The following is a 60,948-nucleotide window of genomic DNA, read 5'->3' as shown; positions in this document are numbered from 1 at the left end:
TGGAAGACTCACAGGACAAGTTACTTCTCATGAGCATGGAAGGGGTGAAAGTAATGGCTGCAGAAGAGGGCTGGTGCTGAGGGCCGGTGTAGCATCAACATAAACCCTGTTGAGTCATTTTGTGATTTATACTGCATGAAACAAACATTAAACAAAAAGTAATTCATGAGCATAATTGGGTGCATCAATCATCTTCCTCCTTACACAACCTGTGGCTTACTATAGTTGTGGATTGTACTACCCAGTTGGACAGTCATGAAGTAAAGATTCCATGTTCTGCAAATGCCAATGAGCAGTATACAGCATTAATGGATTCAACAAGGGTTACTGTGAGCATGCAGGCAACAAGCATCTCTAAGGAATGCTTCCATTAATGTTGCGAAGGCATGAAAGTCTATGTTAAATGTCACCTGCCATTGTTCGGCCCTCTTATATATTTTGTAGGCCTTTTGAGGTGGACCTCACTTGTTCAGATTTTGGAGACCAGGATCTGCACACCTTATTGAGAAAATCAGGAGAGTGGGAAAAATGATTAAATAGTATGTGGTTTCATGTAATTCAATGGCCTGGAACTCAGTGGTGTTGAGGGAAGTTTAGTAATTTGCAAATTACCTTTTGATCTCACTGGCGTCAGAAGTTAGCTTGCCATCTGTTTACTTAATTGAAGCAACAGTCCGGCTCGGCATTTGTTCTTGCAGGTTGTAACAGTTACAATTGTTGAACTTGTACTCATCACGTGGACCCATGTGCATACTCTCATCTAGTTTTGCCAGTTTTCTTCATTTACTGCGTCTCGTTCTCACGGTATTGGATTTTCCGAATAGGTAAATGGCTTTTGTTTGGTAAAAATGCAATTTGTAAGCATTGGTCATCGTTGGCCAGTGGATACATAGAGTCATAGAGTTATACAGCACAGAAAGAGGCCCTTTGGCCCATCGTGTCTGCGCTGGCCATCAAGCCCTATCTATTCTAATCCCATTTTCCAGCACTTGGTCTGCCTGCCTCAGTGAGAGGTTTCTTTGTGAAAAAAAAAGTTTAATGTGGCAAATATTTGGACCTATTTTCAATGGAACTGCTGCTGTTGGAAACAAATCACAAGTGAGCACAGGGCAAAGTAGGAATGTGGCGCTTCACACGCCCAGTACGTAGCTGTAAGGTTTGCCCAATAAGGATAGCCTTGGGGAAAATTCGACATCAGGACTCTTATCCGTTGGCCAGTTAATGATTTTGATTTCTGCTTGTTGATCATATTTAAAGATCTACAAGCCTCCTGATTATTTCATAAATTCTGATTAAACCAGTGGAATTGCAGCTAAAATGCCTTTGGAGCGTGTTCTGTGACACAACAGAATGTTGAAACCTGAAAGCTGAACTGTTGAGTTAAGGGTAACATTTCTGTGACGTAGATAAAGTGTTATTGAAAATAAGGATAAGGTTATAAATTATTAGCGAGGGTTACAGATGGCTAAACAAATATTTGTGGTGGAATGTGTGCTTGCTTTTGGAGATATGAACAAGCTGTTGTGGGAGAAGAGAGGGATAGTGTCTGTCTGAACAATGGCTGCCCGCTGGAACAGAATTTTACTGCTGGGATCACTGATCCTTCCGGTATGCTTCATAGCAGGTAATTTAATATATTGTTTTGTAATTTAATTTAATTGTTGGCATGTTAGATGTAAATGTAAGTATACTATCCCATTTTATGTGGGAAATTGGCACACTCTATCGAACCTGCAAGAAGGATCTCAGCAGCCCGATTATATCCACTCGGGGGATATAGATAGAGAGTATAAGGGGAGTGCTGTGGTAGAATCACTGTGCACTGCAGAGCAGGAACAGGAAGAGTAGGAGGAAGAAGAAAAGAAGGTCCTTCATCAAAAGACAGCACAGCCTCCTCCATTAGCTGCACAGGCAGTGGACCCAGATCTCCATGGCCCTGCATTCAAAAGAAGAATTATTTCAAAGAATGGTAGACAGTTGCTGCAAAAACCCAATTGGTTCACTAATGTCCTTTAAGGAAGGAAGCCTGTTGACCTTACTCAGAGTCTGGCCTATATGTGACTCCAGTCTCACACCAACGTGGCTGACTCTTACAAAAGCAAAATACTGCGGATGCTGGAAATCTGAAATGAAAACAGAAAATGCTGGACATACTCAGCAGGCCAGGCAGCGTCTGTGGAGAGAGAAACAGAGTTAACGTTTCAGGTCGATGACCCTTTGTCAGAACTGGAAAAAGCTGGAGATGGAACCGGTTTTTAAGCAAGTGCAGGGGCAGGGAAAGGGGGGAGGGGAGGAAAGAACAAAAGGGAAGGTCTGTGATAGGATGGAAGGCAGGAGAGATTAAGAGACAAAAGGTTGACTCTTAACTGCCCTCTGAAGTGGCCTAGCAAGCCACTTAGTTGCATCAAACTGCTACACTGCAGTGGTTCAAGAAGAATATCCACCAATACTTTCTCAGGATAGCTGGGGGCGGGCAATAAATGCCGACCTGGCCAGCAACAGAATTTTTTTTTTTTTAATCTCTTAAGTCTGCCAGGTAGTGTGTGATGAGTTCACCAGGACAATCTACATTGAGTCTGTTCACATTCTAAGTGCACCTTCTGCTACCCAGTGAGGATGAAGAAGTAACCCTTCCCATCTGAAAGAGGGCATCACAACATGAAGGAACATGGGAAAACAAGCTGAGTTGATGCCAGGTTTTGGCAATGCTTGCTGATAGGTTAACCCTGTTACTAACGTCACAGTGTTATAGCGAGTCATTGGTCAATATGCTCTAACAGCCAGCTTTTCAAATTTGTTTTGACTGTTGCACTAATGAAGTAACCATGGAGTAAAAAAAAGTTTTCAAATCAGAACTGCCTAAAATCAGAACAGAAATGTTTTATTTATATCAATCTTAATTTAGCTAATTGCACACGCCCAGACCAGACAGGTATATTCTAATAGAAAGTCCTGAAAGGCCTCATAAAAAAGATTTTAAAAATCAGTAAGGAAAAATTCTGTTCACATTACAGTTAACGGGAACGTTTCACAGAACTGCACTGATTTTCAATCTTCTTCATGGAGAAACATTTTACAAAGGTTGGAACTCAACATCCGATTTATGCTGCTCACTCGCAGGAACCCAGATTGTGCCCAGATTATCAATGACAATAACGACATTGAGAATTCAAACTTTAATGGGAGTCTGCCCACCAAAGTAATAATGCATGGATACAGGTAATCAGAGACAATTTTAAATTTTTTGGGTGAATTCTAGTAAAATATGCACGCGAGCAACCTGGAAGAGTCATGTTTGTGTGACAATGGTACAAAACTACAATAAAATATTAGGTCCTGATTTTATCTGCGGGCAGTTGGGTGGGTAACGAGGTGAATTGGAAACTCACCTGCTGCTCCATAAATGATGTCCAGCTATTGTACTGCCTATTGTAACCTCCCGGACCTCATATATTTCTGGTTTTGAGCAGGAAGTCAGTGGGAAGAGATGGAAAATCCTATAGCTCAGAGGTCACCCACGACACTACACAGATGGCTGGATTGGCTTCAGGGCCGCCTCGTGGGGGTCTCGTATTCAGGAAAGGGGGGAGTTCACGGCAGGAAATGAAGGGATAATTACTAGTCCTAGCCCTTTTCGGGCTACCCCGGATCAGGTGTATTCCCTAGACGTTTACCTTCAACTAAAGTTAGAGATAGCCGAATGCTATAAGATGCTTAATTGGGTCTAAAGGTCCAGACTATCTCTCCCTAAAGGAAAGGAACGACTTGAAGATGTTACTGTCCTCCAGATAGCACTTTTATAAGTTTAACTAGACTGTAACCTTTTGGATATTATGAGGGTCCGGAATACTCCCCCAGAATTTTGCAACACCTCACCAAAAAGTGTACAGAGATTGAGTTCGCGAGTTTGATACAGAAGTACTCTGTGAGACAATTCTAAAAATATATAGATTTATTAAAGAACTGACATGTAGTTGATAGCTGGTGATTCAGTCGCAACATTAACAGTTCAAAAACAAATTGCTGACAATTCTTATTCTCAGAGATCCTTATTCTCAAATCTTAACTTTGTTACATTTTTACATTTCTACTTCTTATTCTTAATCCAGGATATCCACCAAAATCAAAATACCTTGATTACCCAAGACTCAAAGAGTTTTAGGCTTACAGAGTGGTTCTCTGAAGCTGAGAATCGCTTGCCCCTTCCAGCAACTTCTGACTTCCTATTTGAAAGTTCTATATTTTATATCCTTTTTTCAGTGGTATATCCTTTGAAGTTTTCTGCTGATTTAAGCTAATTATCTCTCGTCATCTTTCTGTTGACTTCTTTCTATTCTTACTGTCAATTCAGCTGTTAGCTTGCAGAATTCTGTCTGCTGTATAGGTGTTCAAAACTTATCATAAAAAACGGTTATAACAGATGTATCTATTTGATGCCATTTTTACAAAGGTCTTCTATTCAATCCTTAAATCACCTTAGCTGGTTGTAAGCAGATTTCGAGTCTCCTATGTGTTCCAAGTTCAATACAAAAACCATGTTGGTGCATCTATTGATGTCATATCTACAAAGTCTTCTGTTTGTATCTTTTTACAACATGTAAATTAAAAACACTTCAACCAAGTACTTGTCTTCCTAGCTATCTCAATTGGTTGTATTACAGACTTATGTCTCCTGTCTTTCATTTGATGTCATATTTATGAAGGCATATGGTTCTTTAATGTTCTGTGTTTCTGTTTCCCAATGTGTTGGTTTATAACACCGTAACATTATACCATTGTGTTCTTTCATGTGCCTGTTTACCAAGTGTTGTTTAAAACAATTTAACTGGGTAAATCTTATTGTGTTCTTTCCAAAGCTCAGACTTTCTGGAAGTTCCAACCCTTCTTCAATAGGGCCACTGTTTCAGTGTCAACAACTGATTCCCATTTCAAAAGCCTGTATTCTGTTTACAGCCTGTGTCGTTGAGGCTTTTAGATTTTTAAACCCAGTTTATCATGTTTTAATAAAGTCAAAATTCTGTTCATAGGATGGTGTATTTTTCTGAATAGGTATGGCTCATTCCTTTACAGAAAGGCCTAAGCTTTCCTTGTGGAGCTCGGAGGAAAACTCCTGCTCCTCCTGGTCCCACAAGGAAAATTTTAAAAAAACATACCTGTTTGGGCCTCTTCTGGCCTCGGCTCCTCTTCCTGTTGATTTCACCTGGTGAGAAAGCTACAGCAGCTTCCACACTCAGGCCAGTAGTGAAAATTTCAGTCGAATCCCAGTGACGTCATGCATAGGCATAGAAGGACCTGCCCAGCTTTGGGTGGGTGTCCTTGCTGTCTGCTCAGTAAGTGCCAGCCTTAGCTCAGTGGTAGTGCTCTTGCCTCTGAGTCAGAAGGTTGTGAGCTCAAGTCTCACTCCAGAGACTCAAGCACATAATCTAGACTGACACTTCAGTGTAGTACCGAGGGACTGCTGCACTGTCAGAGGTGCTGTCTTTCGGATGAGATGTTAAACTGAGGCCCTGTCTGCCCTCTCAGGTGGATGTAAAATATCCCATGGTGAAAGTTACTGGATTCTGTTTGCTCTGTTATTTGAAGCAGTTTTGGTGTTTTACTAATCCAGACCATGAGTTTGAATTCCAGGGTTTGTATTTCTTTGAACTCTGATGGTCATTTCTATACCTTGCTGTTGAACACAGAAATGAAGTGTTCAGCCTCAGCTAGCGGGAAAACCTGATATCATCTACTTGAATCACTCCATCTCTTGGTTGAGCATGGAGGTGTCCATGGAAAAGACTGTGAGACACCTCTACCAAACTGAATGGGCCATAATTTTCTGTGGCAGGGCATCTAATGGTGTCTGTAACCAGTTCTGGATGAGCAGAATTTTCTCCAATTAAATATTGGGAAGACCGAAGCCATTGTTTTCAGTCACCGCCACAAACTCCGTTCCCTAACCATTGACTCCATCCCTCTCCCTAGCATCTGTCTGAGGTTGAACCACACTGTTCGCAACCTAGGTGTCATATTTGGCTCCGAAATGAGCTTCTGACCATACATCCGCCTATTTCCACCTCCGTAACATTGCCCGTCTCCGCACCTGCCTCAGCTCATCTGCTGTTGAAACCCTCATCCATGCCTTTGTTACCTCTAGACTTGACTATTCCAATGCACTCCTGGCTGGCCTCCCACGTTCTACCCTACGTAAACTTGAGGTCATCCAAAACTTGGCTGCCCGTGTCCTAACTCGCACCAAGTCCGGTTCACCCATCACCTCTATGCTCGGTGACCTACATTGGCTCCCGGTTAAGCAAAGCCTTAATTTCAAAATTCTAATCCTTATTTTCAAATCCCTCCATGGCCTTGCCCCTTCCTATCTCTGTCATCTCCTCCAGCCCCACAACCCCCCGAGATATCTGCACTCCTCTAATTCTGCCCTCTTGAGCATCCCTGATTATAATCGCTCAACCATTGGTGGCCATGCCTTCAGTTGCCTAGGCCCTAAGCTCTGGAATTCCCTCCGGGCCATATTTTGTGACCCCTACGGGTGCATATGAGGTGTGCATGTGCCCGTAGGGGCCGCGCAAGTGCCAGGTTTAGGCATGCGAAGCACTTGCGATCTGTCAAGAATCTTCTGGACAGATCCTCTGCATCCCTAGAAAAAGGGCCTCTGCGGGTGGAGAATTGCACTATTTGCCCAACTTCCACCCACTGAAAGGCCATGAAATTCTTACACCTATAAAAAGCGTTGGTTTTGTTTAAAATATTTAACTAAATGCCATTTTAATTAATTTTATATATATAATTTTTGTAAAAATTTATTTCATGTGTTCGTGTATTTTTTAAGCCATCCCCATTCATACTTATGACAGTTCCGTACGTAGGGAACTCGCATAACTATGAATGGGGATTCCATCTTCTTTCATTGGTTGGGCTGGCCCATGTGATCCCAGGGGCGCTTGCGAACTGCATGCGCCACTGGGATACGTGGGCCTCTACACATTCCTACCAGGAGAGGCCCAGGATCGCAAGCCTCCGTATGTCCCGGACCACCAGGTAACTGCGTAGATTTTTTGATGATCGGAGGCATTCGCCCGCGGGAAGCTTCCGATCGCAAATTCAGGCCCTCCGCCTTTCTACCTCTCTTTCCTCCTTTAAGATGAGCCTTAAAAACCTACCTCTTTGACCAAGCTTTTGGTCATCTGCCCTAATTTGTCCTTATGTGGCTCAGTGTCAATTTTTTCATCTTATAATACTCCTGTGAAATGCCTTGGGACGTTTTACTACATTAAAGGTGCTATATAAATACAAGTTGTTGTTGTTGTTGTCTGCTGTTAGTTAGACTTGTCCTTGCACATTTAGGTTTTTAAATTTTTTACGTGGCAAGTTGCTGAAAGTGCGAACTGATAACATCGCAGCGAGGGAAACCGGACATCTGGGACCTGAGTGAACAGGGCAAGCAACTGTGTATCTCCTTAACCAGTCAGATTGAAGGAATGTGAAATTAACAGTGCAAGCACTGAGGAGGAAGTGTAAATTATAGGAGTGAACTCAATGTCAAATCAGGTACAAAAACAAATAAAAAGGGAGGGAAAGAAAGATTGGGTTGAGAGAGAGAATAAAGATACGGAAAGGAAAAGTTAAAAAAAAATCAAAATGTAACATTAAAATTTTTTTAAATATTCAACAATTAAAACCTGAAGGAATGAGACTCCACAATTGTAATGGTTAATTTTCAGTGCCAGAGAGGTTGACTGGTAGTAATTAACACATCACATTGTTAAAGGGATACTTAGACTGAAATGGATAAGACTTAACTTTCTCTGGGGAGTTTAGTTCGTATCTACCGTGTAAATACAGCAACTCCATGACATTCAAAGCATTTCAATATTGAGGCAAACAGCCAGATGCTGTTTTTTTGAAGCTAACGGCGGAGCGGCACAACTCGGACAGCAACTTTTGGATATTTAAGTTTAACCGTGCATCCTATCCTCGCCTGAAGTTACTGTACCATTTACGCATAAATAACAGCGAGCGCCTTTATTTAGCCTCACTGTTATTTTGACAGTAAATGCTGGCCCATTGTTAGATGAGTGGTAACTCATTTACAGAAGGAGAAAACAGGAGAAATTTACCTTGAAAGAAAAATGTGGCTCCAACATTACACAATGGAATAGTAACGTAACATTTAACACACTTCACAGAATCACAGAATCTACAGTGCAGATAGAGGCCATTTCGGCCCATCGAGCCTGCACCGACACATATCCCACCCTATCCCCGTAACCCCACGTATTTAATCCCCTAACACTAAGGGTCAATTTATCATAGCCAAATCAACCTAAACTGCACATCTTTGGACTGTGGGAGGAAACCGGAGCACCCGGAGGAAACCCACGCAGACACAGGGAGAATGTGCAAACTCCAGACAGACAGTCGCCCGAGGCCAGATTTGAACCCGGGTCCCTGGCGCTGTGAGGCAACAGTGCTAACCACTATGCCACTTGTCTGGAATGCATCTCTCCACTGAAATGTTAACCCCTTTATTTCAAACAGATTGACACCTCCGTTTGTGATGAAATATGCCATTCATCAGGCACTCTGTATTCTCTGTGTTTGATTGTGCCTGTGACTGTGACAAGCAGGGGAGTTTAGTTTCAGTTTCATTTCCTTACCTGTATTGTATTGTGTGTAGGGCTCCGCCCATACCTGGCCCCTACTTAAGCAGGCCCCAGCGTGTCTCACAGGCAGTACAGCAGATCTCTGGATGAGAGACACTTCTCCACTGTGTATTACTTTCTGAGTTAATAAAAGCCTTGCTTTGCTCCGTTAACGTTGAGTCTCGGATTCATTGAGGCACATCAATTTTATTAACTCAATTTTCAACGCAATGGATCAACTCTTGAAACCCGAACGTTTGGATTTGGACCCGCATGCTTCAGGCGCATCGGCACGATTCGGACACTGGTTTAAGTGTATGGAATTCTTCCTGGACAATTCCGCAGCCATCACAGACGCTACGGACGCTGAAAGTATGAAACTCGGAATCCTGCGGAATTGGGTAAGCCACCGGGTTTACCCCCTCATCCAAGATGCCGACACGTACCCGGCCGCCTGCGACATCCTAAAGGCGCATTACCAGCAGCCTACGAACGAGGTGTACGCTAGGCATCTGCTCGCTACTCGCACACAGCGACCTGGGGAATCGCTGGATGAGTTCCTAGTCACCCTGAAAACGCTTGGCAAAGACTGCAAGTGCCAAGATGTAAAAGCCACAGTGTACACTGACGAGCTTGTTCGTGATGCCTTTATCACAGGCCTCAGCTCCACTTACATCCGGCAGAGACTACTGGAAAAAACGGGATTGGACCTGAAACAGGCTGTGGACACAGCGCGATCCCTAGATGTGGCCCAGAGAAACTCGGACGCCTACTCTTCAGCCCGCGCCGCCCACGCCGCCACGTGTGCACCAAGGGCGCCGCCATCTTGGAAGGCATCTTCCCCGCCTGGCAGCCCGACACTGTCGGGGCCCTGCTCTCCCCCCAGAAGCCCTACGACAGCCGCGACGCGTCAGGGCCCCAACTGCTACTTCTGCGGGCAGCCGAAGCACACCAGAAACCTGTGCCCGGCGAAAGGCACCACCTGCTTTAAGTGCGGTAAGAAGGGGCACTTCGGGAAGGTGTGCAGAGGGAACCCCACTGGAAAACCCACCACCGCCGCGTGTGCGCCGTGGGAGCAGCCATCTTGGACGCCATCTTGCCTGACCTCGTGGGGTCCGCCATCTTGTGAGCAGACAGCGTGGACGCCATCTTGTCTCGATCAGGGCCCTACAGTGGCATCGGTCACAGTGGACCAGACCAGACCGCACCCGCTATCCAAATCAATGGTGGACATCGAGGTAAACGGGTGCGGGGTTAAATGTTTAATTGACAGTGGAAGCACGGAGAGTTTTATCCACCCTGGACTAGCACAACAACTCTCTCTAACAGTGGTCCCTGCTCGGGGCACCATCTCTATGGCTGATAAAACCCAGACATCGACCATTATGGGTTACTGCGCGGTACAATTGTCCATTAACGGAACTGTATACGATAATTTTAAATTACTAATCATGAAGAGTCTATGTGCGAGCGTGATCTTGGGCCTGGATTTCCAGTGCCACCACCAAAGCATCACGCTCAATTACGGTGGGTCCCAGCCGCCCCTCACAGTGTGCGGTCTGGCTACCCTGAAGGTAAAGCCGCCTTCGCTATTCACGAACCTTACTCCCAACTGCCGGCCAATAGCGACCAAAAGCAGGAGGTACAGCTGGGAGGACAGGCGGTTTATCGCGACCGAGGTGGACAGGCTGCTGAGGGAGCGCGTTATTGAACGCAGCAACAGCACGTGGCGCGCCCAAGTGGTGGTGGTGAGGGGTAGCGAGAAGAAATGGATGGTGATCGACTATAGCCAAACGATCAACATGTACACCCAACTAGACGCCTACCCGCTACCCCGCATATCAGAAATGGTGAACCAAATTGCCCAATACCGGGTGTTCTCCACCATCGACCTCAAGTCAGCATACCACCAGCTGCCTATCAGACCAGAGGACCGCCCGTACACCGCCTTCGAGGCGAACGGACGCCTCTACCAATTCCTCAGAGTCCCCTTTGGGGTGACGAATGGGGTCTCGGTCTTCCAGAGGGAGATGGACCGCATGGTCGATGACCACCACTTGCAGGCAACCTTCCCCTACCTCGACAACGTCACCATCTGCGGTCACAACCAGCAGGATCACGACTCGAACCTCAAGAGGTTCCTGAAAACCGCACAAAAACTCAACCTCACTTACAACGAGGACAAGTGCGTTTTCAACACCACGCGCCTCTGCATACTAGGCAGCGTGGTGGAGAATGGGGAAATCGGACCAGACCCCGACCGATTGCGCCCCCTACGGGAGCTGCCCCTGCCCAACACTCCCAAAGCCCTGAAAAGATGCCTGGGGTTATTTTCTTATTATGCCCAATGGGTCCCCAACTACTCCGACAAAGCCCGCCCCCTCTTGAAAGCATCCTCTTTTCCGCTCTCTGCTGAGGCCCACGCCGCCTTCAAAAGCATTAAGCGGGATATTGAGCGGGCCACGCTACAGGCAGTGGACGAGAACACTCCCTTTCAAGTGGAAAGTGATGCGTCTGACTTTGCCTTGGCGGCCACCCTCAACCAGGCGGGGCGGCCCGTAGCTTTCTTCTCGAGGACCCTCCAAGGGCCCGAGATCAGACACTCCTCCGTGGAAAAGGAGGCCCAAGCCATCGTGGAGGCAGTGCGCCACTGGTGGCACTACCTAGCCGGCAAACGCTTCACCCTACTTACCGACCAGCGGTCGGTAGCGTTTATGTTCAATAATAAACAGAAAGGGAAGATTAAAAATGATAAGATTCTTAGGTGGCGGATCGAGCTCTCCACCTTCGAGTATGACATCATTTACCGGCCAGGGGCCCTTAACGAATCCCCCGACGCCCTCTCACGAGGGATGTGTGCCAGCGCCACCGGGGATCGGCTACAGACCCTCCACAACGACCTCTGCCACCCAGGGGTCACGCGGCTGTTCCACTTCATAAAGTCCCGCAACTTACCCTACTCGATTGAGGAAGTTCGGTCTCTGACCAGGAACTGCCGCACTTGCGCTGAGTGCAAGCCTCGGTTCTACCGCCCAGATAGAGCCCACTTAATCAAAGCTACACGGCCCTTTGAGCGGCTCAGCTTTGAGCGGCTCCACCCCAGGTCCGGTATTTGTACGAAGGCATGTGAGGGCCCACAAGACGGACCCTCTCGTGGAGTCAGTGCACCTACTCCACGCCAACCCCCAATACGCGTATGTCCGGCACGCCGACGGAGGGGAGGACACCGTGTCCATAAAAGACGTCGCCCCAGCCGGTAACGACAACAACCACGACAACAACAGCAACAACGATCACAGCAATTCTTACCCACCCACTATCCTTTCATCACCCCCGGAAGAACATCGACCAACGGTGCCCCCACCAACTACCCCTTCAACAACCCTGGCGGCACCCCCGGCAGAGACCCAGGAGGCCACCGGGGACACCCAGCCGACACCCGCGGCACCACAACAGCTACGTCGGTCACAGAGGACGATCAAACCCCCGAACAGACTAAATCTGTAGAAGGGGTGAATGTGATGAAATATGCCATTCATCAGGCACTCTGTATTCTCTGTGTTTGATTGTGCCTGTGACTGTGACAAGCAGGGGAGTTTAGTTTCAGTTTCATTTCCTTACCTGTATTGTATTGTGTGTAGGGCTCCGCCCATACCTGGCCCCTACTTAAGCAGGCCCCAGCGTGTCTCACAGGCAGTACAGCAGATCTCTGGATGAGAGACACTTCTCCACTGTGTATTACTTTCTGAGTTAATAAAAGCCTTGCTTTGCTCCGTTAACGTTGAGTCTCGGATTCATTGAGGCACATCACTGTTAAAATAGCCGAGAGAGGTGTTCAGATAAATGCATTAAGTGTTCATATGTTAGTATTCCTACACACAAGTTCAGATATATTTGTGATGTGCTTGAACATTTTTACATTGATATTTGATTATTTCCTAATTTTGTCATTATTTTTCTTTTGAGGATCACGGGAAGCAAACCTTCTTGGGTTGACACCCTGGCAAAAGAACTGATTAGTGCAGTGGATGTGAATGTTGTTATTGTCGATTGGATTATTGGTGCAACAGCTTCTTATAACAATGCAGTACAGAATTCACCTAAGCTAGGATTGGAGGTTTCTACCCTTGTTGCAAACTTTCTTGTAAGTATCTGATTAAATGTGTTAACAAAGAGTAATCTTCGAGCTAAGTGGCTATGCAAACACCATTAAAAAAAAAAATCACCTACTGAATCCTATATTAAAATCAAAGTACTGCGCCATATATTGGTAGGGTGTGGGTTTGCGGTTAAAATTGGCGTATGCGTTCCAATGAGATCATCGGGACGTGACCCTGCCATTTAAATTAGACCCCCCGCTCCTCTGGGACAGACGGCCTTCCCGTGCCTCAAGTCAGGTAAATGAAAGTGGTGGGGGCGGGAATACGTCGAGGACGCAGAGCGAGCACCCCCAACATGCTATCTTACCCTCCCCCACCCGTACCATTCCTGCAATTTTAAAATTAAAATAATTTACAGCAATATCCAGCAGAACAGATGGTTTTGTACTGAGATTATGGCCGGAATTTTCCCGCTGCCGTGCGGCGGGTTTGGAGGCTGGTCAGCAGGAAAGGTTGCAGAAAATGGGAGCGCGTCAGGAACACGCCGTCATCCCGCCTCCTCGCGCCTTTAACTCGGGCGTGTTTACCAGCGCACCACAGACCCAAACAGCAGAGGCGGATGACCTAATTAAACTCATTGGGGGAAAAATTTGGTATCGCCCTGTTTGGGGCGCAATTATCAGCCTTGCACAAAGTCTAGCACCTGGCGCTAATTATCACCTCCAACTGCAAAATTGGCTTCTATCACCCCAAGAGGTGATTGGAGCGCTAAATCAGGCGCTACACACCTCTCTTAAGGCACTAACGCAGAGGAGTGAGGCGCTACCTGAGCGCTGGCGAAGTTCATGTGATGTCAGTCAGACACAGACACACTGGCGCTGGCCAGTTCTTAAAGGGGAGGGTCGATCTTGCTCTCCATCCACACCCAGCTCATTGCAGCCTTGAATCTCGGCCTGGAGAGACCTGTACATCAATTCTGCTGGAAAGAACAATGGAGAGGCCCAGGGAAAGAGCTCAGAGTGCAGCCCCTATAGTCTCTTCTAAATCGATGCAAGGAAGGCCAAATCAAAATGAACCTGCAAAGTGCTGCTCAGTACCCAAAACTCCTTCACACCGGGTCCGGGGCGCTACACGCTCGACTGACAGCACGATCTGCGGGTGCAGGAGATGTTGGCGGCAGTGTTTAGTGCCGCCACAAAATGTCTGGTCAATTTTGCGAGCGCCGCAAACATCGCCGTGCCCGGGCGCTAGTTGCTTTGCACCCCATTAGCACCCTCCTAGGGCGCTAACTGGAGGCGCAAAGCAACTGAATTTTTCCCCCATGAAATCCTTGTTGTGAGACCCTTAACAGTGATTTTAACCAGACCTTTTGAATTTCACTGGATGACCACGGGAATCATGCAGCTCGGGAACCATGTCTGTCAACCTGAGGCAGAAGCTCAGTAGCCACTGATTGAGGTCATTAGTGCAGAGTATGGAAATCCCAATAAATACTCCCACAAGACACCTGCTTACTTGCCTAAGGGAAAGGATCTTGCTGACTCCATTTTGAGCACAGATTTAGGTGTGTAGAGTTTGCAAGTCTTTTCCGCAATCTCAGAAGCCACTCTCACCACATTGTTAGTAGCTACCACAACACTGACAGATTGCTCCTCTCATCTCTACTTGACCTGCCATCTATTACATCAGCATGGGTGCCACTTATACTATTTCACCTTGGTCCTCACATTCAGACCAGGATGAGCCACAACATCAGCAACAGCAGGCACACCGGCAGCAGTAGCAACATCAACAACCTTCTCCTCAACGACCTGATGCTCCACAGGACAGAGGGCGTCAGCGCAGGACTGCACCGCACCAGAGGCGATACCCCCAACACAGGGTATACAGGCAGAGGATGAGCTTCCTCAACATGATTGAGCAGCAGTGCCAAAGGAGGCTCAGGCTATCACGCCAGGTCATCACAGACATTTGCAGCTTGCTGGAGCAAGACCTGCAACCCAGAGAATCTGGTGGACACGCTTTACCACTGGCTGTCAAAGTCACCAGTGCCCTCAACCTCTTTGCCTCAGGCTCCTCCCAGGGATCTGCAGCAGACATAGACATAGACATAGAAGATAGGAGCAGGGGTAGGCCATTCAGCCCCTTGAGCCTGTTCTGCCATTTAATGAGATCATGGCTGATCATCCAAATTCAGTACCCTGTCCCTGTTTTCTCCCTATATCCCTTGATCACTTTAGCCTTAAGAAATATATCTAACTCCTTCTTGAATATATTTAATGAATTGGCCTCAACTGCCTTGTGTGGTAGAGAATTCCATAGGTTCACCACTCTCTGGGTGAAGAAATTCCTTCTCATCTCAGTCCTAAATGGCTTACCCCTTATCCTTAGACTGTGACCCCTGGTTCTGGACTCCCTCGCCATTGGGAACATCCTTCCTGCATCTAGTACATCCTTCCTGCATCTAGACATTTGCGGCATCTAGCAGTCGGCCACCCACAGATGCATCACACAGGTCACCGATGCCATGTTTAACAAGTCAGCCAATTATGTGAACTTTGCCACTGATGAAGCCTGTGTTACTAAACATGCGTTCGGCTTTGCCACTCTGGCTGGCTTCCCACGGGTGCAGGGCATTATTGACTGCACACATGTGGCCATCAGGGCACCCCCACATCACCCAGGAGTCTTTGTGAACTGCAAGGGCTTCCATTCCCTCAATGTGCTCGTCTGCAATCATAGGAAGATCATCATGCATGTGGGAGCCAAATTCCTTGGCAGCTGTTAAATTCCCTGACTCGCTCATCCTGCGCCAGTCCACCCTCCCTCAGCTCTTCGCACCGCCAAACAGACTTTCTGGCTGGCTGCTTGGAGACAAGGGCTATTCACTGAAAGTGTGACCCTTGAGGAGGCCAAGCAATGAGGCTCAGGAGCGCTATAATGAAAGAGCAAACAATAAGCATGCTGAAGATGTGCTTCAGGTGCCTTGACAGATCTGGAGGAGCTCTTCAGTACACACCAGTCAGGGTCTCCAGAATTTGCTGTGCGCTGCACAACATAGTGCAGCAACAAGGATTCGAACTGTATGAGGAGCAAAGCACTGAGTGCACAGCCTCTTCAGAGGAGGAGCATCAGCTGGAAGTCGAGGAGGAGGAGCAAGAGGAACCTGAGGTCTAGATGCCACCAGCACCCGAGCACATTGCTGCCCGGGAGGCCGGGGTGGCTTCATCATGGCCAGATTTACTTAACTTCCCGCAATGCACCCATATGGCTGCCACGTGCTATGCCAAGTTCCTCCCCCCCGCAAAAAAACACCATAATGCATCCCTACAATGACCAAGCAATTCCTTTAACACTTTGCTGGAGGTAACATTATGTTTGCTGGAGGTAACATTATGTTTCACCATTCACTCGAAGTCACTAAGCCACTTCCAAAGTAGCAGACACAAATGGGCATGACCGGAAATTGGTGAAAATAAATACTTTGCTATGTGTCATAACAGTAATGGATTCTTAACAATAACACTTCTTTAAACATCCATGTGCTGACCATTGTGCATCTACTTCTGTCTCATTTTTCTTTTACGCGTGCTTCTACGAGGTGCAACCCCTGTGGCTTCAGCAGAGGTAGAGGTAGCCTGCTCACTTCCCTGCTGCGGCTGCATAGACACTTTTGGCGGCTGTCCTCTGGGTTTTGGAGCCTCTGATGGTCCCGCCAAAGACTGCTGCTCCTGTGACTGTGCCAGAGCCTCCTGCAGTTGTTGCTACCCCGCCAGGATCGCCCTCTTTCTCGATGGCCCCCGAGGCTCAGCGTCTGCATGCAGCTGAGCAGAGCTTGGAGCGTCCTGCGCCCTCCGGCGAGGAGTCTCCACTGCTGTCTCTGTCAACACCACCTGCTCTTGCTCACTTGTGATTTGTGAGACACCAGGTGACAACACTACTCTATCTCACATGGGACCCACCGAGGTGTGCGTATCTGCGCTGTTGCTGGCTGCACTCATGTCTGCTGACGGTGCACCCTCAGAGGCTGGAGGCTCCTCTGAGGAGTCGTCTTCCTCCTCCGGCTCAACAGTGGGGTCGGGGGGGGGGGGGCAAGGAGGGAAGGAAGAGAAGTTTGATTGAGAGTGATTGGCATGAGTATAAGGATTTTGTGGGTTACATCTGTAGATGGTGACTATGAGGGAATGTGGTGCCAATGCCAAATGGCCTCCTTCTGTGGTGTTACTTCATATGATTGCATTAGGATGAGGGCGAGTGTGAGGGGTGGTTAGTCAGATGAGGATATGAGTATGTACATAGAGAGGGGGATGGGTGGATGAGCAAGGTATGTTGGTGTGAGTAATGGTGTGCAGGAGTAGGCTTGGGAAGGCAGAGTGATGGGGGTGTGATGACAGGCACAGCAGGATGAAGTTGAGTGTGGCTTTGCCCTCACCTGTCCTGATCTCATGAGATCACTGAAGTGCTTCCGGCACTGCACCCAGGTGCTCCTCACCACATCCCTACTGTTCACCTCCTCAGCAATTTGGAGCCAGGCTCTTTTTGTCTCCTGGGGAGGTCTCTTCCGCTTATCAGCAGGGAACAGGACCTCTCTGCATGCTCTGACTCCCTCCACAAGAATATGTAGGGAGTCATCGGAGAATCTGGGTGCGGCCCTCTATCCTTGGGAAGTCATGTTTACAAGTCTCAGCAATATCAAGATCCTTCAATATCCTCCCCTCACACTCCTAGGTCAACCTTCAAATGCAACGTGGCCAAGGCTGCTTTAAATATCCCCGCTGGAAATGAGTCATCGCTGACATCATCAGACCCACACCATTTAATAGGGCTGGGGAAACGCGCATAACTGCCTTAATAGGGGCCATTAACTGAAAGTCCCTCTGAGGAGCAGGCTGATCAATACATCGCGGTACTGACCCGCCACGCGGTTCGCATGCACCCGACCCAACTCGTTAAGGAAAGTTCTGGCCTATAACTTTGATCTCTGATACATTTGGAGATATGTATTAGCCCAGACACCAGCCATTTTGTATTTACAGTCAACGCAAAGTCTTCATGTGCTAATTTCACTTAGAGCTACAATAAAATATTTTCTCCTGTGCATTAAATCTTTTTTTAATACTTGAGTGAAATATTTTGTTATTTGCTTGCTGCTTTTTCTCTCTACTTATCCATAGGTCGCACATCAAATCCTATCCGAACTTCCACCCCTAACTTACCCCCACTTCCGCCAAAACCCTTATGCACATTTCAGTTACCTCTAGACTCAACATGGGTAATTTTCTTTTAACTCTGTCGATAGTGTTTCCAATAAAACGAAAATCCCACTTCCCTGTTCCCCAAGGCATTCAATTCAAAATCCTACCCCTGCCTTACCTCTGCAACCTCCTCCAATGTTATGTTCCATTCCATATCTTTTGGTCCTCTAACTCAAGCTTCCTACATATCCCTTCTTCTTTCAATTCCATCATTAGTAGCAGAACCTTCAGCCCTACTGTCTGGAACTCTGTCCTTAAGTGCCTCAACCTCACAACCTAACTATTCAACCACAGTTTTGATCAGCTCTGCTAACTCTACCATTACTGCTCAACATTATGTTTCTCCTATGTAAACAGCCTGTGGCATTTTCTACATTAAATATAAGCTATTGTCAATATGCAGCAAGGTTAGAAAGGTCTTTGCCGTTGGTGTTTCATAAATAGAATATATTTATTTTTTCACACTGTAGTTAAAATGATGAAAATATGAATTAACCATATCTATATTTTCAGTCACATGGAAGCACAGAGGATTCTGTCCATTTGATTGGAATCAGTCTAGGGGCACATGTGGCCGGATTTGTGGGTCGCATGTTCAACGGCAAACTAGGACGAATCACAGGTAAATATGTACATGGAAGATCCATTTTACCCTATTTTTTAGTGAGAAAGGCTTCACTTATGAAGGAATATGCCACTATTTCCATTTTATATTTTCTTTAAATTGCAGGTACATATATCAATACCAAAAAACACTGGAAAGAACAAGCTTGTGCTTTGGGTCTTTCACACCTTCAGGACAGAATTCACGGCCAATAAATTAATTTTGACGTGTAGTCACTGTTGTAATGTAGGCAACTGTGGCAGCCAAATTGCACATAGAAAGTTATCACAAATATGAATAAGATAAATGAACAGATAACAGCCAAAAATTTCGAGCGTACCCATTTTTGGAAACGTGGGGGGCACAGGGTCCTTTCCCTACGCCAGAATGCTGAGATCTGAGGTTCCCAGATATGGAGCCTTGGGCCTCATTATAAAGGAGCCAGCACGACGCAGCAGCCCACCGGCAAACAGCAGCGGCCCTCACATAAGTAGGTAAGTGAGTCCATCGGTTTGGTCGGACCAGGTTGGATCAGGGATCAGAGAGGGCCGAGGGAATGTGGGGCTGGGGATCCGGGATCCGAGAATCAGGGGGTGAGGAAAAAGGCGGCATGGGATTCGGGGATCGGGGCATGGGTCATGGCCTGAGTCGGGGGCCAAGGATCACGGGTGTAGGTGTTGGGGATCATGGGGGTTGGTGCCAGTGATCGGGAGGGTTAGTGTCGAGGACTGCGAGGATCGGTGTCCAGGATCGTGAGGGTCAGTATTGGGGATCAGTGTCATGGGATCGTGGGGGTCGGTGTTGGGGATCATGAGGTTCAGTGTCGGGGATTGCAAGGGTCAGTGTCGGGGATTGCAAGGGTCAGTGCCGGAAATCATGGGGGTTGGATAACAGGGGTCGGGGCAGTGACGATGGGGGTGTCAGGAATAGATGAAATCAGGGTTAGGAGCGGCAACGATGTGGTGGGGGACACACAGTTCCTGTAATGTGGGGTCAGGAGGAGCACTCCTACTCCTCCCGGCTCCACATTCAGAAATGTTACTTACCTTGTTGCAGGCAATCCTAAGGCCAGGTTCCTTAGTACTGGTGCAGTCCCAGATGGCGCTGGCTGCCTCACGGCAAACCAATGTTGGAGCGGGACCCTCAAGCATGCGTTAGGTCCTTTGCATATGCAAAACAAGGCCCTAACGCCTGCTTCAGGCGTGGGTAAAGGATGCCTCTTGTTTATCCTTACTCAATATGGTGGGCCGTACACTTCCTGCCTGCCATATTGGGGCCTTATTAGGCTATGTAGCGCCTAAAGAACGGATGCTACATAGCCCAATTTCAAGGCAACTGAATACAGCTGTGCTATATACTGTTAGGGTAAATAAAGTATGGTTTATCTGGTACTATAAAGTGTTATGAGGCATAGTGAGCTGCAATTAAAATGAAAGCATATAACAGATATTTTGTAACTTGAAACAATACACACTCCTGTTTTCATCAATAATGATAAAAATTATTTGTAAACCATAGTTGCCTTAATAAGTAATGCCTCTGCATCATAAAGCACAGAGGTAAGTGGATGAAATTAACTTTTACTTTAAAAATCTGATTTTTGGTGCCCAGTTTATGTTTGAACAGAAACAATATTATTCAGTCCAAAATATACCGTGAGTTATTATTTATTCTGGTCTCCATAATTGTGCACAGTTCTGGTCTCCATATTATAAAAAGATATAGAGGCACTGGAGAAGGATGATACCAGAACAGAAAGGTTAGACCTATCAGGAAAGACTGTACAGGCTGGGGCTCTTTTCTCTAGAAAAGTGAAGGCTGAGGGCTGGCCTGATAGAGGTCTTTAATATAATGAAAGGGTTTGATTGGGTAGACATAGAGATGATGGCCGGAATTTTGCCAGCACTCAGTGGATAGGATGGGTGGTGGGTCAGCCGAGTCGGGAACCCGCTGTCAAAATGCACACACTGGAGTTTCCCAATGTCAGGTCTGCCAACGCTGAGCAGACCCGACAAGCAACAGCAGAAAAGGCAATTAAAATCATTAGTGGCTTGTTTACAGCCACTTAACAATACTTTTTTTTCCAGCTTTTTGAATTTGACAGGTCGCCCACTGGTTTCCCGCTGTGCCTAAACCTTATCTGTGAAGCTGAGGCTGGAGGTCACTTGCCATTGTTTCAGCTGATGAGTTGACAGCTTCACATGTCACATCAAGGCTCCCAGCTAATTGAGAAATGTTCCCTTAGCCACTAGCTTCTCTAAACTGCATTTCCACTACAGATTCAGAATGCAGCATGTCTTTACACAAGTCTCCATCCAGTCTGACCTCATTACCTCTCCCACCATTGACAGATCGCCTCTATCATCTCTATTTCATCTGCCATCTATTCCATCAGCATGGGTGCCCTTGAAACTCTCTAACCTTGGTCCTCAGAATCCCACCATGATCAGCCCGAACACCAGCCCAGGAGCACCAGGCACACCAGCAGCACCAGGAGCACCAACAACAACACCAATCCTTTCCACAATCAACAGATGCTGCACAGGACAGAGGGCATCAGCACCCGACCACATTGCTGCCCATGACGCCAGGGATGGCCTCACCATAGCCGGATTTACTTCACTTGACACTGTACACCCTGGCTGCCACATGATGCGCCAGGTTAGCACTATCCCACACCAATACCATAAAGCTTCCCTACAATGCCCAAGCCATTCCTTTCACACTCATCAGCATTGCGGGGGGGGGGGGGGGTGGTACCATTATGTCTCACCATTCACTGCAACTCACTAAGCCACTTCCAAAGGTGCACACAAATCTATCCAACAACGCAAACTGTTGAAAATAAAGATATCAATGTTTGACAGCACATCAACAGAAACTTCACATGAACATTGGCTAAAACACACAAGTGCTGACCTATGACCAATGCAACAAACTCCATCGAGCGCAACATTTTTGTCCATGGGCAGTTAACAACAATAACAACATCAGCAACAATGCCTTACCCAACAACAGCAGCAACAACAGAAAATTCAGATCTCTCATTATTTTTGTTCATTGCATTAAGGCAATTTATTACTTTTTATTTTCTTACGTATGTTTTAATTATTACTGTCTCTAAATCCCACTCAAACTTGCACAATAAGTGAGAAATAAAGTTGTAACACCAGACTTGTATCATACAAACTTAAATGGAATGGACATCATAAAAAGAATATTTTATCAAACATTTTTTAACCATATAAATTTTGATTTAGCACTTATTATTTTGTTTTTTTGAGGTTATTATCTTGTTTTTGGCCGTTTTTATTTTGTTTTTGCTTTTTTTCATTTTCGATGGGTTTATTTTGTCTTTTGATGAATTTTGTCTTTTTTCCAACTGGTTTTATTTTGCTTTTCTACATTTTGATTGCTTTATTTTGTATAACATTTTTGTTGGGGTGGGAGGGAGTTGGGGGAAGGTGCGGCAATTCAAATTTCCACGTTGATTGCATTGAAGCCCCATCGAAACACATCACCAATTCTAGCCCTGGTTAATAAATGTCCAACTTGATTGTTGCATCCACTCTGAACTATGCCAATCAGACTCAAGAGAATCAAAGGCAGATTAACCAGCACGTTGACATTGCCTCCCACATGGCAGCTGTCCTTCATTCTGCCAGGGCCATTCACACTTCATCTAGAGTCATCCTTTATTCCTTGAATATCGCTTAATATCTCTCAATGTCTCTTAATCTCTCCTGCTTTCTATCCTATCTCTGACCTTCCCTTTTGTTTTATCATCCCCTCCCCCTTTTCCCAGCCCCCACTTGCTTTAAAATCTATCCCTCTTCCTGCTTTTTTTCCAGTTCTGACGAAAGGTCTTCGAACTGAAACGTTAACTCAGTTTCTCTCTCCACGGATGCTGCCTGGCCTGCTGAGTTTTTCCAGCGTTTTCTGTTGTTATTTCGTTGACATTGACTATCCCTGCGCCGCTTATCTCGCTCTCAATTTTCAGAAACGTTTTTTTCTTCTCTTATTTCCAGCGGTTTACTAAATAAAAGCAATTAGATGTGGCATTTTTTTTAGAATAACGGTTGACAGGCTGGTGGAGACGGGTGAACCTTTAATTGTACTGGCTTTTTTCTGATTTTTCTGTGAAATGCAGCACACTCGAGCACCATAACAAAGTGCTGCTTTATTTGAAAGCCATTACTAGCGGTACAAAGGTCTAAGGAGAGCAGCAATATTCATGAATTTTGGCGAGGGGGTTGTGTCATTTAACTAACCTTTGAGTTTAATCAGAGTTTAATGGCCAGCCGCTGCCGTTAAACCAAAGGGTATTCACCATGGTTTTGTGTTTGGCCCAGGATTTATTCCAATAGCGTTTTAATGCAGATTCTGTGCACATTAAACTTTGCAATAAAAGTTTGTTCAGTGCAAAAAATCTATCAATTATTTTTAAAAACTATGCTTTAATATCAATCAATGTCGAAGTAAGCGGTGGGAGGGAAGCAAGTCTTAAATGCTAGAACACGGGAGCGTTACAGAGAAACCTCACTGACTGTGCACACTGCTCTGGCTGCTCGTGTCTTGCCAGTGGGCAGTCCCATTTGCCCTGGTGAGCTCCTGCTCCTGCTCCGGCCCGGGGATCTGCCGGCCTGTCAATCATCTTCACAAACCCGCCCCCTCTCACCTGCTATTGGCTCAACCTCAGGCGCCGCTCCCTTGTTATTGGTTAGAGTCGACGCCAGTCACAGAAGGTTGTGTGTTGATTGGTGGAGCGGGTGAGGCCCCGCCTCCTTTCCCATATCAGATCCTTTTCTTGGCTGGAGCTGTTTTTGCTGTGTTATTTACGCCCCCTGCGGTGTTATTAAAACCCCACCGTGAGCCAGAGCTGAGTGCAGGACCGTTTATTTTACTGTGCAGCCCAGTGAAGCTTGCTGCATGGCCGCGCACATGCAGCTTACAGGGAACATAGACGCCTACCCTTGTGTGTTGTCAGTTGGTATGATTGGACTAGGGTGAGGGTGGGCTAGTGAGATGGAGAAGTGATAATATGGATAGAGAGGGATGGGTGGAGGTGCAAGGTAAGTTGGTGTGAGTAAGGATGTGCAGGAGTAGGGTAAGGAAGGCAGAGTGCTGGGGATGTGATGAGTGACACAGCAGGATGAGGTTGAGTGTGGCTTGGCAGTAACGTTTTGTGATCTACTGAGATCATTGAAAGGTTTGCGCCACTGCAGCCTGGTCCTCCTGACGAAATCCCTGCTTGTGCCCTCCTGTGCAATGTGCAACCAGGCTGCATTGGTCTCCTGGGGAGGTCTCTTCTGCCCATTGGAAGAGAAGAGAACCTCCTGTGTGCTGTGACTCCCTCCATAAGCATATGGAGGGAGTCATGGGAGAGCCTGGGTGCAGCCCTGCACCTCTGTGCAGTGCTTGTCAGTGTTTGCAGCACCTCAATGCTGTAGAACACTGACAGCATAAATGCCAAAGTAAATTTGCACATGGTCCCTTTAAGGAAACTGGCTGATGACGTATCATCAAAAGACGTCATCAGACCAGCTTCCTTCAATTGGCTGGGGAAATCGCTGGGCGGGTTTAACAAGCCCAATCAAGGGAAAGTCATGTCGGAGGCCGGGATGGAGACAGGAGTGGGGCCGGGACCCGCCACCAACGTCGCCCACCACAGACCCAACCAGATTGGGAAAATCGCGGCCGATGTTTCTGATGTGCCTTCAATAACTCAAAGACAAGGAGTTTAAAGGATTCAACTAAGGCTTTTAATCACTAAGAACATTGCAGCATTACAGGTCTTCCCACATCAGGTTCGTCTGGTAGGAATGACTCATACAGCTCTTGAGACCTTTATATGGCAAAAGACAGGGGCGTAGCCAATACACACAATAGGAACAAAAGGGGGTGGTTCACACAATACAAGCAGGTAAAACACACAGGTAAAACACATGGGCTGATGAAGGCATATATTTCATCACAGTTTCCACTTGTGGGGGTGACCAAAACTAGGGGTCAAAAATATAAGCTAATCACTAATAAATCCAATAGGGAATTCAGGAGACACTTCTTTACCCAGAGAATGGTTAGAATGTGGAACTCGCTACCACAGGGAGTAGTCGAGGTGAGTAGATGCATTGAAGTGGAAGCTAGATAAACACATGAGGGAGAAAGGAATAGAAGGATATGTTAATGGGGTTAGATGAAGAGGAGTGGGAGCATAAATACCAGCAAGGACCAGTTGGGCTGAATGTTCTGTTTCTGTGCTGTACATTCAATATAATACAATATAATTAAAATACTTGTCCTTTCCACGTGGATCTGGAAAAACAATGATAGTTCCAGCTTTTTAAAATATCTCATTCTTCTCCCTATTTCTCATTTTTAGGTTTAGATCCTGCTGGGCCCAAGTTTTCAAAGGCAAGTGTTGATGAGTGCCTTGATCCTAGTGATGCAATATTTGTTGAAGCCATTCACAGTGATTCTGACTGTAAGTGTGAAATGTATTGTTCTCCTCCCCTCGGTATAGTCTAGAAGATCACATTTAGCATTCTTTGTATCAGGAGCGAGTTTGGGTGGCAGAGCGAGTAACAAAGACTGCAGTATCTTTGGTAAAAGAAGAAATTGGGGTAAATTTTTGTCTTCACCCCATGTGGTAATCTGATGGAACGGATCGCTCGCCCATTGTAGAACCCACTCGATTTTTATTCCATTCAGGTAAGTGAGTGGTGGGCAAGACTGGAGGGAGCAGAAGCTTCTACTTGGTCCTCTCCCAACATTTCTTCACATCTGGGCCATTACCACCGCCATCCTTGGCCTACCAGCACCTTTCACCAGAAAGTCCCAGGAGCAGTGGGAACAAGAGCGTCCGAGAGGGAAATGTGGGCCACCCACTCCCCCCCAAGTCAGCATTTATATATGGCTGGCGGAGATGGCCATGTCATATAGAAGTTGCATATCGTGTGATGACATTCTTTGTGTCTCAAAAGTGCGATTGTGTGTGTCTAACTGGGCCTGCCCCCTCTCGTTCAAACTGGGATAAGTGAGGTTTCATCTCTCTATGTTTGGTGTATGTTTTCCCAAAGCCTCTATAGCTATAAATGTACATTGTTGGCCTGTTTCTGGGAATGAGTGATGACCCCTCTTTGGCTCGTTTTTCAGTAGCTCAAGTAGGATGACCTTCTATGGTAAGAAAAATTGGAAGCTGCTGGATTATTCAAAGAGATTGCACGGGTTTTGCACCCTCCTCACTAGCTGAGTGTGGGCTGCCCCGGAGCGTTGCTCCCGATTGGTCCAAGCCACGTTCTGCAGATGTTGAGGTCATGGAAAGCTGCATGTTGCTATGGAGCATTTGTCCATCATTGTATTTGTAGACCTGTACTTCCATAACTATAACAGGACAGACTTAAAATAGTTATCAAACAGCAACCTCAACTCTAGATTTTGCAGTAAATGATACTTATAGAATGCAACATGGAAAATCAACACTGTATAGAAGTCTGATAACTGCAGAGTATCGATTGTCAACCCTTCATACCATTTCTGTTAACAAATACCTCATACCCAGTACTAGTGTGTGTGTGTATTTCCTTCCTCTAATTTTCTTACCACTAGCTAATCCAAATATTCATGTATTATTTTGCTAACTTACAGACTTTGGAATTTCTCGACCAGTTGGGCATATTGATTTCTACCTGAATGATGGGAAAGACCAGCCTGGCTGTACATGGTTCTCTTTATCCTCAGGTAACATTTTAATATACTGAACTTTGCATTCCTAAACATGTAGGCAGCGAAATTCGGCTCCTTTACGCCTGCCGTTAGTGCCTCCAGGGGGCGCTAATGGGGCGTAAAGAGAAATTCAGCGGGGCGCTACTGAGGTACTAGCCGATAGCGCCGCGCCCCCGCTGGTAACACCCTGGGCCGCTGCGCTGCTGGCGATGACATCATCGCCGTGCACCGCGACCCCTTAGCACCCCGCTGCAATCCCTTACGCCCCATAGCAGAAATTCGCTGCATCCCGCGAGGCTGCCACAGGCGGTGTCAGTGCCAGCCTTGCGGGTCGCAAGCCGGGCCAACCTCCGCTCGCGGGGCGCTAATTAAAGGGAGGTGCAGCCGCGACCCACGGCGCCATTTAATTTTTTTTCGCCGACCTCCGGCGCTACCGTGCTTTGCGCCCCCGACACTGCCCCGAGAGGAAATGGAACGCCGGAGATAGCGCTCCGCTTCCTCGCTGGGGCGGTAAGCTGAATTTAGCAGCCAGGGCAGTACTTCCGCGCCGGGTGCTAAATCTACGGCGATAAGTCGGTTACCGACCCCAAGCGGTATGGTTTAGTCTCACTGACATGATTGGTTCAGTTACGTGAGGCTGAGAAGAAGCGTTATTCCTGAAAGATGTTATAGATTCAAAAACACTTGTTTATAATGCAATATTACTGGATTTTACAATTTTTAGTCAATAAAGTTGTGAAATTCTACAAGACTTCACTAAGGGTTATCCTGGGCATTCACTTACTTCACATTGACTGGAACGTAAGAAAATATAGAAGCAAAAAGCTATTCGGCCCATAAAGCTGTCATGCATCTACCAACCCCTTTTCTTTCCTGAGGAAAGGTTCTGCAAAGTTTCTCCCTGCTCCTACCCAGGGGCAAATAAAGCAAAACTCCAGAATATTAATCTGGCATTACAATCTGCATTATACTTCCTAAATCAATTGTCATCTTTGGCATAAGATTCCGTAGTCCCTGCAATTTAATAAAAACTGATGTCTGTGTGTATGTTAAATACATGCCACATGTTTTAGTATAATCTAAACGTTTGCCTACGCTACATCAAAAAATCAGGTCCAGGTACTTAATTTACTATTATTAATAACATTGAGGATAAGAGAGACAAATAATGCATGAAAGTGGTTTCTATACATTTAGCAATATTAACAGACAAGCACCAAGCACATTTGGATAACAGTCTTCTGCCCGCTATAATCATGGGCAAAGAAATGACATATAAATGTGTTGAGCATTCCTCCATTAATATCGCCGACAGTAATTTTTAGGTGAATATCTTTTCACTGGTGTGGCATAATTCATTGGTTTTGACCTATTTTGCTTTCACTTTAGTTAAAGGCAGCAAAATTTACATCAACAAAGCCAGACAAGCTTGAATTGTTGCTTAGTGTAACCAATTGGTCTTTTTTTTTCCTGTAATGTCCATACAGTACTAATTTTGACCACTAGATCTTGCTACTGTGTTTACTACAGACCAGTGGTTCACATCTTGGAACACTAGGGCTGGGATGTAGCTGTGATATTACAAGAGTAAATTATACAATTCTATTTAAATTCACATGTATCATGCAATCTAAATATCTCCTTATTTTATATTCATTTGTATATAATCACAGATTTATTTTCTCTTTCAGGCTTTAATTTTATTAAAGCAAAATACTGCAGATGCTGGAAATCTGAAATAAAAACAGAAAATGCTGGAAATACTCAGCAGGTCAGGCAGCATCTGTGGAGGGAGGAGCAGAGTTAACGTTTCAGCTCGATGACCTTTCGTCAGAACAGGTCATTGACCTGAAACGTTAACTCTGTTTCTCTCTCCACAAATGTTGCCTGACCTGCTGAGTATTTCCAGCATTTTCTGTTTTTATTTAAATTTTTTAAAATTTATTTGTACTATGGGATGTGGGCGTCGCCAGCAAGGCCAGCATTTATTGCCCATCCCTAATTGCCCTTGGTGGTGGTGAGCCGCCTTCTTGAACTGCTGTCCTTTCCAACGGTTTGGTACAACTGAGTGGCTTGCTGGGCCATTTCAGAGGGCAGTTAAGAGTCAACCACATTGCTGTGGGTCTGGAGTCACATATAGGCCAGACCGGGTAAGGATGGCAAGTTTCCTTCCCTAAAGGACATTAGTGAACCTGATGGGCTTTTACGACAATCCGGTAGTTACATGGTGACCATTCCTGATACTAGCTTTTTAATTCCAGATTTATTTAATTAATTGAATTTTAAATTCCCCAGCTGTCATAGTGGGATTTGAACTCATATCTCCAGATCATTAGTCCAGGCCTCTGGATTACTAGTCCAGTAGCATAACCACTATGCTACCATTCCCAGATTTATTAGTCTAATTTTCTATTTCTTTTTCTTTTCTATAGTTATTTTCTTCATTACATTAATTTCTATTTGTATTTATTTATCTTTCTATTTTTCTTTTCTATCCTTCATTGTAATCACGCTCTTTATTTTCTATTGCCTTTCTTGTTCATTTTACTTTTTCTTGTTTTTTGAGGCTGAACCACACTGTTCGCAACCTTGGGCCTAGAAATTCAGTATAGCCACGTTTGGGGCGCTACAGCATGGCGTTCGCTAACTTTTGCACCCGGCGCAACTTAGCGCCACCTTCGCCGATATTCAGTTGCATCGCCCCAAGAGGTTGCTGCTGCGCTAAAGCAGGCGATGCACGACTATCATTAGGCGCTAAGCCGGCGATCCGGGGAGCAAACACCGAAGGCGGGCGCAGCGCAGGTGCGGCGAGTTGCTCATTGAGGGCAGACAGTCAGGCACCGGTCAGCACTTAAAGGGGGAGGGTGGAATTGCTTGGCTGCCACGCCCTGCACACTGCAGCCCTAAGGCAAGGCCTGAACACTGCTTCTGGAACAGCTCCACGCCCAGGAGAATGGAGAAGGCCAGGGAGAGAGCGCAGCGCTTCAGCGAGGGTGACATGAGGCTGCTGGTTGGCGCAGTGGACCGCAGGCGCCATATCCTCTTCCCTGAGGGTGGCATGAGGCCACTGCCCGCCGAATATCGGAAAGCATGGAGGGATGTGGCAAACCGGGTCACGTCCAACAGCGTGGTTGGCAGGACACCAACCCAGTGCCGGAAAAAATTCAACGACCTCACTCGGGTTGTCAGGGTGAGTACCCTTTCCAGTATCCTCCTCATCCCTGCATGTGCACCTCACTTTATGGCCAAACAGGTCTGAAAGCCCTAATGGCCAGCCCTCATCCAGCAGCTATGGGACTGTCATGAAAAGCACTTGCGCAATCAGGACTTTAGACACTGTCAGGGCTAATCGACCATGGGAGGCAGTGCGGGCAAGATCAGGGCTTGACACTGTCAGGGCTAAACGAACATGGGAGGCAGTGCGGGCAAGATCAGGGCTTGACACTGTCAGGGCTAATCGAACATGGGAGGCAGTGCGGGCAAGATCAGGGCTTGACACTGTCAGGGCTAATCGAACATGGGAGGTAATGCGGGCAAGATCAGGGCTTGACACTGTGCTTAGAGGCGGTCCTTTCTCTTGCAGGCCAAGCTGGCACATAACAGAAGACAGCAGCGACAGACCGGGGGAGGCCGTCCTGACCTGAAACAGCTGAGCGACCTCGAGCAGCGAGTGGAGCGGATCATGGCAGGCCGGCTGAGTGGCCCTGTCGCCACTGGAGATGCTGACCCTGTTCTGGGCACCAATGGTAAGGTCATCACCTTTTTGACCTCTCCCTTTCCACTTGCGCCTCACACCAGCATCCTTTGCCGCTATCGAACCAATGCAGCGCACAGCAGCACTCATGCCTCCCTCGCTGCCGCCCTGTCCTCACTCTAAAGCAACTCTTGTGCCTCCCTGCTTTCAGATGGTGACTCGCCAGGTGAGGAGGCGGCCCCTCAAGCTGGCACTGTGTCCGAGTCAGACATAGAGGAGGAGGAAGAGGAAGCCAGCCCATCAGGGACACCCTCAGCCGAGGCAGCCCATGGCCATGATTGTGACACGTCTTCCCTGGAGGGGAGCAGGGGGGAAGGGTCGAAGGATAGTGAAGCTCCGGGGACCAGCTGGCTGCAGCAACGCGGGAGGGGTGGGAAAGCTCGGCGGCCTTCTCCCCGGAGGGTGAGTGCGGCCTCCAGTCCTGCTACGGTGAGCGCAGAGGAGGTGCGGCTCCTAGCGGAAATGGGCGCCCAGGCTGAGCGCAGGCACACTGAGCTCATGGCTGCAGTGGCAAGGATGCCTGACTCCATAGAGTCACTGGCAAGGAGTGTGCAGGAATTCGGGGCAGCACAGGCCAGGAGTCTGCAACAATTCAGTGCAGCACAGGCCAGGAGTCTGCAACAATTCAATGCAGCACAGGCCAGGAGTCTGCAGGACATCGCGGCAGCACAGGCTAGGAGTCAGCAGGACTTCGCTGCTTCACAGGCGGCTTCTAGCCAAGTGCTCAGTCGTGCCGTGCATTCACTGGCTGCTGTCATGCAGACACAGACCAGGGTCACACGGGCACTAACTGCTGCCACACTCGCTGGATCAGCCAGGCATCACCGGGGCACTCGCTGTGCCGCAGCAGCCCAGCAGTCTGTGCCTCAGGAGATTGCTGCGCATGCTGCAGTGCTGGCCCGTGCGCGTGCCAATGTATCAGCCGACCAGGGAGTGCCTGTGATCTGTCAGGTTGGCCGCATTCCTGCAGCCAACACTGTCAGTCCTCCATTGCAGCTGCCACCAGCTGTTGGACAGACTGCTGCCGCCCAAGCAGAGTTGGAGCAGTCAGCAGCCGGCCCCTCCAGGCCCAGAGCTGGTCCAGGCCGACCCCCAAGGGCATCTGCCGTCTCACCATTTGACCCTCAGCAGCCTTCCCCCAGCCTTGCTGCAGCCACTGGGGTCCCATTGAGGAGCTGCAGGGCGGGTAGGGGCCAGTCACGGAAGCGAAACGGATCACCCTCGCAGGGGAAAAAGTAGAAGGTGTGGCCAAATGTTTTGTTTTACTTATAAAAACCGAGACTGGTGTATTTGTTTCATATTTAAAGGCCGAGACTGGTGTATTTGTTTCATATTTAAAGGCCGAGACTGGTGTATTTGTTTTACTTGTAAAGGCCGAGACTGGTGTATTTGTTTCATATTTAAAGGCCGAGACTGGTGTATTTGTGTTTTTGGGGGGGGTTTCTCTCCATTAGTTTGTCATGTGGGAAGGGCACAGAGGTATCATAGTAAAAAAAATTCTTAAATCGCACTGTCCATGCTTTCTTTTGGAAGTCCTGGTTGCCCTGCTCGGCTGAGGGCTTGTGGAGCGGCTACATTCATCTTCTGCCATTGGCACAAGCCATTCCCTGAGAGGGGGCCTAGAACCGACTTGCAATAAGCCGCCGACGGGTGGCCCTTGCACTTTCTGCCTCCCTCCTGTGCTGGTCCTCCTCCTCCTCCTCCTCCTCTGGTGGTCCTCCAATGTCTGCTGGCAGTGGCTGAGTCCTGCGGATAGCCAGGTTGTGCAGCATGCAGCACACGACAACGAAATGGGAGACTCGCTCAGGCGAGTACTGTAGGGCTCCTCCGGAACGATCCAGACAGTGGAACCATTGCTTCAGCACGCCAATTGTTTGCTCAATGATGTTCCTGGTTGCTTGATGGCTGTCATTGTATCCCTCTTCAGCAGGGGTGCTGGGTGCACGGAGCGGGGTCATCAGCCAGGTGCACAAAGGATAGCCTTTGTCCCCGAGAAGCCATCCTCGTGGGTGAGGCTGGGCCTCGAACATGTCTGCCACAGAAGTCTGGCGCAGGATGAAGGCATCGTGGCTGCTGCCTGGAAAGCAGGCATTGACAGCTAGGATGAGCTGCCTGTGGTCACACACCAATTGCATGTTGAGCGAATGGTAGCCCTTCCCGTTGCGGTAATCCTCGGCATTCTCTAGAGGTGCCCGCAAAGCCACATGCGTGCAGTCAATGGCGCCCTGCACCATGGGGAAGCCCGCTAATGCTGCAAAGCCCATTGCACGCTGTTGCTGCTTGTCAACGGTCATGGGGAAGGAGATGAACTGACGTCTCCTTCTGAAAAGGGCATTGGTCACCTGGCGGATGCAGCAATGTACCGCAAACTGGGAGATGTTGGAAATGTCCCCAGTAGCGGATTGGAAGGAGCCGGTGGCATAGAAGTTGAGAGCCACCGTCACCTTCACTGCCACCGACAGAGACATCCTGCTCCTCAGCTGTGGCTGCAGATCTCCGCAAAGCAGGTGGCAGATCTCAGTGACCACCGCCCTTATGAATCGCAGCCTCCGAACACACTGCTCCTCAGACATGTTCAGATATGAGAACTGCTGGCGGTATAGCCTGGGTGGGTAAGGCCTCCTTTGCCGACGCCTGTTGCCCCTTCTCCGTCTGGCCATGACTGGCACTCTCTCATGGCGTCTCTGAGCCCTTTGAATGCAATGGAGAAGCCCAACGTTTCCACCCATTGCAGCCCCCATTATATGTTTCCAATCAATGCTATGACTCTGAAGTTAAAGACAAGTGCAAAGCTGTGGCCTGAAGCCACAAGTACCTGTGCGAGTGTTGAGCCAAACCAGAAAGCTCTCTAGCTTTGTCTCTCTCCAAAGATCCATCTCTCACAAAAAAGGAGTGGTGCAAAATGTCTGCCATTTATACTGCAGGAGGAGTGCCCTTTAATTAGTGCCCCCCGCGCCCCGCAGCGACTGGGAACCGTTCCCCTCTACCAGTCGCTAGGGGCGCCAGGCGCACAATAGGCCGGCGCCACTGAATGTCCGGTTTGGGGCGCACAAAGGGCGTTGCACCATGAAATGACGTCAGGATCTGCGCGCGCAGCTGAGCGCGCGCAAAGGTTTTGCGCCGCTGCTAAATCTTAACTGAAGTTCGCGAGAGGTGCAGATTGCGCTGCGCCCGGGCGCTAGCCGCTTAGCACCCCACTTCTCCTCCTAAGGCGCTAGCGGCTGGCGCAAACAACTGAATTTCTAGGCCTTGGTGTCATATTTGACCCTGAAATGAGCTTCTGACCACATATCCGTGGCATAACTAAGACCGCCTATTTCCACCTCCGTAACATCGCTTGTCTCCGCCCTTGCCTTAGCTCATCTGCTGCTGAAACCCTCATCCATGCCTTTGTTACCTTTAGACTTGACTATTCCAACACACTCCTGGCTGGCCTTACATTCTACCCTACATAAACTTGAGGTCATTCAAAACTCGGCAGCCTGTGTCCTAACTCGCACCAAGTCCCTTCACCCATCACCCCTGTGCTCGCTAACCTACATTGGCTCCCGGTTATGCAACGCCTCGATTTCAAAATTCTCAGCTTTGTTTTCAAATCCCTCCATAGCCTTGCCCCTCCCGATCTCTGTAATCTCCTTCAGCCCCACAACATTCCCCCCCCCCCACCCCCCGAGATATCTGCGCTCCTCCAAATCTGCCCTCTTGAGCATCCCTGATTATAATCGCTCAACCAGTGGTGGCCGTGCCTTCTGTTGCCTAGGCCCTAAGCGCTGGAATTCCCTGCCTAAACCTCTCCGCCTCTCTACCTCTTTCCTCCTTTAAGACGCTGCTTAAAACCTACCTCTTTGACCAAGCTTTTTATCACCTGTCCTAATTTCTCCTTATGTGGCTCAGTGTCAAATTTGTTGCCTTATAACACTCCTGTGCAGCGCCTTGGACGTTTTACTATGTTAAAGGTGCTATATAAGTACAAGTTGTTGTTGTTGTGTAACGACCCATACTAATGGGCTGGTTGGAACAATGGTGTAAAATATAGAAATCCTTTAGCAGACTGGATTGTGCTTCTGCTGTAAAGTATTTGTAGAACGTATAGATATCTATTAATACTGGAAGGATACAATGTCAACATTTTTTCAAATCATCTTGTAGATGGAGGTCTTAATGGCCTATTGAAACTAGTCAATATGTACTGTTGGTTTTATAATATTTTGATGACTTAATAATGGTCAGTGGAATAAAGAAAAATATTATCAGAATTGTTTCCAATTATCTCCCCTCCTCTCCTGTTGGGGTGCAGTTCCCATGGTACTGGCAACTGTCCAGAACCTCACCTAAGTACTCATTCTTCAGGTGTGACCCTGGATGGAGATTTTCAGCAGACTATTTAATTTGTGGAGGCCAATATAGCTGTGTTTGATTCTCTTCTCACCCAATGTTCATACACATGCACTTTCCAGCTAGATGGTGATAAGGAGTGGCAACCCTGTGTATTTGTTCTCCTCTCAAGAGTGAGGCCAATTGAAGCATCTCTACTGCTGTCCTGGCTCAGAGAATCTTTTCTCTGAGTTTGATGTAGGTCACTATCTTAGACTAAATGCTGGCCTTGCCAGCGACACCCACATCCCATGAATGAATTAAAAAAAAGTAGAATAAATAATACTAAAAATCATTTTATTCAGTTTAATTGTTCGAATAAAGTTTTACCAGATCAAATGGCCTCCTGTTTATGTTAATGTTTTGGCAAATTTGGTACATTTCCTAGAAGGAATTTACAATGTACAGTAATTGTAAGTAAAAGAATGAGATGAATTTATCAAGTAGTTTAAGCTTCAATATAATGATAAAGATACAATAGAATACTGCCACTGCTTACAAATGTCTTTTTTTCTTTTTTTCAGTGTACAGGGTTGCAATCTGTGATCACATGAGAGCAGTTTATCTGTATATCAGTTCCATCAAGAATCATTGTCCATTGATCGCTTTCCCTTGTCAGACTTATGAGTACTTTACCAACGGACAATGCGTGGACTGCAATACCCACTCCCTGCAGCGTTGTCCACGCATAGGTACAGAAGAAATGCTGATCTGTTTTATTAGTATTGTTTACTAATAATAATGCTCCTCCTGACCCACAAAAATGATTTAAAATGTTTAACTAGCCTGTTTTTGAGCTGCCTGAAGGGGTTCCATTTAAGAACCGTTGGTTAGGCTGCTCTATCCAAGTACCAGTAGGTGGAGCATGCATGGCTTATGCGCCACTCATTGGGACCTGAATATTGCATGGAGTCCTATTGACCTCATAGAACCCCCAATGTGCATTGGCCAATGAGGCGCACCCCTGTTTCTGGCAGGACCAGCATGGAGCCCTATACAAATGAGGCATTATGAATGCAAGGGCATCTCCTTCCACATTTTGCTGTCACTACACTTGGCAGATGCCAAATTGCAGCAACACTCAGGACAACAATGCCTTAAGCCCTGCCTCTAGCCCAGTTTAGATTTAGGATCTGAGAAGGGGCAGGCGTTTGCAAAAAATGTTAAGTACTTTTTCTTGCAGGGATCTGGAACCATCATCAATGGTAAACATATCATCTGAATGTTCAGAGAGCAGTAACCCTTTCTGTTGATAAAAGGAGGGGGTCCTCTCTACAGGAGCACAGATAGTGATGTGAATGATTCATTGGTGCCTTGTGCTCTGACGATGTTATACAACAGGTAAAATCAGTTTCTCTCCTCCAAGTGGTGCTGCAAGCCACTATTGAATTTGATATATGCAACTGCATAATGGGAGCATCTGTTCCTTCAGTAGCACAGCAGTGACCTACATGCTGACTGAACTGAGTGATGTCTCCTGTTGGTGTCTGGAAGTGCCGAATGATGTAGCAGATTAGTGGAGTGGAGTGGTCACTTTTGCTTCGCCATCCAGATGTTGCTTTATGGCTGCAGCTGACACAGGTCTGAGACTGCATCCCTGTTGAGGTGGCTGATGGTCACTGATAGTACTGATAATCCACCTCCTATTGTCTTGAACTGCTTGGCTATAGTCTCCTGCTGTCTTTAAGACTGGCTCTTGCAGTAACATGCGTTAGAAATATTGGGGCATGCTTTAAACATACTGACTATCCGCAGTTCCCATACAAATACATAACATATTCAAACTAAATCCCCCTTTGTGCTTTTTCAGCAGAAGTGTGAATTTACTTATAAAAAAACAAATTAACTTCTGTGTTAAAAAAGCAGAGGTTTGAGATTCCACCCTGAGGGTATAATAAATATAGGACAATGCACCTGCACGAGTACATTAAGCATTCATAAAGGAGCAGCAAATGGTCAGGAAAATATACACCATTTCCTACCAGGAGCCAGTTTAAGAGTTAACGCCCACTCAATTGATGCCAACTCACACAATTACTACCCCGCAATGCACAATAATTGCAAGCTAATTATAACATTCACAGACACACACAGAGTTAACTATAAAAGATCTCTGCAATAGCTCTTCCTTCCACTTAAACTATTATTTGTTGAATTTTGATAGTTTTTAAGCTGTACATTACAAAAGATTTTTGTAAAATTATATTACATTTTCCTATCGCTATTTTATGCAAATTCAGCTGGGTAGTGAGAATCACCATCTGCATCTGATGTTACGACTATAAACTGGAAACCTAGATCAACTCAAACTCTGATTTTTTTTTCCCACAACATTCCCTTGTCAAGAGCTGGATTCTTGCCCTTAGTGGTGCATGATCCCAGGCATTTTGAAACATGGTAACCAGGAGCAGATATATTTTTTAACTCCGTAATTACCACTCGGCAGCCTTCAGTAACATTATGGCAGGAGTATTAATTTTCTTGGGTTTTAAAATTGATATCATGGGAGATATTTAAATAAAGTCCTTACTGGAATAGATAGGGCTGAGACCTTGGGGTAGATTTTGACTTTGTGCGATAGTTTAAGATGGGCGCTAGCGAATCAGCAGACCGATTTACATGTCTACCGATGTTTTAAAATTTCCATTGAAGTTAATGAAAATAAAAATGGGGAGAGATATAAAACGGGCTGCCGATTCACTATCACCCATTTTATGCTATAGCACAAAGTCAAAATTTACCCCCTTGACTTATTTCTGACATCAGTAAATCTTATGTAACACCTATAGGAAACTTGTGTAAGATATATTAAAATGTTTTCGCAACAATATAGGACTTTTGGAGCGTGGGGGCTTGAGCACAGATGTGCGACCAAAAGAAGTCAAAGTGTTCCTGATGACCTCCAGTAACTCACCTTTCTGTGGTAAGTGAGTGTACTGTTCCTCCACACTAATGCATGCATGTTCTGTCTTTCTAAACATGAATCCATTTTAATAATGGATGGATGATGGTGCATTACAGAGGTCGTAATGGTGCTGGATTGCCTTGGAGCCAGTATGAGCTCAATAAGCTTTCCTCTTATGATTTATGGTGTCATTTGAACTTTTGATTGTGTTACAGCATTGTAACATAGTCCCAGCAATTTATTAATCCATATATAACTCAGACATACCGTTAGGACTTATTGATTTGTAATGCACCATGGCTGGTGAGTTGTCCTAAATTTATTATACCCTCAGAGTAGAATCTCAAACGGCTCAATTTTAGACACATCAGAAGAAATCAAAATCTTCATCGTTTTTTTGAAGGCTATTGTGCTTCCTGACTAAAAATGAGATACACTAAAGGCTCTATGCATTATTCACAGTAATATTTATCTTTTAATAGGTGGTGCATGCATAAATCTTACACATTTAGGGTTTTCCCAGGATTTTACAGGCATAGTGGAGCTAGTCACTTGTGTAAATGGTCTGAACGTTGTACATTTAGGGATGTGCCCGTACTTCCTAATATCTAACTGTACAATAGTACACCCAGAGGTGTAACAGTCGTATCTTCTTGTAATTTGTGCTTTTTGTACATGTGCTTTTTCTATTGCTTCAAAGGTGGACCAAGAAAATACTTGGTAAGAAGAAGCCAGATATGAATCATTTAGCAGCATATGAACAAACAGAGCAACAGTTATGATTGGATTCACTTATTACAATTGGTACAACTGGTCTCGTATATCGTAATGCAAAATAATGAGCACACTCCTGCATGCTATTTCTGAGCCTGGCCAAAGCTTGCCCACGCAGCTTTCTGTTTACAGATCTGATTGATTTCCTATGTCTGTAGGAGCGATTTTAACCCTGCCCGCCTGACAGGACCAAGGCAGGTGGGTGGTTAAAATCGCTGCACAGTACTTACCAAACCATTCCTGCGACGTTCCTGCCGGCCGCCATTTTAACCACGCAGTTTTTTTTTTAGTCAGCCAAGATGCCCACCAGAGATAGGCATGAGCCTCATGAATACATACAAATCGGGGTCCTATGATAAAATTAGGACCCCCCAACGTCATTTTAATGTGATATCACAGAAGTCCCAACCAGCGCCCAATGCACCAGTGAAACAGGATTGGTCTTTCAGAACCACTGAAGCAGTATTTAAAGGGGCACTCACCTGCACGCAATTGGTTCACAGGATTGGCGTGTCATTGTGCTGTTTGGATTGCCAGGAGAGTTTCCAGCTTCCAGATCGCTTCTTTCTCATATTCTTTTGCCGTACTTACCCTCAGTAAGCTCTATCTGTTTATCGTTGGGTACTATTATTGCCAGTTTCACTGGGATGGTGGAACTGTTGGGAGGAAAGGAGCAGCAGCGGCAGCTGGGCCTATTAGAAGACAGCAGGTGAGGGGTGTTTTTAGGAGGCTCACTTTCTTGAATCTATCCAAGGAGCAGTGGATCAGGAAGCTTAGCTTCTCCAGGCAGGCTGTTGTGTTTTTTTTTTTATTCGTTTTATGGGATGTGGGCATCGCTGGCAAGGCCAGCATTTATTGCCCATCCCTAATTGCCCTTGAGAAGGTGGTGGTGAGCCGCCTTCTTGAACCGCTGCAGTCCGTGTGGTGAAGGTACTCCCACCACAATGCTGTTAGGTAGGGAGTTCCAGGATTTTGACCCAGCGACGATGAAGATGTCGTTGTAGACCTCTCCAGCCTCCTGCCTGCTGGACCAAGGGGACATGCTTTGCCAGTAGCTCTCAAAGTTACACAGCCCTCAACCTCTTTGCCACATTCTATAATATTGTTCGTTATAAGGCCTGTGGGGGAAAAAGGCCTCTGAAGAGTGTGTCTACATCTTTCCCTCAACCACCATTTTAAAGGTATTTCCGTTCTTCCTTCTTGAGTCGTCACACACCATCCCTAACCAAAAAGATGGGGGAGTGACCCATCTTGAGCCTCTTTCAATGGCACCTTGGAAATACCCACTGCCGGGGCAGCACATTGTACCACTGTGTCAGTATCTGTATAAAATGGAGCCCTCGGAAGGCTCATGTTCCTTACATACAAATATTATTACTGAAAACCATTGCTTTAAATTATCTAATCTTATATTTTCTTTGTTACTGATTGATCTGTGGCATTGCACACAGGGAGTGAAGATAAACTATAATCGAGCTTAAAGTGCATGGAGGCAGGAGGAATGTTGACAGGTGACCACATATACCAAATTTAATAATATATGGATTTATATTTGCTTACTTTTTTAGGTCTTATAAATACACAAATATATACACAACCACACATATATGTTCTATGCACCATTTTTTTTATCAAGAAACTGAGCAGAAGACATCCCCATATCTTTATCAGTATCTCTAACGGGTACGTGAGAGTATCAAAGGTGACTCACCTTTCCTTTATTCCCACCCTTCCCTGTGGGATAGAGACTAACCTTTGTTTAATTCCAATGGAATAGCTGAGATCAGAAATTCCCCACATCGAGAACCTCAGACAAGAAACAAATGTTATTTTCCCTGGTTCCTATGTTTATGTTACTTCAGTTTGTTTTAATAGGTTTTTTTGCAGGATGCTAGAAAGCTAGAAGTGGCGGCTTTGGAATGATCTCACTACAGGCTTTATTTCCTGTAAACGCAGAGACTATTTTACTACCTAATGTAGTGGTTCTGCAGCTGGGTTAGCGGGTCACAAATAGATGTGTATAATAGAATTATGTTTTTATTTGCAATCCATTAAATTAAATTATAGATTTATAATATGTTTTATTGTCTTCAAGATTACTTTCAATCTGTGGTTTTGATGGCATTTTTAGTGGCCGTCTATTTATGGCATCCAAACAGAAGTGATAGTGTTTTCTGATCTGTGTATATAGGATTACATAGGATATGCAGCACAGAAACAGGCCATTCGGCCCAACCAGTCCATGTCAGCGTTTATGCTCCAGTTGAGCCTCCTCCTGTCTTTCCTCATCTAACTCTATCAGCATAACCCTCTATTCCCTTCTCCCTCATATGCTTATCTAACCTCCCCTTTAATGCATCTATACTATTTGCTTCAACCACTCCCTATGGTAGCGAGTTCCACATTCTCACCACTCTCTAGGTAAAGAAGTTTCTTCTGAATTCCCTATTTGATTTCTTGGTGGCTGTCTTATATTGACAGCCTCTAGTCATGCTCTTCCCCACAAGTGGAAACATTCTCTCTGTATCTACTCTATCAAAACCTTTCATAATTTTAAAGACCTCTATTTGGTCACCCCTCAGCCTTCTCTTTTCAAGAGAAAAAGAGACCCAGCTGTTCACCCTTTCCTAATAGGTATACCCACGCATTTCTGGTATCATCCTCGTAAATCTTCTCTGCACGCTCTCCAGTGCCTCTATATCCTTTTTGTAATATGGCGACCAGAATTGTACACAGTACTCCCAAGCGTAGTCTAACCAAGATTCGATACAAGTTTAGCATAACTTCACTACTTTTCAATTCTATCCCTCTAGAAATAAACCCTAGGGCTTGGTTTGCTTTTTTTATGGCCTTGTTAACCTGTGTTGCTACTTTTAATGATTTGTGTATTTGTACTCCGAGATCCTTTGCTCCTCTAACTCTCCCGGACTTGCACCCTCCAAGTGATGTGACCTCCCTCCCTATTCTTCCTACCAAAATGTAATACCTCACATTTATCTGTCATTTGCCAATTCTATGTCCATTCTGCAAGTTTATTAATGTCTTCCTGTAATTTGTTGCAGTCCTCCTCAGTATTGACTAGCCCCCCAAATTTGGTGTCATCCGCAAAGTTAGAAATTGTGTTTTTGATTCCAAAGTCTAAATTGTTAATGGGCCAGAAATTCCAGAACGGGGCTTGCAGCGCGTGCAAGCCCCGTATTTGCACTTACCCCGCGCTCCTGCCGATCAGCTCCAGGGACGCCTGCACTTGCAGAAACTGAAAGAAGAATCCCGGGCAGCGTATGACGTCACGCCGCCAAGGAGTGCAGTCAGCGCGGAGCCAGGAGCGTGCAGTGTAAGTGAGACACGCCCCTTGAGGTCTCAGTTTCACTGGACACGCCCCCAATGTTTTTGTCAAGCTGCTTTGCTTTTTTACATGCAAAGCAGCAGTTTAAATAGGTTTTTGGAAGTTTTTTGAAGATTTTGGTAACTTTTATAAACTTTTTAAAATGTTTACATTATTTTGAGTAATCTGAAGTAGTTTTAAAGAGAATTAAAGCAATTTAAAGACTTTTAAAAGCCCTAAAATAATTTTTTTAATTCCATTTATTTATTTAGCAATGTCGTCGTCATACGTGTCTTCACACTGTTCCCTTTGGGGAACTGTATGAAGTGGTGGAAGGATTTATGGCCGTGATTAACGCTCATTCCGTGACCGTAACCATTTTTGAACCAGCCATTAGGGCGGTTAGTCCTATGGCGGGAGGGTTTTACGGGCTCCCACAAGCTATACAAGGAGGGGGGCCACCCACACCCACGGACGCAAATATCCCACTGGATGTCAACCCAGAATTTAGAGCCGGAGCTCCGACTCCACTTGCCGGGACTGTCTGGAGCGGGGTTCGAAACCCTACCCTGATCTGGCCCAGCGGCGGGGATCCTACCGCTATGACAAAGGCCCAATCCGTTTAGCAACGTGAAATGGCAGCATAGGGCTCCAGTCACGGGGAGGGAAAAGGCGCAGGAAACGTATGGGTGTCACCTTTTGTGCGGAGTGGGCCTTTTGCGTAGCAATAAGCATCCCCGCCGCTGGGCCAGAAGGAGTAGGGTTTTGAACCCCACCCCAGACAGTCCCGGCAAGTGGAGTCGGAGCTCCAACTTTAAATTCTGGGTGGACATCCAGCGGGATACTTGCGTCCGTGGGTGTTAGTGGCCCCCCCCCTCAGATGGGTTGTGGGAGCCCGTAAAGCCCTCCCGCCATAGGACTAACCACCCTAATGGCTGGTTCAAAGATGGTTACGGTCACGGAATGAGCGTTAATCACGGCCATAAATCCTTCCACCACTTCATACAGTTCCCCAAAGGGAACAGTGTGAGGATACGTCCGATGATGACCTCTTGCGCAATGCACCTCCTTGGACCCTCAGTCGCAGATGCGAGGGGGCAAGTCGTGCAATTGTTAAATTTTTTATTTTATTGACATGTAAAATGTTGGCCCAATAATTCCCTTCCAAATGCGCTAGTACGGTCGGGGTACTTACGCATCTGGCTGGATGAAATACTGGTTTTCAGCATGCACAGTGCATGTGGGGAAAACCGGCATTTCCTGTACTCTGAACGAAGGGGTTCAGAGGCAGAACGCGTGCGACTGCACAGGCAGCGCGTGAGCAGTATAATTCGCCGCTTTCATTAATGCTTTCAGTGAGGTCCAGTCATTACAACTTACACATGAAAAAAGCATGGGTACAGTTGCTGCAGAGGCTGCGGATGAAGATATTTCTTATCGTGGAGCTTTTCAAAGTATGTATGTCTGTATATATTCCTTTGCGTGTTATGTATATATTCCTTTACTTATGTGTATGAATGTATTATTTAATTATGACTTTCAGAGAAAGTAACTTATTGGAAAATCATAATTAAAAACATACATTCATACACATTAGTAAAGGAATATAAAACATACATACATATACGTAAAGGAATATATGTGGACATACATACATAACTCATTCTCACATTCCATTCACACAGCCACAATTGCTCCTTCTACCTACCGTTCTGAAAACCCTTTTAAAAAAAAATTAAACTTTTAAACTTACTTAAAATTTCTTAAAATAACTTCCCTCCCTTTCCCAAACAAAAATATTGCATTTCAAAAGCTCCACGATAAAATATATCTTCCTCCACAGCCAATGAACCACTTTACACTTGCTTTTTTTCAGTGTAACTTCTAAGGACTTAACCTCACGGATTTCATGAATGAAATCCACGAAGTTCACTGCGCAAGCGCTGCCTGTGCAGTCGCACGCGCTCGAGGTCTGGAAATGCCGGCGTTCCCCGCATGCGCTGTTCATGCTGAACGCCGGCATTTCCAACGGCCAGAAGCGTGAGTAAGCCGACCGCACTCACGCTTCTGGCCTGGAATTTCTGGCCCATTATAAATTGTGAACAGTCGTCCCAGCACTGATCCTTGTGGAACACCACTTCCCACCTTCTGCCACTGTGAATAGCTACCCTTTACCCCTACTCTACTTTCTGTCTTGAAGCCAGCTAGCTATCCATTCTGCTACTTGTCCCCTGACTGCGCATGCTCTGACCTTATTCATTAGTCTATTATGTGGTACCTTATCGAAGGCTTTTGAAAATCTAGATAAATTACATCTACTACATTACCCTTGTACTCTCTCTGTTACCTCTTCAAAAAATTCAATGAGACATTTTGATGTTGAGAGGTATATTAATCGGGTTTCCTGCAGAAAGATGCTTGCAATACTCCTTTCTTAGTTAGATGATTAGATTGGAAAAAGTATTTTCTGAGCGCAATTTTCAATTCTTTGTTTAACAGATGGGTGAGCTCCCAGTGGATGCAATGACTATATTGGAAGCTCATTTGTGGATAGGGAATCCAGCATGCTGCAGACTTTAAAAGCCTGCAGCTGGGTCTTATTGGGATGTATGCTTTGCGGAGGCGTGATTTACATTGGAACAGGCTGAAGAAACAGTACCAAGAGCTCCAAGGCGCCCAGCATTTGGTCCTGTCAAAGTTAGTGCGTCTCAGGAGGAGATAGGTATCTTTGGCACCCAAGGCCACATAGAAAAGTCATCCAAAGTATATGGGAGGAGGTGGCAACCCATGTCAGTGTGCATGATAACTCCCAAAGGATATTGATTCAAGTGCAGAGAAAGTTCAGAGATCTCAGTTGGTCTGCTAAGCTTGGTTCAGGCACCACAACATTCTCTTAAGTAGGACACCAAAGTATACATGGTCCCTCCCGCCTAGTGGCGGTGGAAGTTGCAATGACTCCTTCTGTAACCTCCCTCCATAAAGCCTGAACCGCCCTCTGAAAGGGCTTCCTGCCCTCAGTGTCCAATAGATGATCCCTTCTTGCCCTAACTTCAGCCAGCAACGCCAGCATGGGTGCATCTGTGAATCTGGGAGCACTTTCTGCTGTTGACCCCCTTCCCTTCTGAGGCTGCTGCTCCTTCATCCACTCTCGCAGTTGTACCCTGTGCTGCTAACAAAGTGATGTCCCCCTTTAACTGGCTGCAGTTTCCTCTACCACACAGCTACCACTGCTTCAATAGATGTTTTGAACAGGGCACTTTCACAGGACTTCCAACACCTGCTTGAGACTATTTGCTCTGTGACCAGTAGCTGCTCTGAACCTGAACCCTGCACCAGTGCACTGCAAGGAGTGGTCACAGATGTTGCGGCTGTCTCTGTGGATAGTGACAATGAGCCTGTATCCTTAAGGCCCCGTCCAATGAGTATACATGAAGAAGTTTCAGTGCCCAGCACCCCTTGATACTGCAAGAAAAAGGCTACCAGAAGCTGATCCCTCCTGAACAGCTGCTTCCCTGAAACAAGTGTCCACCTCAAGCCTCTAAGGCTCCAGGGGAACCTTCCCAGCCACCCACCACTAAAACATGTCTCACTCAGGGCGCATCTCATAGAAGTAGTGGACTAGGAGCAAGAGCAAGTCATTAGCTGACACAAAGGGTATACACGATTTTAAGAAATATCTGTAGATAGGATGAATGGATTTTCTGGCAACTTTGAGTGAGTGTTATTCTGTAAACACAGCTTGACCACATAGAGTCCTGAGTTAGTTTCTGTGTTTGCTTGCAACTTTTGAGATTTGGATGATGGCAGGGAAAATATAAACATCTGTTTTATGAAGGAGATTGGCAGGTCTTTGACAGGGAGTGATGTTGTGAGGGTGTAGGAGGAGGGAACAAGTGGATGTGAAGGTACTTTAATTCAATGAAAGTACTGGGCTTTAAGTTGTATCCTCCATTCAATGACTGTTGGCTATCCTTTTCCACATCCTCCCCTTCCTGTGCACCCTCCTCATGCTGTGGGGAGGTAAGCGCTTCCCCTCTGCCTTTCCTGTTCATATGGGGCTTTCTGCACACATGCATTCTGTCACTTATCCCTTGCACATGTGAGGACCCTGCCAGTCTGTAGAACAGTCTTCCGTTGTTTCCCTGATTCCATTGGGAAAGAATGGATTTCGCAGCCCTTTTATAGAGCATCAGTTACTTTCTTGATGCAATGGTGTACTACTGCTTGACTTAAGGTCGCCAGATGCTGTCTGGTACGATCTAGTTACAAAGAAAATCAAGGCAGTGGTGAAGCTGACTGTTACAGACAATGCTGTTCTCCTGGTGGAAGTGGGTTGTAGGTCCACAGATAGCAGTTGACAAATCTCCCCAATAGCCTCTTTGGGGAAGCTTTACTTTCTGAAGCAGTGAAGTACCTTGTACAGAGAAATCTAAGTAAGACCGTCTTGGTCTGAAACCCCAAGTGAGTTGGTATCTGTGTGCAGGGAGTGGACCCCTTCTGTGATGTCTCACTCTAAGTGCCTCCCATTGAGCCTCTTCCATTTCCTCATCCTGCCTACTCTTCCTAACGTAGGAATAGAGGGATTCCCATTGGGAAATCCATGTCCTCAGTGCAAAAGTGAACATACTGCACCACTGACTAAACAGCACAGTAAAGGTCCTGACAGAGCACCAAACAAGTAAAATTGATATGAAGGCAAAGTAGAAACAACCTTCAACTGTAGAAATCAAAATGGCCTTTTCAGTGCACCTCGGTATGTGTACGCAACTGGCAGTAAATCAAAAGAAAATTCATCCCTGATTCATTAATTTTTTGCATTTTCTCCAACCAGCAAAACATTTTCTGGTAGAAATATTTTTTAAACAGCTAGGAACTCGTGATCAGCGTGTTAAAATAACATTCCTGAACAACAACCACACCACCATGTCAGATCTGCAACTAACAATGTAAGTGTTTAATTCGACTTTTTCTTTAAATGCACACGTTTACTTGCATGCTTGCAGGAAAGCTACAGAACCTTGGTTTGATCTGTCAACTCTCCTTGTAAAGGATTTTCAATCTACTTGAGACTGTTGGATGTTAGCCAAGCAGTTCCACATAGTACATCAGTTCAAAAGCAATCGTTTAGGACAAAAGCACTACCAATATGTAAGCTTGCAATGAATACTAATCTAATTTTCAACATTTCTGTTATAATGGGCCGTATATTCCGATCCCTACGGGTGTGTATGTGCTGTGTACACACCCGTACGGACATCGGAAATGCCAGTTTCAGGTATGCCAAGGGCATGCGCTGAAAAACGGCATTTCCGATCTGTCAAGAATGCTCGACAGATCGGACGCCTGCCCTAGAGATAGTTCCGCTTTCTGGAGAACCTCCGCCCACAGAAAACTCTTAGAAATCTTACGCCTGGTAAAAGCAGGCGTAAGGCCTGCTTTTACCAGCATAAGAGTTGAAAAAAAGTTTGAACTTTTTTTCCCACTCATTTATCATTTAAAAATACTTTTTTTTTTTACGTTTATTTTTAGCCCTGTAAAAAACTTTAATTTTTTTCAAAACTATTTTAAACAAAAATTTAATTTTAAGTTATTGTAATTCCAACTCATTTTAAAAATGTGATTTAAAAAAAAAAAAATTAACGTTGCTTTACAGTGTTTTTGGGGCGATCTCCGGTCATATATTTGACAGGTCTATCTGTCAAGTGTATGAACGGAGGTTCCCTTCTCCTATTGGCTCCCCATGGCCCACGTGGTCCCAGGGATGCTTGCGAACCGCATACACCTCTGGGACACATGGGCCCTGCGCATTTCGAGTTGGAGAGGCCCAGGAACGGAAGTGTCCGGACCTTGGGAGCCCTCAGGTAAGTCTGTAGATTTTTTCCAGATCGGAGGCCTCCGCACGCAGGAAGCCTCTGATCGGAAAATACGGGCCAATATGATAGTTATTGTAGTCCTTTAGTAGTCGTCATGTTGGAAGTGTAACATACACAATAATGTGGCCAAAAGTGTATGACAAGGTTGTAATACAATGAAATGGTTCAGATGAAGTGACAAACCAAGGTGAGGCTCATCTTCGAGAACCAAGATTGTAGGGGGTATTTTAACTCTCTCCGCCCAATGGAAACTGGCAGAACGGGAGAAAGAATCTAAGCCATACACTTACCGCTCAGTTACCGCCCTGTGGCCATTTTAACTGTTTACTTGGGCAGTTAAGGCACCCGCCTGACTCGGGTAAATCAGGGTCCTATATCAGGGGACATAGGACCCCAAAGCTATTTTAACATGGAATAACTTCATTGGAAGTGCAGTGTAAACCCCATTTATGCATGGAAACAGGGTTTCCACCACACTTCTATCCAGGTTACAGTGACGGAGCAGAAGCTGCTCCGAGGAAATTCCTAGCAATGGCATATCCAGGGTTTCAGCCAAGCTTCTGCCAAAGTTACAACGGCCAATCAGGAAAACACCTGAGGAAATGTTGTGCATTTCTGTTTATCTTCTCACGCCCAACATGGATAACTATGAAGGAAGACTGGAAAAATAATTAGAGTTGAAACATTCTTTTTTTACATTATTAAACCTCTCAATTTATGTTTTCCTTATAGACCTAATAAGCAATCAAGTGAAAAAACAATGAAAAAAGTAATATCACATGATGCCAGCTTTGGGAACATGGATGCCATCACTATTAAACTGTTGTCCAGTTGGCATAGGAAAAGTTATGTGATTCATATTGAGAAGTTACGCATTAGGGAGCTCCCTTTGAATGACAGGTAAATAGTTTCCCCTGTTGCTACGTAAGGCAGCATCATAATGTGACTGTTTCCCTCAAGTTTCTTTTTCTCACCTCATTTCCTAAATGAGTTGACTTATCCTCGGGCATGATTCCACATGCACCAGCAGCTCTCAACCAAGCGGCCATACTTGATGTGTGAAAATTCAGTCCGTTTGACTGAGATGGGTATTATTTTGAAAGCCCAATCCTCTCTTCCTCTCACATCCATAACTGCATATCTTCCCGCAGCAGTCTTTGGATAGTAATCAAGAATGGGATTTTTCCTCTCCCTAGCCTAAGGACATAAAGTTCAGCAAACTCAGCACAGACCAATAATCTAATCGTATTGGTCTTTATAGCAGAGTATTACACCACACAGTGAATTTACCCACAGAACTATCAGGGAGCTCATAATGCTGTTCTGTGTGGGCTAACACAGTTGTTGCAAAGGGAGAATTTTATGGAACCATATATTGAGAGCTTGCAGGTGCAGTCCCCATGATTTTCTAACAGATGGGGCTCCCTGCCAAAAGCATCCATTTGAAAAATTGGCCCTTTACAATACTTCTGTAGGTGGTGAATGAGATCAGTCGTATTTGACCCCGAGATGAGCTTCCGACCACATATCCATTCCTTCAGCAAAACCACCTACTTCCACCTCCGCCTGCCCCTGCCTCAGCTCAACTGCTACTGAAACCCTCATCCATGCCTTTGTTACCTCTAGACTTGACTATTCCAACGCACTCCTGGCCGGCCTCCCATCTTCCACCCTACATAAACTTGAGCTCATCCAAAACTCTGCTGCCCGTATCTTAGCTCTCACCAAGTCCCATTCATCCATCACCCCTGTGCTCGCTGACCTACATTGGCTCCCGATCCAGCAACGACTCGATTTTATAATTCTCATCCTTGTTTTCAAATCCCTCCATTGGCCTCGCCCCTCCCCATCTCTGTAACCTCCTCCAGCCCTACAACCCTCCAAGATCTCTGAGGTCCTCCGATTCTGGCCTCTTGCACATCCCCAATTTTAATCGCTCCACCACTGGTGGCCGTGCCTTCAGTTGCCTAGACCCCAAGCTCTGGAATTCCCTTCTTAAACCTCTTTACCTCTCTCTCCTCCTTTCAGCTTCCCTCATTAACCAAGCTTTTGGTCATCTATCCTAATGGGCCGTAATTTGCGGCCCCTACAGGTAGGTACGAGGTGCGCACGCGCCCATAAAGGCCACGCAAGTTCCGGGTTTTCACACATGAAGCGCATGCACAAAAACCCAGAACTTGCAATCTGTCAAGAATCTCCTTGACAGATCCAATGCATCCCCGGGGAAAAGGGTATCGATGGGCAGAGAGTTGGGCTATTTGCCCAGGAATGAGGCCTGCTTTTAGCAGCGTAAGATTAAAAAAAAAAAAAAAAAAAATTTATCAATCAAATTCAGGTGCACATTAAAAAAACCTGTGCAATAAGGTAGTTATTTTTAACCCATTTAAAACATGTAAAAACATTTTTTAATTAAATTTGTTTTAAATATTTAATTAAATGCCATTTTTTAATTTTAAATATGTAATTTTTTTTATTTATTTGATGTGTAGATGTATTTTTTGGGGTATTCCCATTCATGCTTATGAGGATTCCGTACATATGGGGATTCCCTTCTTTTATTGGTTGGTCCAGCCCATGTGATCCCGGGATGCTTGCGAACCGCCTGCGCCCCGGGATATGTGGGCCTCTACCCGTGGGTACCCGGAGAGGCCCAGGACCTCGAATCCCCATACCTCCCAGTGGGCGGGCATTTTATTTGCGGATCGGAGGCATTTCCCCGCGGGAAGCATCCGACCGCAAATTCAGGGCCTATATCTCCTTATGTGGTTTGGTGCCAAATTTTGTTTGATAATGTTCCTGTGAAGTGCCTTTGGACATTTTACCACATTACAGGTGCTATATAAATGCAAGTTGCTGTTGTTGCTGGCAATAGTAATCTGATTAGATATCCAGCAATAAGTAGTAAGAAAACATCTCATAGGTGCACCAATCCCGCGTGCCATGAATGTGGGGAACTACACACTTGTATTTATGTAAATCATTCCCAATCTCAACCATGTTGAGAGGGAAGTTGGTGGGTAGAGTTACGTAGAACCTACATCACAGAAGCAAATGGCACGCAGGAAGAAAAAGTTTTAATGGGAGTTAAAGTTTTAATGGGAGTTAAAGAAATCAATGTACTGTGCATTAAAAAAGCAACTTTTATGTCATGTTATGGTAATACCGTGAACAGCTATGGCACTGTTGCCCACTCTAACTATCATTTTCTTTCCTTTTTAGTGAGAGGCCACCCCGCTGTATCTATAATATAGTCATAGATAAAAGCTTATTTTTTCAGCAGTTTGGTAACTGTCTGTAGGAGCAGAATGTTTGTACATCTGTTGCTTCAAGAATAAAGCTGCCAGACAAGATTTTAAAGAAAGCTTCCAGACAAGACTTTAGTTACCAAAAGAAGAAGACAGTAGGTTTAAATACTTCCAATGTTCCTTCCTAGGGATAAAAACATAATCCAACATATTTTACTGTGAAAGTTTGTCGGGTAGATTATGAACAAGGGAGAATCCTGAATTATCTTCAGTTGTATTGAATGTCAAAGTTTGTTAGAATTTGTTATAACATGATGTAATAATATAGACCATACTTCAGGCAAGTTTCAGCTAGCAGATTCAGGTGGGCATGTAGTGGTCATACTATTAGAATAGGTCTGACAAGAGGACATACATGTATACAGTTGTACTGTAGCTACCACCATTGTGCAGGTTTTAAAATCAAACCACCCATCCATCCTCCACACAATCATGAGGATTGGGCACTCCAACCAATTTATCTTTCCAAGGATATCACTTCCTGATTGACTTCTGTGGGGCCACAAAGTGACATCTTTGGAGGAGTTGATTGGCTTCAATGTTTGAAAAATATAAACTGGGCATCTTTTTACCAGATCCATCCCTTCCCCGGTCAGCCTGGCCAAGAATGGCAAAAGTTGGCATTTTAGATGAATCTTGAGTATAATTGTCAGTCAAGATCGTGAGTTGACTTGTTTGCTCAGAATAAACTCAAATTTGGTCCTTAGCTTTATTTTATCTTTAACTTTACCATGTCTATTTCCACCAGAGTTTGATGTTTGCATTGATTAGCATTTGTTAGCATAATATAAAGTGTCATGTTATGGCTGTAGATTTGAATAATTGTTACTAACTTCTGAAATAAAAAGAAAAATCTGTAAATGCTGAAAATTTGAAATAAAAACAGAAAATGTTGGAAATGCACAGCTGGTCCATCAACATCTGAAAAGAGAACAAATTAAGATTTTGAGTGGAACCCTTCATCAGAACTGAAAAAAGCAAGTGGTCCCTTTATAGGTCTGAACAAAAGAAAGATGGGAGGTAAGAACAGCAAAAAGGCCTCGGGTATCTCAATTTCCTCCAAAACCCTCTATGGCCTTCAGGACTGAACACAGACTTTAGCAGCTTCATACCTTCACAGAAATTCTTGTGTGTGCTCCATCGTGGCGTGAGTTTTGTGGTGCACGTGCCCCAATTCTCTGAAGCAACAGTAGAAATATTACAGCAGCAAGTGCACCAGAGTAGGGAATTCCGCTTTCCTGCAGACAGTCATCAGATGGCAAGAAGAGGGGCTTAGGTTGCCTGGCTGGAGGTTGCCATGCATATTAATATCAACCGCACTATTCAGAAGACCTGGCTTCAGCACTGTACAATGTTTGATGATGTCCCAAAATGTAGCAAAGCCCACCAGAACTTACATCAATGCTATGTATTAAGTATGTGTGGCATGTATAGCTTTTTCCCCACTCATACATTCTTACAGCACTTGGATACTTCCCATGATTGGCCATTATAAAGCAAGGTGCACTTCACAGCAGCTCTGTTTGCCATGAAGTGCTCCTTCCAGGGCTGAAATGGTTCTACCGCACAGGGGAATTTTACGCAGCAAACCTTGCACCAGCAAGCACAGTGAGGGATCCTCAGGATATTTAGCAAGGTCTCCTCATTAGCATATTGGTGCTGCACTCACAGCACACTTTGCACAGGGTGGGTCTAGAGATCGGCACGGGGTGGGTGGGGGGGGTAAAGATCTCCAACGCAGAGCCTTAAAATTTCACGCGTAACACCTTAACGTTGTAGTTGAGCTGCCTGTTGGGCAGGAAAAGAGTGTTTGGGAAAATGGCATTGTAGCAAATGTTAGAAAATGACGGAAGTCAGACAATTCCAGGATTGCTGACTTTAGTGAGCGAGCACATGTTGAGGGTATTGCAGGCAATGAGGCATGCTGGGGAAGTAGTTGTTGCGCCCGAGCTCTCTCCCCCCCCACCTTCTTGCACCATTCGTTTTCACCTACAGAAATCTGCATTCTTCACCTTGTGGGTGAAGATTCAGTGTAACTGACCTTTGCCCACAGTTCCACTCCCTAACATCCCAGTTACACATGTTGTGTCTGTGTGTTGATAGAGACACTGAAGACAGGAGTTGGTTTCATAGGTGTTTACTAAACAAAGTCTGGAGGGGAACTAACTGATACAACACAATATACAGGCTTATATAGCCCGAGTGGCCATTACCGGCATTACAGTACACATGGGGCTCTTAAAGGCACATACACTACAACACATGTTTAAGAGGCATTACAGAGATTAAAATTGGGGCCTAGGTTTCTACCATTTTCTTGTTTGTCTCCCCATTCACATTTCACTTTCCCTCCTTCTTTCTAACATCTTTTCACAGCCCGATCGCAATGGCAATAAATCATACCAGCACGGTGGCATAGTGGTTAGCACTGTTGCCTCACAGCGCCAGGGACCCGGGTTCAAATCCGGCCTCGGGTGACTGTGTGGAGTTTGCACATTCTCCCCGTGTTTGTGTGGGTTTCCTCTGGGTGCTCCGGTTTCCTCCCACAGTCCAAAGATGTGCGGGTTAGGTTGATTGGCCATGATAAAAAAAAAATTTAAATTGGCCCTTAGTGTTAGGGCTGATTAAATACGTGGGGTTACGGGGTTACGGGGATAGGGCTTGGGTGGGATGGCTGTCGGTGTAGGGACCGGGTGCTAGGGTTTGGATGATCAGCCATGATCTCGTTGAATGGCGGAGCAGGCTCGAAGGGCCGAATGGCCTACTCCTGCTCCTATCTTCTATGTTTCTATGTTTCTATATGTATTTTTCACCTCTTTCTAACCTTCTAAAAAATCTACTGAAACTATTAACCTCTTTTTCACTCTTGTATTCAGCATATTTAACTTCTGACCTGCTGTTTTCTCCTCACACCTTAGATCAGTCCTATCTCAGTTCTGATGAAGGGAATGTTAACTATCTTTTCAGATGCCATAAGATTTGAGTATGCATTACTTTTAGTTCGAACTAATCTCTGATTGTGTGTCCCTTAGTTTAATATCACTGGCAAGTTGCGATGTTGTTGCTATATTTGGAATCTGCAGTATTGCGGCTTTACTTTCAGTTAAATAAATTATAACTCTTCAATTGTGTAAAAGCTCCATACTGGGTTCCACTAATTTTATTTTTTCTGATATTTAAAATGGAAGGAATATTTGAATGTAAAATAAAGAGCTAATTCCACAATCTCATATTCCCAACATGGAATAGCTCTTGCAGGGAGTGTAAGACACAGAATCGGCTTTATAATGTTGTAGCCCAACCTTTGACCCATGTTCCCTTCAAGCAAGGCTTCCCTGCTGAGAGCGCTGAATTATATTTTTACCAAAATGATACACAGTTATCCCTTCAAGTACCAGTAGGTGGCACATGAGTAATAGTTGTTTGCTGTTGCACTAGTGAGCTGGTTTTGGTTTGCAATCATGAAGGAAGGTATCACATCACCACAGAATAAGAGAAACTGGCCCCGAAAATCAACAACCTTTCTGGCACACTACAGGAGTCCACCATAAACTCCAAATTAGACCAGAACTAAGTTACGCCTTAAGGTGGAGTTCCAAATTGGTTTGTTGGGAGCGAAAGTTCTAGCCACCACCAAACATGGACATCAGCATAAGAGGCGGTGGGACTGCAGACATTCCTGGCCCTTGGAGGTCCAGACCCACAGCAATGTGGTTGACTCTTAACTGCCCTCTGAAATGGCCAAGCAAGTCACTCAGTTGTAACAATCCGCTACAGAAAACAGTAAGAAAAATAAAACCAGACGGACCACCCGGCATCGACCTAGGCACCGGCTTCAGACCCGACAACGGCACACCCAGCCCACTCGACCCTGCAAAGTCCTCCTCACTAACATCTGGGGACTTGTCCCACAGATACTTACAGAATGATAGCTTTCAGCCAATGTCCCAGACTCCTCCATCACCAGGGGTGGCGGTACAGTGGTATACAGTCGGGAGCGAGTGGCCCTGGGAATCCTCAACATTGACTCGTAACCCCATGAACTTTCATAGCTTCAGGTCAAGCATGGGCAAGGAAACCTCCTGCTGATTACCACCTACCGCCCTCCCTCAGCTGATGAATCAGTACTCCTCCATGTTGAACACCACCTGGAAGAAGCACTGAGGGTAGCAAGGACACAGAATGTACTCTGGGTGGGGGACTTCAATGTCCATCACCAAGAGTGGCTCGGTAGCACCACTGCTGACTGAGCTGGCTGAGCTCTGAAGGACATAGCTGCCAAACTGGGCCTGCGGCAGGTGGTGAGAGAACCAACATGAGGGAAAAACCTACTTGGCCTCGTCCTCACCAATCTACCAGTCGCAGATGCATCTGTCCATGACAGCACTGGTAGCAGTGACCACTGCACAGTCATTGTGGAGATGAAGACCCACCTTCACACTGAGGACACCCTCCATTGTGTTATGTGGCAGTACCACCATTCTAAATGGGATAGATTCAGAAAAGATTTAGCAGCTCAAAATTGGGCATCCATGAGGCGCTGTGAGCCATCAGCAGCAGCAGAATTGTACTCCACCACAATCTGTAACCTCATGGCCCAGTATATCCCTCACTCTACCATTACCATCAAGCTAGGGGATCAAGCCTGGTTCAATGAGGAGTGCAGAAGAGCATGCCAGGAGCAGCACCAGGCATACCTAAAAATGAGGTGCCAACCTGGGGAAGCTGCTAAACAGCAAAAGCAGCATGCTATAGACAGAACTAAGCGATCCCACAATCAACAACAGATCAGATCAAAGTTCTGCAGTCCTGCCACATCCAGTCGTGAATGGTGGTGGACAATTCAACAACTAACGGAAGGAGGAGGCTCCATGATTATATCCTCATTCTCAATGATGGCAGAGCCCAGCACGTCAGAAGTGCTGAGTGGGTGATCTATATCGGCCTCATCCTGAGGTGCCCACCATCACAGGAGCCAGTCTTCAGCCAATTCGATTCACTCTACGTGATATCAAGAAACGGCTGAGCGCACTGGATACAGCAAAGGCTATGGGCCCAGACAACATCCCGGCTGTCCTGTTGAAGACTTGCACTCCAGAACTAACTGCGCTTCTAGCCAAGCTGTTCCAGTACAGCTACAACACTAGCATCTACCTGATAATGTGGAAAACTGCCCAGATATGGCCTGTCCACAAAAAAAGTAGGACAAATCCAATCCGGCCAATTACTGCCCCATCAGTCTACTCTCAATCATCAGCAAAGAGATGGAAGGTATCATCGACAGTGATATCAAGCAGCACTTACTCACCAATAACCTGCTCACTGATGCTCAGTTTGGGTTCGACCAAGACCACTCGACTCCAGATCTCATTACAGCCTTGGTCCAAGGTGAGGTGAGAGTGACTGCCCTTGACATCAAGGCAGCATTGGACGGAGTGTGGCATCAAGGAGCCCTAATAAAATTTGAAGTCAATGGGAATCAGGGGGAAAACTCTCCACTGGCTGGAGTCATACCGAGCGCAAAGGAAGATGGTTGTGGCTGTTGGAGGTCAAGCATCTCAGCCCCAGGACATCGCTGCAGGAGTTCCTCAGGGCAGTGTCCTAGGCCCAACCATCTTCAGCTGCTTCATCAATGACCTTCCCTCCATCATAAGGTTAGAAGTGGGGATGTTCGCTGATGATTGCACAGTGTGCTCGGGAGGCTATGGGTACCTCTTCTTCATGCTCCACTTACATTGTGGCAGCACTTTGGGAGTATGTCTGTGGGCATTCCTGGCCTACCCCAGAAACCCTGATCAGTTTGTTGGGACCTGCATCTGCTGGGAGCAGGCATAGATCCCATTCTGGGCCAAGTGAAGGCCCCACCAGTGAACAGTCCTGGCAAGAAATTTTTTTTCAAATTCTTCCAACCTTTGCTTTCCAATCTCACTAGTTGCTCCCTTGGAGTGACACTCTGCCACTCCGAGATCCCACTGCCTCCCCGTTGCACAGCTATAGGTGCAGGTGCTCCCTCCTCTTACTAGAATGGCTTCATCTCTGGGATTTGGAACGGGGTCTTGGGAAGGTCAATGTCATAGGCACAAGGGCACCAAAAAATTTGTAACCCAAAATTTAAAAATAAAACATTGCATCCATACTCGTGAAATTAAACTGCAGCCAATGTAAGCAGTACAAACTAACCATTTAAAAACTTTTCTTTCTATTTCCTATCCTCTAACAGTTCAGAAGAAGGAGACAGAATCTAATTACATTGCTTGGTATCCAAGTTAAAGAGGAACCTGATTTACTTATCCATGCCTTTCAATCATTGTAAATGTAAATATATGGGCATTAAAGTGGGTGGTTCAAAAACCGTTGTAAAGAATTGGTAATTCACTGAGCATTTCTACAGAGCTGATGTAATGGTGACAACATCTCTTCCTTAATTTCCAAAATACCAGCCAAACCCCTGGACATCCCAAAGGCAATATACACACTGCAAAAAAATACATTTCTAGTTTAGAAAGACAATGCCACTTTCTGCTGCAGACTGCATTTAGGAACCAGCACAAATCTTCTGTCATCGTTTCCAACATCTCCTACACTTTATTGTGATCATCATGCCAGTTCACACATAATACAAAGAAAAACAGATGATGAGAGATTCTGATAATTCCGTCATCGGTGACTTAAACCCTCTTGTGATGACACTGTAGTACAATTTACAACTGCAACTAATATTCTGCGCACCTACTCTCCCTACGAGTTATCTACTGGACTCATTTCAGAATCATAGGCCCCGATATTAACGGGAAGGCTGGGAGGGAGCTGAGGGGCAATTTTAAGATCAGGAAACCAGGAAGAACAGGTTTCCCTCAGGAGCTGCCGAATTTAACGGCAGGATGTTTGCTGATGACTGCACAGTGTTCAGTGCCATTCGCAACTCCACACTATTTAAGAAAGGAGGGAGAGAGAAAGCGGGGAACTACAGACCAGTTAGCCTGACATCAGTAGTAGGGAAATACTGGGTGGGAGGGTATGCTGTGAGGAGGATGTCATGAAACTCCAGTATGATTTGGACAGGTTGGGTGATTGGGCAGAAACATGGCAAATGCACTATAATGTGGATAAATGTGAGGTTATCCACTTTGGTGGCAAAAACAGGAAGGCAGATTATTATTTGAATGGCAATAGATTGGGAGAAAGGGAAGTGCAAAGAGACCTGGATGTTCTTGTACACCAGTCGCTGAAGGTAAGCATGCAGGTGCAGCAGGCGGTTAAGAAGGCAAATGGTATGTTGGCCTTCGTAGCAAGAGGATTCGAGTACAAGAACAAGGATGTCTTGCTGCAGTTGTACAGGGCCTTGGTGAGACCACACCTTGAGTATTGTGTGCAGTTTTGGTCACCTTACCTGAGGAAGGACGTTCTTGCCATGGAGGGAGTGCAGAGAAGATTCACCAGGCTGATACCTGGGATGGCAGGAATGGCGTACGAGGAGAGATTGTGTCAATTGGGCTTATACTCAATTCAATTCAATTCAATTCAAATCGCTTTATTGGCATGATGACAAGGTACATCTTATGTTGCCAAAGCATCGAAAAACATTCATGGTTGAACACATAAATACAGATCTATCCGTACAGTGTATAAACAGATATATCCCTGAGTGTATAAATATACATTCATATATAATTTGTATATACTCTTTTCTTATATTTAGTGGTTGTCCCTCTGTTTATGGCAAGCTCACTGGAGTTTAGAAGATTGAGAGGGGATCTCATCGAAATCTATAAAATTCTGTCAGGTCTGGACAGACTAGATGCAGAAAGGATGTTTCTGATGGCCGGGGAGTCCAGAACCAGGGGTTATAGTCTAAGGATAAGGGGTAAGCCATTTAGGACTGAAATGAGGAGGAATTTCTTCACCCAGAGAGTGGTGAACCTGTGGAATTCTCTGCCACAGAGGGCGGTGTAGGCCAGTTCATTAAATATATTTAAGAAAGAGTTGGATATATTTCTTGAGGCTAAAGGGATCAAGGGATATGGGGAGAAGGCAGGGACAGGGTACTGAATTTGGATGATCAGCCATGATCTCATTGAATGGCGGAGCAGGCTCGAAGGGCCGAATGGCCTACTCCTGCTCCTATCTTCTATGTTTCTATGTTTCTAAGAAGGATGTGGTAACACGGCTTAGAAAATAATAATAGGATTGGGCAGAGTCAACACAGATTTATGAAAGGGAAATCGTGTTTGACAAATCTGTTAAGAGTTTTTTGAGGTTGTAACTAGCAGAATAGATAAGGGGGAACCAGTGGATGTGGCGTATTTGGATTTTCAGAAGACATTCGATAAGGTGCCACACAAGAGGTTATTAAACAAAATGAAGGCTCATGGGATTTGGGGTAAATATACTAGGATGGACTGAGGATTGGTTAACGGACAGAAAACAGAGAGTAGGAATAAACTGGTCATTTTCGGGTTGGCAGGCTGTAACTAGTGGGGTACTGCAAGGATCAGTGCTTGGGCCTCAGCTATTCACAATCTACATCAATGATTTGGATGAGGGGACAAAATGTAATATATCCAAGTTTGCTGAGGATACAAAGCTGGGTGGGAATGTAAGTTGTGAGGAGGATGCAAGGAGGCTTCAAGGGGATATAGACAGGCTAAGTGAGTGGGCAAGAACATGGCAAATGGAATATAATGTGGAGAAATGTGAAGTTATCCACTTTGGTAGGAAAAATAGAAAGGTGAGAGATTGGGAAATGTTGGTGTTCAGAGGGACCTGGGTGTCCTTGTACACGAATCACTGAAAGTTAACATGCAGCTACAGCAAGCAATTAGGAAAGCAAATGGTTTGTTGGCCTTTATTACAAGAGGATTTGAGTACAAGAGTAAAGACGCCTTACTGCAATTATATAGGGCCCTGGTGAGACCACACCTGGAGTATTGTGTACAGATTTGGTCTCCTTACCTAAGGAAGGATATACTTGCCATACAGGGAGTGCAACAAAGGTTCACCGGACTGATTCCTGGGATGGGGGAATTGTCCTATAAGGACAGATTGAGTAGACTAGGCCTATATTCTCTAGAGTTTAGAAGAATGAAAGGTGATCTCATAGAAACATACAAAATTCTTACAGGGCTTGACAGGAGAGATGCAGGGAGGATGTTTCCCCTGGCTGGGGAGTCTAGAACCAGGGGTCACAGTCTCAGAATAAGGGGTCGGCCATTTAGGACTGAGATGAGGAGAAATTTCTTCACTCAGAGGGTGGTGAATCTTTGGAATTCACTACCCCAGAGGGCTGTGGAGGCTCAGTCATTGAGTATATTCAAGACAGAGATCGATAGATTTTAGAATATTAATGGAATCAAGGGATATGGGGATAACGCAGGAAAGTGGAGTTGAGGTAGAAGATCAGCCATGATCTTATTGAATGGCAGAGCAGGCTCGAAGGGCCAAATGGCCTACTCCTGCTCCTATTGCTAAAAGAAAATGAAGAAAATGCCCGCAGGCAGCAAGACCTGGACGACATTCAGGCTTGGGCTGATAAGTGTCAGGTAACATTCGTGCCACACAAGTGCCAGGCAATAACTATTTCCAAAAAGCGAGAGTCTAACCACTGCCCCGTGACATTCAACGGCATTATCATCGCCAAATCCCACACCATCAATATCCTGGGGAGGGTCACCATTGACCAGAAACTTAACTGGACCAGCCACATAAATACTGTGGCAACAAAAGCAGGTCAGAGGCTGGGTATTCTGCGGCAAGTGTCTCACCTCTTGACTCCCCAAAGCCATTCCACCATCTACAAGGCACTAGTCAGGAGTGTAATGGAATACTCTCCACTTGCCCGGATGAGTGCAGCTCCAACAACACTCAAGAAACTCAACACCATCCAGGACAAAGCAGCCCGCTTGATTGGCACCCCATCCACCAGCTTAAACATTCACTCCCTCCACCACCGGCACACCGTGGCTGCAGTGTGCACCATCTACAAGATGCACTGCAGCAACTCGCCAAGGCTTCTTCGGCAGCACCTCCTAAACTCGGGACCTCTACCACCTAGAAGGACAAGGGCAGCAGGCATATGGGAACACCACTCCCTCCCTAACAACACTGTGGGAGTGCCTTCACCAACTGACTGCAGCAGTTCAAGAAGGTGGCTCCGCACCACCTTCTTAACGGCAACTCCGGATGGGCAATAAATGCTGGCCTTGCCAGAGTCGCCCACATCTCATAAACGAATAAACAAAAAGGACATGATTACCATTTTTGGTCTCCGTTTCCTGGTCGCAGCCAACCAGGTTAAGAGCTGGCTGTCTGT

General features: G+C 45.8%; 1 protein-coding gene across 2 annotated transcripts; it reads left to right on the top strand.

The window, feature by feature from the left end:
- The first annotated feature begins 1,348 nt into the window (after positions 1-1,348).
- On the top strand, positions 1,349-53,779 carry pla1a (phospholipase A1 member A). Of its 2 annotated transcripts, XM_086006863.1 has the most exons (11): positions 1,349-1,624; positions 3,015-3,219; positions 12,612-12,789; positions 18,514-18,622; positions 24,987-25,088; positions 26,252-26,344; positions 34,982-35,149; positions 37,291-37,380; positions 46,293-46,407; positions 48,067-48,234; positions 50,554-53,779. In XM_086006863.1, exons 1-11 carry the CDS (start codon positions 1,558-1,560, stop codon positions 50,630-50,632), a joined length of 1,374 nt encoding a protein of 457 aa, XP_085862989.1. In that variant the 5' UTR covers positions 1,349-1,557; the 3' UTR covers positions 50,633-53,779. The 2 variants fall into 2 exon arrangements, with proteins under 2 accessions (XP_085862989.1, XP_085862990.1); XM_086006864.1 differs by lacking the exon at positions 3,015-3,219 and having other exon boundaries at positions 1,521-1,624.
- Positions 53,780-60,948: the final 7,169 nt, after the last annotated feature.

The sequence above is a fragment of the Somniosus microcephalus genome, chromosome 14 (assembly GCF_052327205.1).
Source record: "Somniosus microcephalus isolate GS21.2 chromosome 14, FLI_Smic_1.0, whole genome shotgun sequence".
In the NCBI taxonomy this organism is placed as follows: domain Eukaryota; kingdom Metazoa; phylum Chordata; class Chondrichthyes; order Squaliformes; family Somniosidae; genus Somniosus; species Somniosus microcephalus.
Note: the sequence above shows the minus strand (reverse complement) of the source record. Positions and strands in the feature narration are given on the sequence as shown.

What these genes read in the sequence shown, in the direction of transcription:
- pla1a (XM_086006863.1), top strand. Translation starts at nt 1,558, where the DNA reads ATGGCTGCCCGCTGGAACAGAATTTTACTGCTGGGATCACTGATCCTT. An exon ending in CCCTTGTTGCAAACTTTCTT is followed by an intron (nt 12,790 to 18,513) that starts GTAAGTATCTGA and finishes CTATATTTTCAG; the next exon opens with TCACATGGAAGCACAGAGGA. An exon ending in CATTCACAGTGATTCTGACT is followed by an intron (nt 25,089 to 26,251) that starts GTAAGTGTGAAA and finishes GCTAACTTACAG; the next exon opens with ACTTTGGAATTTCTCGACCA.